Source organism: Tenrec ecaudatus, chromosome 9, assembly GCF_050624435.1.
Source record: "Tenrec ecaudatus isolate mTenEca1 chromosome 9, mTenEca1.hap1, whole genome shotgun sequence".
Lineage (NCBI taxonomy): Eukaryota > Metazoa > Chordata > Mammalia > Afrosoricida > Tenrecidae > Tenrec > Tenrec ecaudatus.
The window spans coordinates 19,944,326-20,016,414 of record NC_134538.1 but is presented as its reverse complement, the minus strand read 5'-3'; the positions used below and the strand labels follow the sequence as shown (position 1 = coordinate 20,016,414).

Here is a 72,089-nt window from a genome sequence, read left to right as displayed (position 1 = left end):
GTCAGGAGAGTGAGCATCATAGAGTTCCAATTTAATAAACGAAAGTATTCATGCATTGAGGGGGTGCTTGAGTAGAGGCCGAAGGTCCTTCAGCCACCTTAATACTAAACCTATAAATGTAGACTCTTAGATCTATTTCCCATCCTCATATATATGTTTGCATGTACATGTCTTTGTCTAGACCTCCATAAATGCCCCTTGACTCCCAGCTCCTTCCTCCATCTCCCTTGACTTTCCTCCTGCCCCACTACCATGCTCCGTCCCCACCTGGGCTACAGCTATACCTCTTCTCTACACAACCTTACCCTTGATCGTTCCCCATCAGGCCTGCCACTCCCCCCTCACTCCCATTTTGGGTCCCATGTTGTTCCCTTGTCCCAGTGTTTATTAACACCACGTCTTTACCCTCCTCCCCCTCCCCCACCCAGAACTGTCTGTCCCCCGGAACTCTGTCATATTGTTTTTCCTCCATATAGTTCATCCAGCCTATCTTATTCAGACAGACCTGTGGAGGCACTAACATGCACGAAAACAAGACAGAGGAAAACAAAGCAACAGTATACAACCAGACAACAAAACAACAAAAACAAACCACTGACAAAGAACAAAACAAAACACTTCACAAAAGAAAGGCTTGTAGTTCGTTCAAGGATCGTTTGCTGGCCCTTAGGAGCGTTTTCCAGTCCAGTCTGTTGGGGCACCACGCCCTGCCCCTAAATCCACTTTCAGCATTCCCTGGGGACCTTGCCACACCATTCCCTTGCTGTTCCGTTGCACTTCCCCAGTGCTTTGCCTCGTTGTGGTGGGATTAGGTCAGGTGCAATTCCCACACTGTGTCTCCAGTGCTGTCCCCTGTATCGCCCTTAGTCACTGAGGGGCATCATGTCTCATAGTAGAGCCAGCCATGTTGTTCTCTCTGTGGACTGGCTGCTCTACTCAGGAACATCATCCTCACGGCCTGGTGGGCCAGGCTGTGTTCTACTGTCAAAATGAGTTATTTTTAAAAGGTTTTTATTTTATTTGGATCGATACTCCTTGGCAAAATCTGTCAAGAAATCAAAACACATATTTTATTGGAGAAATATTTTTTAAAAGACCAACTTAAAGTGTTGAAATTAACAATATCACTTTGGGTGTAAGGGGAGATTGGCTCAAGCCAAACAATGGTATAATCATTACATGTCCATTTTTAAAAAATGGACAATGAGTAAAATATATATTAATTCCTTTTAATTTTTTGTATTTGTGCAGAATATTCAATACACCACAGAAAGGAAGAATAAACAAAGCTATCTTGGACGAAGGAGCATGGATGACATATTTGGCTGCTAACTGCTTGGTCAGTAGTTTGAAACTTCCAGCCACTTCCCTGGAGAAAAATAAGACTTTCTCTTCCCACACATAGTTCAGTGTAAGAAACCCACGGGGACTGTTCTAACCTCTCCTTTTAGGCTGTTATGAGTTGCAATCCTCTATATCGCAGTGAGTTTGTATTTTTTGTTTTTGGTTTTTGTGTCTTAGAAGTACCAGGAAAATGTTATTAGAAAGCAAAGATGTTGAGGTAGCATTCTCTCATGCATGGGACATATTACAGGAATGGAATAGTCCAGAGAAAAGGACATGAATAGTTTTTGTTTTTTTAATTTGAACAAAAAAAAATAGAACCACCTTCAATGGCTGTATTTTAACAATAGGGTGTATTTTTACAATAAGAGGGCTGATTATGTCAGGCATTGTGGAGATAATGAAAGACTGGGCAGGATTTCCTTCTGTGTGCAAAGAGTCATTATGAGTGAGGAGTGCTTCTACAAGCCCAAGAATCACCATTAACAAAAAGTAATTCCCACATATTGACCAACTTGATACATTGTCATCAGACTCATTCTTTTAATGAAGCCATGAGAGGATTCAATTTCTAAATCATGGAAGAGCTCATTCTTCCATTTTCAGAAATCTAGAGAAAATGTTTCAATGCATGGAGGGAATAAAGAAATTGTAGGGTTGAAGAAATGGTGACACTATGCAACACCTGATAACCCATGTCCTTTCTATCCAGACTCTACTCAGGAAGTTCTGTTGCCCATCCCAATGAGCCAAGTCCCAAACTTGGATGTTGACACGTTACCTAAGCAGCCCAAGTCACACAAGGAAGACCATCACAGTAATCCAGTGCATTATCCCATGTATACATTTGATAGCAATAGCTATCATGAAGCTTTATACAGCCCCGTCTTCGTTCCCCTCCCCCATCAATGTCTTACATTATAGACAACTCTCAGTTATTGCACATAGTGTTCTCAACAAGTCCTGTCTAACCTTTATCTGGATAATGAACATACCCTAGGGCTCTTTAATACCATTTTGTAGCTCAAGCTTCTTGATGTCAAATTAATGCATTCTCTAAATAAAAGAATCAGAAATCAGGGAGTTTGGAGTCAGGTGAATTAATTTGGTTCACACACGCCAACCAAATGTTGAAATCTTCCCTAGTGGTGCATAAATGTGAAAGATAGTATTCCCAGGTTTTTAGCTCCCTCAACTTGAGGACAGTATTCTCTCTGGCAATTCTGTGACCTGAAACATAGTAGTAGATAATGTTGAGTAAGGCACATCAGTTTCTTGCCCCGCACTTCTTACCCTAAGTGATCCCTCATTCTCAACACCATGCTCCAATCTGAGTGTGTTTGCATTAAGCACAGGACCCACTCTAAATTTAGGGCACACTCTTCTTTTCTTCAGCCCCCCCTTAGTTGATATTCATGTAAGAGAGGATATATTTCTTCATCTCAGAGGATGAATAGATTCCAGGTCTTCCCAATATGAAAACTGTGAACCTGAGTTACTGTGTAGACTTGGGAGTTAGATGCTTAGGTTGACGGTTGATCTATATTGTCAAAGATTGACCTAGTGCATTAAACCACCTTAGGTGAGTTTTCAGGCACAACATGATTTCAGTCCAAGTCAATGAACTCATTGTGTCAATTGTTTTTGTGCCATTAAAACACTAGTACATAAAAATAATTTAGAAAATCATGATATGTGATCAATGGTTTTGTTGCTGTTGTTATTTCCTGTGCACTGTTTCCAGTAACAATTATTTCTCTTTTAAAAACCATTTTATTGGGAGCTCTTACCATGCTTATCACAATCCATACACCCATCCATTGTGTCAAGCACATTTGTACATTTGTTGCCATCATCATTCTGAAAATATTTGCTTTCTACTTGAGCCCTTGGCATCAGCACTTTATTTTCCCCCCTTCCTCTGTTTCCCCTCCGTCATGAACCCATGATAATTTATAAATTATTATTTTGTCATACCTTACACTGTGTGACATCTCGCTTCACCCACTTTTCTGTTGTCCATCCCTCAGGGAAAAGGTTCTATGTAGATCCTTGTAATTGGTTCCCCCTTTAGAATTATTTCTTTCCATTTATGTTTTACTTTATCTTTTTTACCTCATTATGTGAATATAACACAAACAACCCCTTGCTTTCTAGAACCTGGGATGATTTGTAAAGAAAATTCCCCCAATATTTTAATGATCATTTAACTAAAAAATCAGAAAATTTTTTATATATTTTAAGTAGTAGTCACACACTTGTTCATGTTTCTTTCTTTCCCACTACCTCATCCAGCTAATTACTATACATTTATTTCTTGATACCAATGTAAATGTTTCTCTCACTGTGACATTCCAACACTTTCGGAGTTTTTCAGCAAAGTTTATCCTGCTCCAACCCCCTTGCATCCCATGGATGCTGTATAATATCTACATTGTGTGAACAAATGCGTGTGATGGGGGAGCCCATTTAGAAACCCACAGTAGTAGAGTGTGGTACCACAATAGAGTGTGGTAACCAGTGCAAGTTGTTTTAGAGGTAGACAACATGAAATAAAGGAAATAAGCAGGAAATCCTAGAGAGGACTTGGTTAAGGCAGATACAACCTTAGCAAGAAAACAAGCCCTGAGGAAGGTGTATTTTCTATTCTCTATAGCTCTTGTGTTGTTGTTTTTTATTGTTATTGTTGTTTTTAATGGGTGTGAATAATTTTTAATAGGGTTGTTGGTGGTTTTCACAACCATATGGCAAAATCACGCAATGCTGCCGGCATTGGACGAGATCTGGGGCCACAAGGCCGCACACTCCTTTGCAACGGGTCCTGTGATGGCCGAACCTTTCATCTCACCTTTATTGTTTACTATGACCCCCGCATTATCTTCGAAATAAAGAAACACACCGTCTTTTCTCCGATAGGACTTTCGTTGCCGTATCACCACTGCAGGATGTACCTTCTTTCTGAGCTCCGGTTTGCCTTTCTTGACTGTGGCCATCACCATGTCACCCACTCCGGCAGCGGGCAGTCTGTTCAGCCGGCTCTTGATCCCCTTCACGGAGATGATATACAGATTTTTGGCTCCCGTGTTGTCAGCACAGTTGATCACCGCTCCGACCAGAAGACCCAGGGAAATCAGGAACTTTGCACCGGGGGAACCACCACGTCCTCGCTTCGACATCGCGAATGCCGGAAAGAGACAGAAAGCAGCTCTTGTGTTTAAGGATGTCCAATGTTAAAGCTTTTGTGAAAGACAGCACACTACAGACAAGTAATGACAAGATTGATGATGCCAAGAGTCAAGGTGAATGAGAGAGGAAGCTTAAAAGTACATGAAATGAGGGAAGGTAATGGCTGATGTAGTCACTCTGTTCCTGGCTGAGGAGGGGAATTGGGAAGCCCTAGAGTGTAGGCCCAAGGCGGATAGCAGCACGGGGGAACTCTGGTGTGAGATCTTGTGACTAGCTCTCAGAGGGTCTCTGCAAGCCTGGGATTATGGCCACTTTTAGAGAGCATGCAGTCGGAGCAACAGCAATCTAGTTGAGAGGAATTAATAAGAGGTGGAAGAAGGGCAAGCATGATGGTGGACTAAGGAGGAAGGTAAAAGGAAACAGAGGAAAGATATAGGAAGCAGAGCTATGGATAGTGGTATAAGCATAGGTCTGTACATATGTAAATACATTAATTGTTAAAAATAGAGGTATTGACCTACATGCATATATTTATAAGGCAATACACTGAGATAGTAGATGGACTTTGGGACTCTGCTCAAGCCCTCCCTCAATGCAAGAACACTTTGTTCTAGCAACCTGACAATCTGTGATGGTCACCATACCAGCATGATCATTGAAGACAAAATGGGTGCATAAGCAAATGTAGTGAAGGAAGAGGATAGTGCCTGGCTATCCAAAGATATACCACCTGGGGTCTTAAAGGCTTAAAGTTTAAAAATGGCCATCCATTAGAGAAGCAATGGGTTCACATGGAAGAAGCATACCATCCTGTGTCATCATGAGGTGTTGACAAGATAGGGTAACAGGCTTCAGAAGATCCCAAACAAACAAGCAAAATTTAAAAAAAAAACATTGTTGAGAATGATGGGTTGTAGTAGAGCCCCCAAATCTATCTGTAAACAACCGGACATCTCCTTACAGAAGGGTCACACTGAAGGTATGAGTCAACCAGGGTGAAGGATAGCACTGATGAAACACAAATATAATTCTGGTTCCTTCAGGCTTCCTCACACCCCACTATCATGACTCCAATTCTGCCTTTACCTGTGGGCTAGACTGGAGCATGTGCACAGGTACAGAAAAGAGATAAGAGTTCACGACATACGGAATCCAGGAACAGAAATGGGAGTGTTGAGACCAACAAGGGAGGGGAAAAGCAGGGAGGCAGGGGAGCCAATCACAATGACCAACACATAAACACACACACACACACACACACACACACACACACTGGGGTCAAGAATAGAAACCATGGGGGAATAAAGATAGCAGTTGGTGCAAGGTATGAAAATAAAAATAATTTAATATTTATCAAGGAGTCATGGGGATAGGGTGAGAGGAAGGGAGAGAAAAAAAAAGGAGCTGAAACCAAGATCTCAATGGAAAATAAATGTTTAGAAATGAATGATGGCAACATATGTACAAACATCCTTGATACAATTGAAGTATGGATTGTTATAAGAACCCCCAATAAGATTATCTTTTTTAAAAAATACATGAGATGGATTAAGGAAAGATATGACTTATCATCCCTTCTGTCATATTGGACTACAGCGTGGGTTTCAAGCTCTCTAAGTAATGTTGACAGATGGTCATCAACACAAACTGGAATAGGGCTGATTGCCTTGGGTTCTAGGATATCCCATCCATAGTCTTGGTCTTTTAGGGAGAAGGGAGAAGTTAGTGTCTGGACTGGCACTTGTGAATCATGCTTAACCAGGAACTTGGAGGGAGGAAAACAAAATGAGTGTGGTGGGGAGAGGCTGTGCTTCAATCAAGGAGGGCAGCATTAGTCTGATTGGCTAGTTGGAGGTCATTGGCACCGCCATTTTGCAACCCTCCGGGTGTTTCTGAAAGCAGAGGGGTGTGAGGTTGCAGTTATAGGATAAGGGATGAGGCTTAGAGCCCCTCTAAAACTGATTTGCAAGTCATGCTAATAGACAAATGCATTATTTGTTTTAGACAATCTTATGCCCAGTCATCATGCATTTCTGGAATCTAAGTGTCATCTTTCCTCTAGGTCGTAAGGACAGCCTTCCAGCTCAGGGCTCTGAGAAAAGTTGGTTTCAGAGCAAGGTTGGCTTCCAGGTCCCTTCTTGATCAATATTCTTAATCTAAGCTTCACTAAGTATTAACTTCTTCTAGAAAGACTGTTAGCTTATGGAAAATCACAAAACAACTAAAAAGTGTTAATAAATTCAATAGATGCATTATACTGCCTAACAAGGCCTCATTAGAGTGTTGAAAAGTAATGATGTTACTTTGAGGTCTAGGTTTTCCTGACCCGAACCATGGCATTGCCAGTGACCTCATATGCATATAGAAGGTGGACATGAATAAGGAAGAATTGAGAAGAATCTGTGTTTGAATTGTAGCGCATGGGCCTTCAAATGGACAAACAAATCTGCCATGGTAGAAGTAAGGTCAGGGTGCTAGTTAGAGATAAGGAGATGAGAGTTCACCTTAAATACTTTGGACATGTTCTCAGAAGTGACCAGTACTTGGAGAAGGATATTTTGTTTGGTAAAGTACAGGGGCAGTGACAAATAGGAATCCCTCAACTACATGGATTGACACAGTGACTGAAGCAATGGGTTCATGCTAAACTGTGAGGATACTGCAGGGGTGGGCAGTGTTTCATTCCCTTCTGCACAGCGTCCCTGTGAGATGGAATGGACTCCATCGGAACTATCAACAAGAGCCTCAGAAATTACTAATCAGCACCCAAGGCAAGCACAAAATGCTAAATCGTTAGTTATGTTTACAAAAGTTATTTCCATGGTATCAAATGCCTGAAAGCTCAAGAGGCAGTCACTGGAATATAAGCTCTCGTGTTAAAAAGAAGGAATGGGTTCCTTTTGTTAAAAAACATAGCAAAACCAAGTTGATGCAAAAATCACTGAGGAATTGCTGCCCCTCGTTGTTTTATGCCATTCTTCTGGAGGTGAGCTGAAGGACATTTTCTAAGATCCATACAGCATGTCATATGGCAGAGTATTTTCCCAAACTGGGGCCCTATTGTGAGGGCATCACAAATGAATTAGGTGTTAGTGACTATCTGTCTGGCAAGGGGAGTGTAAATCATGTAGTTCTCCAAACTGACGTGTCAGCTGGAAGGTCAGAGGGTCCACCCAGTGCATGGGATCAATGGTAGTTGAATAAGTTTTAGGTTTTTGCAAGGGCTATAATCAATTGAATCAAAATAAAATTCCAGGAGAAATTTCTAGCATAATCAGACCATTGAGTAAAGCTGAACACAGAGTACTGAGATGGTATGAATAAACTCCACTTTACTGTTTGGTAGTTTAAGTTCAAGTTATTGAGTGTAAGTATAACAATGGATGTGAGAGAACGCTTATATTTTCTTTTTAAAAAATCATTTTATTGGGGGCTCATACAACTCTTATCACAATCCATACAAGCATCCATTGTGTCAAGCACATTAGTACATTTGTTGCCATCATCATTCTCAAAACATTTTCTTTCTACTGGAGACCTTGGTTACCAATACTTTCTATCAGACCAGTAAATACTGTCACACCAAGGTCAGATAATGATACGTCAAGAAAACGGTAGCCCAATACTGATAATGGACATACATTAACAATTCCTTAAAATATTTGGAACAGATTCAGACAACATATTACAATGATTATATATCATGAATAATTTAAATTTGTCCCAGAGCATATTTCATATGAGAAAATAAGCACTGTAATAAACCCATTGTCAGAAAAGAGGGTCAATTGTCAAATTAGGCACAGAAAAAAACTAGGCATATTAAAAAAGTCAAAGGCATTGGGCCTCTACTCAAGTACTCGCTCAATGCAAGAATCCTTTGTTCTAATAACCTGGCATTGTGTGATTCTTACCTTCTCCCAACAGGATCATTTTGTCAAAATGGGTGTATAATGAAATGTGGTGAAGAAAGCTAATGGTGCCTGCCTATTAGAAGCTGTAGCGTCTGGAGTCTTAAAGGCTTGAAGTTAAACAAGGGGCCATCTATCTGAGAAGCAACAAAGTCCACATACAAGAAGTACACCAGCCTGTGTGATCACGTGGTGCCCATGGGATGAGGTATCAGGCATCAGAAGATCCCAAACAAACAATCATATTGATGGGGAAAAGGGTATCAATTGGAGACCCAAAGTCCATCTGTAGACATTTCGGCATCCCTCACAGAAGGGTGACAGGAAAGGATGAGCCACTCGGGATACAGTAAAGCACTGACAGAACACAAAACATTTCTTTAGTTCTTTAATGCTTGCTCCACCCCACTATCATGATCCCAGTTCTACTTTACAAATTTAGCTAGACCAGAGCATGTACACTGGTACAGAAAAGAGTTCTCAACATAACACAAGCATTCCAAGAAAGATAAGCCCTTCAGAACAATAATGGGAGTAATGATACCATGAAGGTAGGGGAAGGGTGGGGCCAGAAGTGGGAGAAGGGAACCAATTGCAAAGATCACCGTATAACCCCCCCACAGGGGGATGAACAGCAGAAAGTGGGTGAAGGAAAATAGTAGATTGTGTAAAATATGAAAACAATAATAATTTTAAATTGATCAAGGAGTCATGAGGATGGGAAGGTGGTGGAGGAAAGGAAAAAAAGAGCTGATAGCAAAGACTCAAGTAGAAAGAAAATATTTTGAAAAAGATGATGGCAACGTATGCACAAATATGCTAGATGCAATTGATGTGTGCATTGTAATAAGAGCCCCCAATAAAATAATTTATTTTTTTTAAGTCAAAGGCTTTTCATGTTAAAACACTACAATTGTAACATGAAACAGGTACAGTTCAATATGTTAATATATTCATTAAAAAATAACTTTTTGCATTGAACTCTCTAACCATTAACTGCCAATCTCCAACTCCAAAACCATTAACTCTTACACCTTAACATTTTAAGCGTCCTTACAACACACTATCCTGCTAATGCACTGACCCCCTAAGTACATGAAAAAGCCCCTTATCACAGTGAACTAACAACACCCTGAGCATCCCCTGATACCCACAACAAACTTAACGTGCTTAACAAATCCTACCACCATACACTCTTAACCTAGGCTAATGCATTTATCCCCATATTTAAAATCAGGTCAAAGGTTTTAATATATTTTCTAACCTTAAACCTAACTTCATGACCCTAAATCTCAAATTCCGAAATCCAACCCCGAAAACAAGAATCTTTAAACCATAACTCTACATTCTTATACCTTACCACATAAGCCCAAAATCAACTCCAAAGACAATCTCTTAGGCATTAAACCTTTAAAACATAAGGCCCTTTAATATGTCCACTAACATCTGACTCGTGACACTGAATTCCTATTTCTATTCCTTGGCAATTGTTCTTGGACCTGGAACACTGATTAATCCCAGGATTTAGATGCTAATCTTAAATTCAGACTCTGATTCTAACATACTAAAAGCCTAAACAGAACCCCAAACCTAATCCATCAAAAAGCTCATGTTTCTAATTAAGTGTTTGGAGCTGTCTTCTCTCTCAGATTTTACACAAATGAGAGGAACTTGGGTAGGTTGGCAGGCAAAACTAAGAATCACAAAAACGTTTTCAGTTAATTTTAACTCATTTGCATCTGGTGCAAGGAACTTAGAAAAATAAATGTTATATAAAGTTTAAATATGACAAACAACAGCATGGTCAAGCGCGATCACAGGTCCCTTTTTGATCTCTGATCTGTGTCCTGGCCTCAAGGAGTCTTTTCTACTGTTAGACTTATCAGGGATTTTACCCAATAAGCAAGATGCCTGAGGATTTAATATACTTATTCAACGATTTGTTGATCACTGTTTAACCTGGTTCATCCCTGGAGGATAGGGTGAAACCCATGTTAAATAAAACAAATTAATTACTGGTTATTCTGTCACCGACCCCCTTGTTCCCCTGACTCCCAGGGGATACTCATGTCACCAGAGATGGAGTGGGTAGCAAATTAAAGGTACTTATATTGGAATCTGTGTCTCCACTTTTCAAAGTTGACCTTGGCCTTTCAGACATAGGAAAAAAGACTCAGAGGAAGAATTTGCACACCCCCTTTAATAGCGAGAGCTGGCAACCCTAAAATATTTGGCTCCCTGTCTCTTGGAGATTCCTGTGAGCTAACATCTTAAGCTCACAAGACATAATGCAAGTAGGAACCCTCAAGCTGGAAAGGTGTCAATTCCAGGAACACCCTGTGTGTCCAGTGCCAGGAACTCCCACTCAGCTAAGACGAAAATCTTACCCTGAGAGAAGGAACGAAAAATGAGAGGTAGGAAAAACTTTCTTAAATGTCAGTGTAACCTAGCAGATGTCCAGTAAGGTGACCAGGTTACTTCAATACAAAATCACCCTAGAGAACCACCTTCTTTCTCAGAGACAAATGTGTGTGCTTTGTTCTTTTTGTGCTTGGCTTGGGCTAGCCCTTAGAACTCTGTCTTGTGTACAAACCAGGGGGTAGAATTCAGAAGTAATGTTTCTGCTTTGTCTCATTCTGCTCATGGTGTTGGAATGGAATTATGTTATTAGATTTGGTTGTGTTTTTATTTGTTTATATATGAAAATGTGTTCATATTTTCTAGTGAAATACACAGATATCTTGCCCTATCCGGAGTCTCCCTTCCCCCCCTTCTCTGCTGTCCATCTCCCTGGGAGGAGGTCACATGTGGATCCTTGCCGGATAGGACAAGATATGACAAACTAACAATCTATACATTAATAAGGGCTCATGAGGGAGTGGGGAGCGGAGAGGGAGGGAGATAAAAAAGAGGACCTGATGCAAAGGGCTTAAGTGGAGAGCAAATGCTTTGAAAATGATTAGGGCAAAGAATGTACAGATGTGCTTTATACAATTGATGTATGTATATGTGTGGATTGTGATAAGAGTTGTATGAGACCCTAATAAAATATAAAAAAAAGAAAATGATGATGGAAATGTATGTACAAATATGCTTGAAACAATTGATGTATGAAATGTTATGAGCTGTAAGAGCCCCCAATAAGATGATTTTTTAAAAAGAAATACATAGATATATAGGATGTCTTTTCTTTAGGATGAGATTGAAAGAAATGTTTCCTCATTAGTGACATTCTCATTTGATAATTTCAAATTTTGTTTCCAAACAATATCCTGTTCTTGTTTGCTTAGCACTTTCATTACATTTCCTGAAGACCATCTCACTCTCCTCTCTTTAGTTCTTTTTAAAGATAAGTTTTCAGCTTGTTTTTGGAGTTAGTTATCTCAGCACATTAGATCCCCATTTGACCTTTTCCTCAAAGATTTTTCAGGGATATTAATTTTATATATACTTACCATGTTATTGTTAATATTTCTTGCTACTCTCCACAGACATGAAAGATGTTGACTTCCTGTGTACATTCTTCTCTCTCATACTGATTCATCTCCTGTGCCCTCTAAAAAATATCCGGATATTTTTTAGAGATTGTCACTACAATCTAATTTTTCTCATCTCATCTAATAGCAGAATGAGTGGGTTAATCACATCAGCTACTATGAGGAAAGCAGATGAAGCTGATTACTTGCTAGTCTAGAGACCATAAGGATTTCTACTCTGTCTTTCAGGGACACCATGAGCCAGAATTAACAGAACAATAGTGGGCAATTGAGTTTGTTGATTTTATTCTTATTTTATTTGCTGATCTCTTTAGTTTTCCACCCCCCTCCCCCTATGTAAACACAACTCTGATGGAAATCTAGGAGAGACTTGAGTATTTCTTGGTGGTCTCTAGAATTATCCCCTTCAGGCTCTGTATTCACTTTCAGTAACAACTGGTTTGTCCTATGTGTGTCAGTATCCAGGGCAGAGCTTCCCGTGGGTTGCACAATTTAACCTGATGGTGGCATAGAACTATGTTCCACGAAGAGCTGGTTGGCCATCTCTAGAGACAGGATGAGCTGAAAGTGAGGGGGAGTCAATGTGAGTCCAGGCACAAACCTCCCTGCAGGGAGAGGGCAGTGCTGTTGAAGGAGGCAGTCAGGATCATGTGAGCACAGGAACCAGTGTCTGATGTCAGTACTGTTTGACTGTCAGGGTGGGTTTCTTGTTGTGGTTTTGAGATTATTTTCCATTTCTTACTTTTCCCGGGGGATCTCTCTCTGTATGAATTATTCTGTGTCCACCCTTGCTATCTATGAATTCAGAAGTTGTATTTAACAACAAGTAAATAGCTTCACTTGCAGGGAAGCCAGTCCATTAACAGAATGAAAACTCGGTTTTTCTGGCATCACAGAGTGAGAGTTCTGATGAACCTCTGAGAAAACGCCATAGGATTTTCTATCAGACTCGAGTCAGAGGGCGTGAAAGGGGGCCATACATTTAAGTGTTTGAATACTCACTGTCAAACCAACAAAGAGATGCCTTCAGGAAAGACCTGTGATTTGATTGGATTCTGAAATAACAGACTCATGGAAAAGATTACAATGCAATTCTAATTTCAAAACTCTTGAGGTTTGAGCTAAAGACTAGTGAGTGCGTAATGTATGGTGTATTGGACAGGGTTCTCTAGAGAGACCAACCAGATTGCTAGTAATTATATATAAATATATTTATAAAGATAGATATATAATTCAAGAAATAAACCGTTAAATAATATACAGATAGATAATACAAGAAATTAACAGTTAAATTATGAAGCAGTGAGACACTAGCAGTCCTTTAAAGCTTGAGAGCTGCCAGTTGCCAGTCCCCTTCTGTAGAGAAAGCTGGGCTATATATACCCAGGCAGCAAACAGCAAGGCAGGTCCCTAACTGTCATCAACTGTCAGTCCCCAGCTCCAGAGATGAACATTCCAATCGTGTGGGCTTAAAGGGACCACAACTTACAGCGACTCAGTCCACAGGCTAGGCATCCCACAGGTAGTGTACCCCTTTAAACTGAGGCACAGAACAACCAAGGTGAGGCTCACCGAGCCATTTATCCCTCTGCCCTTCACTTAATCCTACTTGTGTTTACCGGCCAGGCTGGCACAATAAACTATAGCATATGGTCAGTAACATAGAAAAGCATAATTTGGTTCACATCTGCCCCTTCCCTTCATGCAGAAGTGTGTCAAAACCAACAATGGTCTCAAGGCTTATTTGTCCTTTTCTATTTTCTTCATTTCTTTCTTTTTTTTCTACGTGGGTAAATTTTTTTTTTCATCTTGGAGCATGGCCACATTGCCAATCACTCTGTTAAAGAGTGTGTGTTAGTTTCTATCCTGCAAGATGCAGAAACCAAGTCAGGGAAAAATCTGTGCAGATTTTCCTGCGGAAACACCTGTGTGAGAAAAAATCCAGAAGAGGTCAGGGGAGAGAGAAGGACTTTCAGTCTATGAAAGGAGGAAAAATGGTTTTCAAAAAGTTCACAGAGAAATGTAATTAAACGATAATGGATTTTTTTTCCCACTAACTTTTGCAAGACTACTTGTATGGTCTTGAGGGAAGGAGAGAGAGGGGGTATGTTGGGCAGAAATTCTATGAACAACTGTGCACTTCAAGGAAAGTTCAGTATGGCCATTAGATGTTCTAATATTAAAAATCCTCCTTTGAAAATGATATACAATCTCTTGTTCTGCTGGACTTTATGGGGGCTTTCCTCTGGGCTTGAAACATCTGTACAACATTGGCAATGGCTTCCATGATCCGTTGTGACCACTGTAGTTTTACAAAGTGAAAGAGGAATTGAAAGGCCTGGGAGACTCTTGATAGATTTTTATAAAGATAACCTGGTCTTATTTTTTTTCTCTTAGCATTCACATAAAATGGTTGGATTATATTTCTTCTTTTGGTTATATCGACGTGGGAATTTCTCAACCCAGAGAGATTCACACGTGTGATAACTTCCAATCCCGTTTAAGACCAATGCCTCTCCTCTTCTCCTGGGAATTTTATTACATGCACTGGAGACATTAAAGCTCTGTGTCATTTAACATTGTATATTTATTGCACATTTTATCATGAATGTTGGATTTTTACTAAGAACATACCACTAGTAATTTTATTTTTTTTTTGCAATCTTCAATCAAGGATGGACAATTCTGTGTTTTCTACAGAATGCGAACATATTTCTCTTAATCACTTTCATAATTAGTAGTGTGATAGACACACCACTCTTTATCTGTTGAAATCTATTACATGGCTCATTTTGCTTAAGCATAAATATAAATGTAAGACAAGTGTATCAGTACACAAAGATGAAAATAATGAAGTAATTTTTAGGAAATTCACCAAAAGCACGTGCATCCTTTATTCCCGCCTATAGCTCAGAAAAGAGGTTAAAGCTTCTCAGCCCTGGGTAGGACAGTAATGGTATTGAGGTGGGAAAGCACTTGCTTACAGTCAATCAAAATAATTTTACACATTAAATATTTTAATTGAGTTTCTCCCTTTATTTGTAGGTTATGACATAGCAATCCCTGTGACTCAATGTTCAAGCTCATGGATGCTTTAGAAAAGTGAGCTGTTTACACCCACCATCGGGTCTCTGTGCACACAAAAACTGACAAGCTGCATCCACAAATATTACAGTCTAGGGAACCATATGGATTCAGTTCTATTCTGTAGTAAAGAGTGACCTTTAGTCAAAATGGTCAATGCATTCACAAAAACTGTGTGTCACAGTATAAATTAAAGTTACTGTTTCCTCTAATTTTGAAAGTAAACTATGACATTGGCAACTAATTAATAAGAAGAGTTCTGGATTAATGTTGGCAGTGACTTAATTCACACTTTATGCAGAAGGACTACAAGCCAAACATAAGCAATTCACAACTTAGGTCTAGAGAGCCTGACCTAGAGATGCCTGCAGGAAAATCATTATCAAGTGTGATGCAGTCTGGATTATTTCTAAATAATATTAATCTCATTATTTTTCTGGTGCTCAGTATTCTGAATTCTAGTCTTAGTCAACTGTTTATTGACTAAGTCAACAATTTAATGACAAATTTACTCGTTATACTACTTATATATCATAAATAATTTTCACTTTGTTTTTAAAATTGACAGGTTTTACTGAGGCATCTGGCTTCAGACATTACTTTGGTTTTGAAATTAATTAATTTCGAATTCTGTTTGCTTTACTCACTGCTGCACCTGCTTTACTCGATTAGAATGTGATCTTTAGTCTGCTCACTCTTTGTTTTCAGATTTCAATGTGATCTGCAGAGCATTTTGTCCCATGGTCTCCTCTAATATGAAAAGGGACCCTGTTTCATTCAGCACTCCCATTTCCAGAACCATGTGTCCTGCTCACTTCATTTGGACAATTTACAGCAATTTGTTAAAAAATGTCGATTGGTAGTGTGACTGAAAAAGTACTCTGTTCAGTTTTTCAATATAAAACGAATCATGAAAACTTTTAAAAGGCTCATGAATTAAATTTGAGATCTCACAGTGCTATACAGATTAAAAACTAACTGCACAGAAAGGTCCTGATCAAATGAGATTGATGTATTCAGATAAATGAGAATTTCATCTTATTATTTACTATTTCTGCGCAGTGGAAACATTTATTACCCTTGTTCTCTGAGCTGAGTCTTGTGAGGATTTATCCTAATCTTGCAAGAGTTAGAAAATGTTAATATTCGCTATATGTGCTTGTTTTTTCTCCTCAGAGGAGCAGATTCTTCCCGTTCTAAGTTGTAATCCACAATTGTTATGCTGGGAATGTGGATGGTGATGAAGTGCAAGAATGAAATGTTCTGTGTGATCGTCTGATTGAACCTGGATCTGTTGTAGGACCTTCGTAGTGGGGCTCTGACCTTCATGCCTGTGCCGTAGTTTATATATGAGTAAGATGTGGGGTGTGTGGTTGATAGGGGTAATATCTCACCCTCAGCTATGAAAATTTAATAAAAATGGCCTTCCTCTGGTGAGACATCTTTCAAGTTGAGAATGGTCTTCCTCTCCAGTGCCAGAAACACGAGGACTTGTTTTGAAAGTTCGCTGGAGAGCCTGGAGGGGTTTTACAGTTACAGCCCATAGAACATGAGGCTCCACTAATCACCGGCCCCAATAGTTTCTCACAGTCACAGTAATCAATAATCAGCCTCTAGAAATTGATCACATTTTAATTTACATATATATATTTTAAATACATGATTTCAGTGGTTTCTGATCCAGGTAAACAGATTACTGCTGTGGCTCTCTGAATGTTACCTCTCTCGATTTGCGGTGGCATTTTGATATGTCAATTCATGTCACTTCTCTGATGCGCGCATGCAGGGACTCCCAGTCTCAGTGCATCCAGGTCTCACATTGCAGAATAAGGGCTCATGCCCGACTCAGAGGAGGATGAGACAGGCCAAGAGAGCACGCACAGGGGTCCAAAGTGGAAATGGAGTTGCAGGGGTCCACAGAGGACCCAACAAGGGTACATAGGCACAGAGCTGTGGTAATCTCCAAGTGAATAGATGTTATAGGGGATGAGTGCTAGGGGTGCCTCATGCTCCAACATCAAGCAAATCTGATCGATATTTTATCACCCCTTCTGCTCTGAACCCAGGTTCTTCCAGCGGAAACCTGAAAACCTAGTGCCCTGGACTTTAAATGATGAACCTCCAAAGGTTAGTGGGGTCTCATGAGCTCTTAGGTTTTGGATTGCTTTAGGACCAGACAAGGAAGTACTTTTATAAAAATGTGTGCGATACTCTTCAAATTTTGCCAATTTTGTAGTGATAAATCCTGAAATGGGATTTCTCTTCTTTCCCAGTGCTGATATTATTTTTTAATTAAAATTTACAACTTTGGTTAATCTTGTTAATGTATCTTAAATATATATTGCAAACTAACTGAATTTATTTATGGAATAATATCAGACTTATGGTGATAAAGATAATATTCCTTTATATCTTAAAAATTGTTTTATATGGTTTTTGAAGTTTACACACTTTTATATTATTCAATTGGTTGTCTTCAATCTTTCTCACATTGTGCTTTGTGGACTGCTTTTTATGAGAGGAGTGGAAATGAGCAAAATTTATGCCTGTTAAAATGATACTTTTGTTTAAATTCTTTTAAACAAGTAAGAGAATCTAAGTTCATGGAAAATATAGGTGGCTTTTTATGAAAACACACTCATTATGAGAGAAGAGGATACAGTAAAATGAGTAAGACTCCCCCAACCCCAGAAGTCAGTGAGAAATCATTACACCTTGTCACAGACCAGAGGAATGGCCCCTGTGGCAATTACATAATTTCATGTTAACTTGATAAATAAGTGTAGGAGTGGAGTCTAGCCTGTCAATCAGGTTACAGCCTGAAGATGCCTCCTTGTGGGTGTTGTCTTCTCATGAGGATTCTGGGAATTTCCTCTTTCTTTTGGGAGGCGGGCCACACTCTCTGTGCTCCACCTCCCTGTGAGGAGGCACTTGCAGAAAGCTGGGGGAACCACGGAGAGGCACAGACCAGCATGGAGATGTGTGCACAAGATGGATCCACAAGACTTTCCACCCACTGGCCTATGGTCTTCCTGCACTCATCATCACTGAATGTGCTGTGAATCTAAAGAGAAGTGTATGGACTAGTATTGGACATATGGACTAATATCAGACTTATGGACTTGATCTTGACTGGGCTTGGATATTTTCTCTACATACAATTGCTCTTTGATATAAAGCTCTCTCTTAAACTCTCTGGATTTGTTTTTCTAGTCAACTTCACCTAACAACCCCCTTGACTGTTCAATGTTAGTGTTTTAGTTGATTTTGTCACCCCTCACCTATGAAGTGCGTGAAATTTTAAGTGGATATATCTGTACCAGTCATGGCCAGCTGTGAGCTCACTTGGTGAGATACTCTGACAATTCGCCATCAGGATTCCAGAATGCACTTGAGATGAGCAGCTTAGTTATCATTATGTGTGAATTCTCTAGAGCAGCGGTTCTCGACCTGTGGGTCATGACACCTTTGGGGGTCGCACAACCTGTTCACAGGGGACGCCCGATTCATAAAAGTAGCAAAATTACAATTATGAAATAGCAATGAAAATAATGTTATGGTTGGGAGGTCACCACAACATGGGAACTGTATTAAAGGGTCGTGGCATTAGGAAGGTTGAGAACTACTGCTCTAGAGTTATTGAGGCTCCCTATTATTTATACCTGATGTAGACCAGAAATATATTCATGAATGTGAATTATATGTACATACAAGGGTCCTATAGAGTTGAAAGCTGAAGCCATCTCCCCTGATACAGCAGTAAGCAAGGATGTTGCCATATAGGTTGCACCTGAACCACTGACAACAAAGTGCGCTCATGAAGGGGTGATTGTGGAGCTTCATTTTCCTATCGGCAGTCGCCCTGGGTAAGACAGCACATGGGAATAGAGATAACACTGTGCAGCTCCAGCGCCTTCCCCTTCTGATTTACATCCTCACAGATGTGTAGGCCCAGATGAAATTAGTGCAGTCTGCCACCAAGGTGAAATAGCTGGGAGATTGGTGAAGGTGTCCTGTAGGACTTCTGGAAATGCCTTTACCAGCTTCAGTATGAATAGGCTGTGACAAGCACCCAGGAAATCCTTTCCATGGTTGGGCTGGATCAACCCCTACACTGGGAAGTAAGCCTACGCCCAGGGCTTCACACAGGGCTCTCTCTTCTCCTTTGATGCCTCCAGTCAGCATAGCGTATCTACAGATTAGCAGCCTGAAGTCTGAGGACACTGCCACCTCTTCCTGTGTGAGACACGCGCTGTAAAACCCACATACTGAGAGCGTCAGAAAACCTGGGGGGATGGCAGCTGTGCTCACTGAGGCCATGACTCCGGATATTTCGCTGAATCCTTTCCTTACCAGTAATGCACTTAGAAATGATGACCAGAGAAAATTACTTCCTGGGATTGGCCTTACTTGCCTGGGACTTTAAATCACCCCTCAAGAGAGGATAAAATACCTTGGTATGTAGCCTTTGTTCATCTCTCTGTGTAAACACTTCCATTATGGCACTAAGAACAATGCAGACTATGATGGGTTGATTCATTATCTCCTGCGACAATGACACGAACACAGTTTCTCTGCAAATGGACAGTTAGAAAATGGAAGACAAGACCTTCTGTTACTCTGTGAGAAAGAAAGTGAGAGGAAGTCAGTGTGATCCCAGACACAAACTCCCTGCTGGGAGAGAGCTGGGCAGGGAGCACTCAGGACCCACATATCACAGGACACACTCAGGAGCAGGTGCAGAGTGACAGTTTCAGGTTTGGTTTCCTGTTGTGGTCTGGGGATGCTTCTCCATCTTACGGTTTTTCCCAAGAGATTTCTCTATTTTTATGACATAGGAATACAATATTAATGTATAAGAAATATGTGAAATCAAACCTGTTGTATTTGGGATTTATAATAATGGAATTGAAATCTCAACAGCATAAAGTGGGGAGGAAGAAGGAAATACAAAATATCATTTTTATTTATTAGTGTTATACGTTACTTATTGATATGCTAAACTTGGCAACAATTGCATTGTTCAAGTAATGTTTGATAATAGTTGTGTTGATTGGATTTCCTTGAAGGCAGATATAATCCTATCACAGACAGTACTGTATTTCATGATGGGTGTAGCAAGATCCTTTCTGACAACAAATGCCATGCCATTCTCTTAAATGTGCTATTCCCGGAATAGTAAATCCTACGATTTTCCCATTCAAATTGGCCAATACCAGTCAGTCCATTATGCTCAATAATGCCTAGGATACCAACCAATATTCATGCATCTCATTTAATTTTTGACCACTTCCAATTTCCCTAAATTCATAGTATGCTAATTACAAGTTCTGATCCTTAGGAGACTGTTGCAGCTGTTTCTCTTTACCTTGAGTCATGCCCCATCAGCAAAGGAAGATCCTGACGGCTCCACTCCCAGAGGCTTTACCCAAATCACATCCTCATGGCCGACTCCCCTCCAAGAAATCAGCCTCTCTTCAGTGACATTTTGAGTACCCTCGAACCTGAGGGGCCCATCATCTGGCAGTAGCTTCAACAATTTCCTACTTTCTTTGCTTAGGCTTTCAGTATTCAACAATGCTTCAAAGTTATGCATAAGATTTTAGCAGCTTCTTCCGCTGAAGAGAGGAAAGGAGTCCTTCTGCATTGTCTGTTCTTAGTCTGGGGGCTTTCCTGAAATCTGCTCACTTTGGGTGATCCTGCTGGCATTTGATATAAGAATAATATATCTTCCAGCATGTCAGCAAAACACAAGCAATGCAATGTATAAGTAACAGCATAATGCAACCAAATAATGGAGTATTTCAATTCAACATTTTCAATTATGGACTGAACATTGAAAGAGAAGATTCATAAGGATATCAAGAATCAAATAAGTAAACAAATAAATGGGTCTAGTAAACCAGAATCAATGACCAATATATAGCATACTACACCAAGAACAAAACATATCTGCTCCCATTAAGCTGGGGTTTATTTCAGAAATAGTTAGGCATGAAATAGATGGAAATAGAAACAGAAATATAGATAGATACTGATAGATGAGAGATAAAAGATATGGACAGAATACATAGAGAAAATAGATGATAGCTAAATTGAAAGTTCAATAGTTTGGTAGATCAATTAATAGATTTATGATAGATAGATATAGAGCAGAGATAAGAAAGTATATAGATGGATGAGAGAGAGAAAGAGAACCTTGTTCAACAGACTCCAGTGTCATTGTGCATTCAGGTTCAGGGGTTTAGGCTGAGTCCAGGCAAATGGTGTTCAGAGAACACTCTTGTCTATCCTGAGATAAACTGGAGACTAAATGCAAGAACCACATGAGGTGTTTCATCAGGAGTTTAAGGCGTGGTACATGGATGTTATAAAACAATGACTCACTCTTCAAGAGATTATCTCAAGTACCTGAGTCTCCACAACAGGAATAGAACACTTATTTGATGCCTGTGGTGATGCCTGTGGTAAGGGAAGCTATGTGAGACCAGATTGTAAGCACCACGAAGGGAAGGTTGGGATCGATGGCACAGGATCTCAGCACAAACAGGCACATGACCCTGATTCAAGACACAGTGCATGGGGAAGAAGACACAGGTGTCCTAGCAGCATTTGTGGCCTCCCCTATGCCATTTTCTCCTGTGTCATTCTTTTTAGTCCTCTTCCAGCCTCTGAGAACTGAGCTTTAGATGTTTTAGCAAAACTGTCAACTCCAGAGAACAGAGGGAGGAGAATGAAGCATGGAATTAGGACATATTCTCTGGGTCCTTGTTTTTGTCTTGGGAAACCCCGAGCACATAAATCACAACCTGAGGTGTTCTCTCCCCATCAGAGAGACCTGAGGGGAAACGTTTTATTTTGATTTTCTATTTTTTTATCTTTACTATTTCTTGTGGATTGGGTGGCTTACCAACATTAGTGTTCATTCAACAATTCATAGACTTTTGTTTCATTTCATTGACTGCAATACCCACAATTACCGTTTCTTTCTAAACATTCTGAATTTTCCCCTGGATAAATGTTGTCATTTTAATCACAGAAGTTTGATTATTCTAAGTAATTATATCTCCCCAGGACTATTCCTCTCTGGTACGCTTGTCAATTATTTGGCTGGAGGTTTTTCCAAGGGGTGTTTTCAGTCCAAGACCTGAAGGGAGGCTAACAGCCATAGTCTCAGGACTTCCACAGGTCTACCCAACCAGTAAGCCTAGTCTTTATATTTTTGTTTTATTTGTGTGTGTGTATTGTTTCACTTTTTATCCCACTCTACCCAAGACCTTCTAATGCTATCTTTTCCAAAGAAATGGGTACTGATAGCAAGGCACCATCTATTTCTTCTGGTCTTAGGGCTCTGGAGACTCATATCCATGATTCATTACTACATTGGTCTAATGGTTTCCACGTGTCTTCAATTATTATCACTCTGGAAAGGGAGAGACAATTAGCTGTACCTCATGTGGTTTAAACTCCCCAGTCACTACTCTCAAAACCCAGATGTAGAACATTGTCTTCATGGGCTATGTCAGCGGTTCTTGGTGTTACCTGAACCCCAAGGCCTCATCAGAGAGAAAGTTAACCCACTGGTTGCTTTCTTTAGGGTAGATCAGAGAAATGTTAGGGACAGATTATGAGACTGATGGTGAAATATTCCCCATGTTAGACTTTTAACTCCTCTTCTGAACAGAGCTACACTGTCAGAGAGACGGTGACAAGGGCCAGGTTGACCATGAGTATTCAGAGTGACACACTCATCTTTTGTCTTTAATCTGCACAGATTTGTCTGACACTCAAGTAAAGCTGACATCCCCTGAGTTTTGTTTCCTCTCCCAAGGCAGCAGGAAGCACAGGGCAGACCTGGGTGCTAGGAAGCATCTGAGAGGTCTATTGAGAAGGGCTCATCTTGGAGATGAGTCTTCAAAGTCTTCACTAAGGAGGTACTTTCTATCTTGGACATAATGCCCCACAGACAGGAAGGAGGGACTGTGTGTGAGGGCCCCAGGCTCCTTGGGCTGCAGCCTCACACTGAATCTCCCAGAATATGGACTGAGAGATGCACTCAGTGGAGAGCCACAGTTCAGACATCTCAATGGGTGCGGTGCCAGTTTCTGTGCGTGTGTCTGTTTTGCAGGATGTTACTAGGATCAGGTTCTGTTCCTCCCAGCCCCAAGACCAGCACCTTCCCCTTGCCTTGGGTTTCCAGGGTTATAAGGCATGGAGGGAAGGGCAGAAATACACAAAGTGGAAGACATCTATTTTAGACCCACATGCCACCTCCACAGGGTAAGCGTTCTCATCACCCATCTGGGGACTACAGTGTAATTCCATCCTCTTTGCAAGATGGGGTCTGCCACCTGAACTCTCCGCATCGCTCTTCTCCAAGTTCATGATTGCCACAAGGTTTGAGATGAATGGTGTGTGTGTGTGTGTGTGTGAGAGAGAGAGAGAGAGAGAGAGAGAGAGAGAGAGAGAGAGAGAGAGAGAGAGAGAAGAGGGAATTTCTGATCTCTGAATCCTATCTCCACAGGCATCTGTGCCCAGATGCAGCTGGTGCAGTCTGGGACAGAGGTGAAGAGACGCCGGAAGTCTTTGAAGATCTCTTGTAAGACATCTGGGTACAGCTTTACTGGAAGCTGGATTGGCTGGATTAGACAGCAACCTGGAAAGGGCTTGGAATGTGTACGAAGTCTTTATCCTGGTGACCATCTCCACAGACAACTCCATCAGCACCATGTCCCTGCAGTGGAGGAGCCTGAAGGACTCAGACACGGCCATGTACTGCTGTGTAAGAGACACGGTGAAAGAAACCCCTTCCCGAGAGGGGCAGAAACACTCCGCCTGATGCAGCTGCAGAGCAGGAGTCTCATAGGCATCTTTCAGTTCAGCACCAGAGGACACAGTGTCTGCTGTCTTCTAGAGAGTGAGAACAAGAACACAGGCCACTGACATGACAAGGAGACATCTCGCCTCGTGGAGGCACTGATGCCTTTTACTGGATTGGGGTTCTCTGAAATGGCTCACTCTGTGACTTCTGAATAACTGCAGGGCTACAGAGCAGATGAGGCAAGGTTTCTTTATGAAATTCTCAGAGTTAAGCCCTTGCTGCCCTTGAAGAATGAGCAGGTGTATTGTCGTAAAAAGGGAGGGGTGGGGGATCCTCAGCTCAAATTTCCTTTTTTCTCACAAAAAAATTCCCAATATTTTCAGAACTTTTCCCTAAAAAAGTAGCCATGACTATTGCTTCTTGGCCTTTTGGCTAAGACCTAGTGTAGTAAAAGTAGCCATAATCACTGAGTATGTTCATTTGCTCGCTTTCGTACTTGACTCGCCTGCCTGCATTCAACTTGACTAGGGAAGGTGCTTTGTAGAAATCTCCTGGTGCAGCCGTGGCGCTGTGGCCTCAGCAAACTGCTCATGGATCCCAGATTTTATACCAGCCAGTTACACTCATAGGAAAATGCTTGGTATAGTTTCCTGGTTAAAAGTCGCCCTACCAAGAGGAGACTCTGAGCCAGGGCGACCTCTGTTCAGAAAGGTCTATCTCCTTCCTCCCCCACTTTTCCTCCCCCACTTGCTCCTGAAGTTGCTGTCCATACCAGGGGGTCAGTGTCAGAGAGAAGGTGTTTGGGATTGGATAAGGCAGCACCCAGGGAGAAGCCACGGTATATGGATATCTCTTACTATTGGTCACTGTTGTAGTGACCTGGACCCATCCAAAGAGCATTCTCCCTACCTCTGACTTCTGAAAGCACGAAGTGAGGGTGGCCCTCACATAAGCTATCCTGCAGGACAGCCTGGGGGGCTGGGACCAGCAGGGGGCGCTCAGGACTAACAGCACAGGCCCAGGAGCAGGAGCAGGTGCAGGGCTGAACACAGATGCAGCTTTCTGCTTTGCCTTCAGCTGCTTTGGTTCCCACCATGCTCAAAGAGATTCAGGTAGTCGCTATTTACAATCATAGGAAGTGTATTAGCATCTCCTAAATTTGTAACACAGAAGCTCTCACCGTCATCGAGTTGATGACAACTGAAAATGACCTCAGACAGGCTTGAACTACTCCTCTAAAATGTATGTGCATGGAAGTGGTTGTTCTTACGAAATTCTGTCATGTGATCTGCAGGGTTTTTTCTTAGTTTCAATTTAATTACTTGAAAATATAGAAAATACGATGTTTGTTATATAAATAAACCTGCAATTTGCATGAGAGTAACATTATAACAACCTGTGAACTCGGCCCCAAGGAACAGACATATAAAGAGGCGTGGTGATGTTGAAAGCTAAATACTAGGCATTTAACATCAAGGTCAGTGGCTCGAACCCAACATCCTCTCCTCCGGGACTGTTCTGTTATCTCTTAAATTCAAACAAATGAAATGAATACAGTAAAACCCCTAAAAGTTGGTGCCTGTGCAAAGTGAAACCAGCCACAAAACTAAAATATGAATATATTCTACCAAGTAAGTGATAGCAAAGTGGTTTGCTGTCAAGAGTTGAAAATGTATGAGTCCAGGGGACTGAGGGTGTGGGGTAGTCAGGTAGTTGCACTGGTTTCCAGCTCTCAGCAGATGGATTGTATGTTTATTCACTGCACAGGGTGGTATCGATTAACAATATTGAAGCCTCTGCAGGCTAAAAATGAATGACCTTCTAAATTGCTAGTGTTATGATGAGGGTAATAATTTGTTTTTGTGTTGACATTTAATTAGAGAACCGTGACTCTTTCTCATAAAATGAACTTTGCCATAAATGCCATCTAAGTGTCTGAAAAATACTGCAACTCGATATTACAAGTAAAGACTATTTAAGACTAGGAATACGTTTGGTTGAGTATATGAAGACTAGAAGTTTAAATTCTAGGTCAGCTCTAAGGGAATTGTTTTTAACTGTTGAAAAAACTTGATGAAGGATAACCTTTTAAACAAATATTACAAAAAAGGGTAAGACAAAGAAACTTCACCCAGATGTTATTCCTATTAGGAAAAAATATATAAAAAAAGTAATTAGATGTGAAAACAAAATTCAAAGTCATAAATGCTCTAGAAGAAAATCATGAACATTATATAAACATTTGTTAGTATGTATGTATGAATGTGAGATTTCAGATACAACCATAAGAGTACGATTCATGAAAGAAAAAACAACATTGGTAGAGATAGCAGCTGGAAACCCAGGGAATCCAGGACAGATGACTCCTCCAGAACCAGTGATGAGAGTGGTGATGCCTAGAGGGAGGAGAGAATGTAGGGTAGAAAGGGGGAACTGATTACAGGAATCTACATATAGCCTCCTCCCTGGGGGAGGGACAGCAGAGAAGAGGGCAGTGGGAGATGTCAGACAGTGTAATATATGAAAAAATAATAATAATATATGAATGATGAATGGTTCATGAGGTAGGGGGTTGTGGGGAGGGAGGGGGGAAATGAGCAGCAGATATTAAGGGCTCAAGTAGAAGGCAAATGTTTTGAGAATGATGATGGCAACAAATGTACTTATGTTCTTGACACAATGGATGGATGTATGGATTGTGATAAGAATTGTATGAGCCCCCAATAAAATGATTAAAAAACTAAAATAAAATAAATGATACACCCAGAAAAAAAAACGAAAAAAAAAAAACATTCAATAGCAGATGGACCCTTTCTGCAATTTCAAAATGTTATGAAAATCTAGGTGTTCTTAATAAATTATGTATAACCTTGAAAATGATGGGCATTCCAGAACACTTCATTGTGCTCATGAGGAACTTGTACATGGATCAAAAAGTAGTCGTGTGAAGAGAGCAATAGCATACGGCATGGTTTGACATGAAGAAAGCTGTGTGTCAGGGTTGAATCCTCTCATTACACATGTCCAATCTGTATTCTGAGCAAATCACCAGAGAAGCTGGATTATACGAAGAAAAATTGTGCATCAGGAATGGATGAAGACTGATTAACAACCTGCAATATGCAGATGACACAACCTTGCTTGCTGAGAGTGAGGAAGGCTTGAAGCATTTGCTGATGATGATCAAAGATTGCAGAACTCAGTATGGATTATGATTAATGTGAAGAAGGCCAAAATCTTCACAAGTGGACTAATAGTTAACATCGTGATAAATGAAGAAATTGTTCAAGTCGTCAAAGATTTTGTCTTGCTTGAATCCACAATCAGTGATCATGTAAGTAGCACTCAAGAGATCAAAAGAAGAGTTCCACGAGGTGCGTCTGTTGCACGAGATATCTGTGAGTATTGGAAACAAGGACGTTACTGTGAGGACTAGGGTTACTCTGAGGCACAAGCCATGATCATTTCACTTGCCTCATATGCATATGAAAATTGTACATTGGATAGGAAAGCAGAGAAGAAACAAAACATTCGAATTGTGGCGTTTGAAAAGAAGATTTAATATACCATGGACAGCTAAAAGGACAAACCTATCTGTTTTGGAAGAAGTACACCCAGAGTGCTTCTTAGAGGCAAGGGTGGCAAGATGTTACCTCATATACTTTTGCCATGTCAGGAGAGACCAGTCCCTGCCAAAGGACATCATGCTTGGTAAAGTGGAGGGGCAGCAACAAAGAGGAAAGCCCTCAATGAGATGGAGTGACCCAGTGGCTACAAGAATGGGCTCAACCATAGAAACCATTGTAAGGATGCCACAGGATGGTGCGTGTTTCCTTCTGTTTTGTATAAGGTTGCTATGGGTCAAATCTGACTCAATAGCACCTTGTGACATCAATGAAGCTAAGCCATACATGCTTTTGTTTTGGTTGCTCGAATAAGTGCAACACAAATTCTATATGGGCCCCATATTTCCCACATGAGAAAATGCCATTCTGATAGAATATTTAAACCTCAGATAAAAGCATGAGGTGCCAAAGGGATCAGTTATCAGGGTCTCGGGGAGGAAACGAGGCAGTCAGGGTGTGATGCAGCAACGATGAAACATACAACTTTCCTCTAGTTCCTAAATGCTTCCTCCCCACTCCCCACCCGCTATCATGATCCCAATTCTATCTTACAAATATGGTTAGACCAGAGGATGTACACTGGTACATATCTTTTAGTAATTAGAGTGTATAGAAAGCAGGAAGTATAACTCTAAGAAATTTGGAAGTTGTCAAAAAAGAAATAGAATGTGTTGGTATTCTAGGCATTAGTGAGCTGAAATGGACTGGGATAGTCATTTGACTTGGACAAGTGTTATTGATGGGTGTCATCCAGTCAGCCATGATTTACAGAAACCCTTTATACAACCAAAAAAATAACCCCCACACCACCAGGCAGTGTGGCCCAGGTTCACAATTGTTATGTTTTAGCCCACTGTTGCAGTCATGGTACCAACCCATCTTTAGGGTCGCCTTTTTCATTGTCCCTCTACTTTACTAAGCATGATGTCTTGTTCTAGGGACTACTTTCTCCCAGTAATGTGTTCAAAGTAGGTGAATGATGTCTCACATCCTTGCTTTTAAGGAGCAGTCTGGCTATGCTTCTTCTAAGACAGATTTGAACATTATTTTGCCAGTCCATGATATTTTCAATATTCTTCACCAGTACTACAATTCAAATGCATCAAATCTTATTTGGGATTCCTTATTCATAGAAGAGTTGATTACCAATCATATGTACTTTACTGTTATGACTTACAATAGTGTAGTTTACTATTTCAGGAATGTCAAAAGGAATGATACTACCCACATGGTTAAAAAGATCAAGGTCATTCATTAAGTACAGTGCTGTGTGTCAGGCTCTCCTTCACACCTAGTAAAGGAGACCAGCTAATACCACTACTATTCAAATTCACTCACTAATGACTAATATAGTGACAAAATATTGTTAAATTCTACCACATTCTTCAGTCTGAATGCATTGATAATTACTGATGATTGGAAGGCAAAAGGTTTGAAAATTAGAAAACAGACTTGTTGATAGAAAGTAAGATGGACATTGCTTGACAGAACTTGTCAAATCAAAGACTACTTCAAAGAAAAAACCATTTTCAAATGACAACTTTAGATGTGAAATCTACACCAATCAAATTGCCAAGATCTCTGGGATTTCTCTGTGAAAAGACAATGGAGATCCACATACATTTAGTCAAAACAAGGTCAATGGCCAACTGTGAAATAGACCAAAATTGCTCAATGAAAATTAGGTTGAAGGTACAGATAACTAAAACAAGTCCCAAAACGCCAAACTATGACCTTTGAGTACACCCCCCCCCCCAATTTACAGATTATCTCAAAAATAGCTCTGATTCACGTAACTTAACCAAACAACAAAGGATGACATCAAAACATACCTGAATAAAAATAATTAAATTTGAAACACAAGGGGCGGGGGGAGTAGGTGCTAGAAAACCCTGAAACATACTCTTGAAAGTAGAATAGCTAAAGCAAATAGAAGAACTGATGAAGTACACAAGCTGAACAGAAAATTTTCAAAACGCCGTTTGAGAAGATGTGCAAAATGTGCAAAGACCTGCAGCTAGAAAACCAAAAGGGTAGAATAAAATTCAAGGCTTAAGTTGCAATACTGAAGGATTCTATAAGCAACTACTAAGTGATGCAAGAAGCATTAAACTAAGATGGAAAGAAATATTAAACTAAAGAGAATTCACCAGCATTCAATCATTTGAAGTGGTGGCATATGATACATACTCAATTAATATGGCTGTTCTAAGCATAATTCTAGAGGAGCCCTGGTGGCACAGTGGTGATGCATTGGGCTGCTAGCCTCAAGGTCAGCAGTTCTGAACCATCAATTGCTCCTTGGAAGAAAGATCTTTCTACTCTTGGAAACTCACAGGGGCAGTTTGACCCTGTCCTACAGGGTCTCTATGAATTGATATCAAGTGAATGGCAGTGAGGTTTTGAGCTAAAATTCCTTAAATGATGTCTTATCATTGTAGACTCTATGCCAGTGGCTGTGATCCTATTTTGGAGGGAGTTCTTTGTTACAGGATTAAAGTGGGGATAAGCTCTAACCTTAGTAGAGGGTATGAACCAAGCCACATCCTGTTTTCTTAGGTGTATCTTCAAGACTACTTTAGTGAAGTGTGTGACTGACTTAAAACACCATCATTCATTTTTACAGTGGTTTATGGTCTGCAAACAGGTACACCACACATCCATCAAAGCCATTCCTCTGTATATAGGAGTTTGTAAGTGGCAGAGGCTGCCAAGGCCAGATGTATAGGAGGCTGGCAGAGAGGAGCAGCACCAAAACTAGGGGGTACCTTCTTCTCATCTGGTCATGGAACTGTGCCACAGAGTGAGAGGTGGGCTGGTGTCGTAGCCCATGGAGACAAAGGCCAAGGGACCACATGGCTAAAAGATAGGACAAGAGAGCAATAATGTGGCTGTTGGTTGAGGGGACAAATGGTTTTATCCTTAATGTTTGGTGATCCTGACTTGTGGTAATCTATTAACTCTCCTGATAAAACCTCATCACCCTAAGAATTGTTGAGTTCTGTGTGACCCTTGGAACAAACTATTGAACTTAGAATAGAAGTAGACTGCTGAGGGAGGAAAGTTTGATATCACAGTAGATAAAGAAGTTCGGGGCATGGAGGCCATCTAACCACAGCCTAGTGGCAAAAGGGAAGCCAGGAAAGGTTGGAGATGTGTAACTCCACTGCTGTCTACAGCAGTATATAATCAAGGTCATAGTGCAATGGATACACTTCAAGTGCATTTCTGTAGGAAGACGCCTTATCCCATCCAAAGACATGACTGTGGCTGCTCAGGATTCGATGTTTCAGGGCTAAACCAAAAGCCTGGCAGTTCAAATCTACAAGGACCCTCCAGAAGGTATTAACTTTGAAATCCCTAAGATAACAAATTCTCCTGAAAACGTGTGGCTACAATGAGTCAGAATGGATCCAGAGGAAAATGAAAACAACTGATTTCTCGCCTTTGGACTGGCTCCTGGAAGGTCACCTCTAAAAGCTAGAGAGAGACCTGCCTTTGTGGCCCATGGTAGCCCCCTCATCCACAGGGACAGTTTATACTAGTTTACAAACAGTGGAAGCTGCTCATAACAGAAAAACAAACCATACAATCAGAGTTGGAACTTGTGTTACTATTAGACAACTATGCCAGGTAAATGAGAGCCCACTACAGGAGGCAACACAGCCTTTCAAAGGGAGTCAGATGATGAAACCATAAAATTAGGTGGGGGTTTCCATGGTTATAAAGATGCACTTACACATTTGACACAAAAATGAAGAAATGCATTTAATACTCACAGGTCCCAGAAGAGAGCATTCTCAAAGGCTAACCAGTTCACAGGAGTGGCAGGAAGGGGTGAGTCATAGAGGGAAAGCAGAGCTGGGGCTCAACATTTAACCTGGAGAGGGAAGCATACTTTATCCCATGTGCTTAGTGTCTACTGACCAATTTAACACTAGGTTTATGAAACATGTCATTTTGATGTGTTTCAATTTCCTCAACAAAAATTACAGAAACCCTGGGAGGCTGGCCCCAGCACCATAAATTAAGTGGATTCCTGCCCCTCCCCCAAAAAGAATTTGTTCCAAAGGACGACATTGACTCTGCAGCTCCGGGAGATGGACATATCTGATCAGAGCACACGGCAGCAGATGAAGGGGGAGGAGGAGAGAGTGGAGCACAGCCTGGCCCACCAGGCCGTGAGGATGATGTTCCTGATTAGAGCAGCCAACCCACAGAGGGAACAACATGGCTGGCCCCACTATGAGACATGATGCCCCATAGTGACCAAGGGCGATACACGGGACGGCACGGGATATAAAGTGTGGGAATTGCACCTGACCCCTTCCCACCACGCCGAGGCAAAGCACTGGGGGAGTGCAGCGGAACAGCAAGGGAATGGAGTGGCGAGGTCCCCAGGGAATGCTGAAAGTGGACTTTGGGGCCAGGGCGTGGTGCCCCAACAGACTGGACTGGAAAACACTCCTAAGGGCCAACAAACGATCCTTGAACTAAAAAAAAAAAATTACAGAAACCATTTACATTTGCCTCCTATCAGTTATGCCAATTTTGATCCATTTAATGAGACAAATATATACCCAAATTCATTTTTTCTAAGCTTTCTACTCTCAAAATTTTGTTTAGTATACCCATCTCTATGGATACATGTCAATTTGAAGCTACTGTAAATTGACAATCCCAGAACATTCATTTCATTCACAAAAGTATTACTTCAGTAATAAATATAAACAGTCACAATGTAAAGACAAACAACGCAGTGGAGACTATCAAACAGACTGACCAAGCGACCCTTATCAAACCCAGTATCACAAATGTTGTATTGTTAAATAGTATAAATTTTATATATAGTATCACATAGTTTCATTTATAAGGTAATAGCATATAGTTGCCATATATACGAGTATAAGCCGAAGCACCAAAATTTACCACAAAAAACTAGGGGGCTTTTTCAGCATTAAAAATGGGCTGAAAAAACCCGGTTTATATTCGAGTATATGTGGTATGTTGTTTTAGAATAATTTTTTTTAATGTACGGTTCTGTTCACGTGTCAGTTTGACTCCTGGTAGCCACATGCAGCAGTCTCCAGGAGTTGGAGTTGGAGTTGATCTGATGGCAGTGGGCAGGTTTGATATGGTTTATTCCAAGGGGACTAAAGAGTCCTGTACGTTGGCTGCTGACCTCAGGGTTGGCAGATCAAATGCACTGGCAGCTCAGTGAGGGAAAGATAAGGTTGGTTGCTCCCATGCAGATTTACAAGCTCAGAAACTCTACATAGGAATGCTGATTCAGAATCAACTTGATGGCATGGGAGTTTGTTTGGAGCAGGGGAAATGAAGGTTCCTAGGTGGAATGTACTTTTCCTACTTGGCCGATAAACTAAAGGTTGGCAGTTTCCACTCACCCAGGCTTACTGTGGAAGAAAAGGCCTGCCCCCTGCTTCCATTAAGAGTACAGTGCATTAAACCCTATGGAACAGTTCTACTCCGCTGGAATTAATTCCATGGCCCCCGACAAATGGAGTGATAGCATAATCATGCCTATGCATGCACATAAAATTACGATGAAAATTCAATGAGAAAAAGAATTCTCAGAGAAAATCACCACGTGCATCATGCAAGGAATCTCAACACACTGCAGCTTAGGAATATCTAGTTGAGTGAAAGAGGAGGCATGGTGCTGGTGCAGGGGCTCAACAATCGGCTGCTACAGCACCTGGAGCTCAAGACCTTGGAACTTCTTCACATACAGATGACAGCCTGGAAACCCAGCAAGGCGCCCCTAAGGTCCAACGGCATCGCTAACAGAATGGACTAGAGTGCAGCTGGCAACAAGAATTCCGTGAGCCTTTATCAACTGAGCCTTTATCAACAACCCTTGGTGGGTACATCTCTGAAACATTCAAATATCACCATGCAGTGATTCAAACAGAGAATCTCAGTTAAGTTCAACAAAGGTATCTTATCATTTCAAACAATTCTACTCCTGAATATTGTGTTGTCTTCCATTAAAAATAAAGCTGTCACAGAATCTAGGGGTGGTGGGGATAGGTCAGCGTACATGTACAGTAAAAGCAAACACATGTAGACAAAAATCATAGTTAAATTACATATACCAAAGGGAAAGAGATATTTTATACACGTATAGTTAAAATTCTGTTCCAGGAGAGCTTCTGTACTTCATGTGATAACTGATACATGAGAAAGTTAAAGTCCTTATCACTAGGAAGAATAAAATGACTGAAAACAAGAAAATGTGGTATTCTTTAAGACTTGTGCCAAAAGTATTAGTACAGGACAGGGCAAGAAAATTAACAAGCAAAATCAGCAGGATGGAAAAAAAAAAACCCCGAAAGAATCTACTAAAATATAAAACCAAAACCCAAACTCACTGCCTTCCAGTCCATGCCAACTCATAGCGCCCTCTTTCCACAAGCTGGTTTTGAATTGCACACCTGGAGGTTAGCAGCCCAATGCTGCCACCACGAGAGGAGCTCTGGGCCAACGCTGCCCTACAGCCTAGATGGACGGCCTGGTGGTGTTAGGAACCTGGGCCATTCATAACATTGATCTCTGAGGTGAGGTTTACAGGGTAGAAGCCCCAAAGTGGGGTGCTGCACACCGAGTGGACAGGCCACAGCCCAGGATCAGCAGCAGTCGGGAGACAAACCACGGGAGCACAAGCTCAGACATGCGGTCGGGGTCTCGGTGGTCAGTGGGGTGACTGATGATCGCGCTACTGGCCTCCCCTTTCAGGAAAGGCCAGTCTGGGGCCAGGGCCTCTCCTGGCTGGACCCCACACCCACGGAGTGGACTCCAGGGCAGCACCCGCCCCCAGCAAGGCCTTTCCGGGACATGCATCACGACCTGGTGAGCGGTGTGTTAGGTGGATGAACGCCCGCCACATCACAGCACGCACATCATCTTAGCCTCTTTATTTGGGATGCATTCTCCTTGACATTTAGGGAGCCCAGGTGCATAGTGTTTACATGATGGACTGCTGTCTGCAAGGTCAGCAATGCCAAACTACCACCTGCTGCGAAGGAGAAAGACTAGGCTTTCTACTCCCTTACAGAATTACAGCCTCCAAAACTCACAGGGGGTTGTTCTACCTTGCCCTAGGGTCGCTATGAGTCGGCATCGACTTGATGGCAGGGAATTTTAGGAGTTACTTGATTTTTCCCGAAGGAAAGCCCCCTCACGTTGGCAGGATAAACAGCACACACATTGTCCCGTCTTCTAGCATTGCTGAAACCTTGTCTACAGATTTCGGTGTGTTCGCATCCTTTCATACCAAAGGTGATCAAGGCCAGGGATTCAAGCCCACCATCACCCTGTGGCAGAAAGAACAGGTTGTCACTACCCAGAAAGACATGCTAGCTCAGGAAAGCTATATAGTTAGGGTCCTTAGAAGTCAATATTGCCTCGATGGCAGTGGGTTTAGGTGGGTTTGGTGATGATTCATTAGTAAGCTGCGGGTCCTGTATCAGATGAAACATGCTGCACCCTTGCACAGTAGTCAAAGGCAGTGACATTCTTCCTAAGGCAGCACCACCCACAACCCATTTTAGAAAGGGTTTCCAAACAAGCTGGTGATATTTGCTCACAAAATGAGACTTGGGATATTGCCAAAGGCTCATGGAACTGTGAGGGGAAAAGTGACCCAAGCCTAATTGTGCAAGTTCGTGTGTTGCAGTACCGGCACTAGAAGGTTAGGGTGAAGAGAGGGTTCAGTGCAGAACACCTGCTTTTGGACACGTTTCTGGCATTCACGTGACAAAACACTGGATATATTTTGTAGGAGCACCCATTATTCTTCCTCAGAACTCTTCCACAGCCAAAGGGACAAGGAAACCACAGTGGCTATGTGGAGCACAAGGATCAATCAATATACACTACCGTTGATGGCTAGAACTTCAAGTAGATGCAGTAGCATATATTGAATGAAAAATGCCATGTTCCAGTCGACATGTTCATGGGGTGTGGAAACTGCTGAAGATATGTCTCCTCCTCAATCTCCTCAAGTGTTGTGCTTTAAAGCCACTTAGGAAAGATCTATGATTGAACATGGGCCACGTGGAGTCAGTCACCTGCTTACAAATGAGAAGAAAACTGGGACTCACTGGAGGACCAACATTCAAACTGCGATCTCACTGCCCAGCCTAGAGAAGAGCAGTCCTGCCAACAGCAAGTGCAAATCAGGGCAAGAATGGCCTGCTTTGGAGCCTGGAAACATCCAGTTCACCGTCTAGAACAATGAATGCAGTATATAACCGTGACAGCAAGGCCTCCAGGGATTCTCCTCTGCTTCAGCCTCACCAGAGCTTATTTCCTACAAGTCGATCCAAGTTGGCCTCAGTGCAGCCCGCCTGATCTCTGGCCTCTGGACCACAGAGAGTATCTAGTATTTGTCAGGTGCAGGATCCCAGCCCAGCAATCCGACATGCCTCCACAACTTCCTCTTAGGCCCACCACATCAGCTTCACTGGCAGAGGGAACACCAGCCGAACCACTATATCTCAGGGTGTGTCCACAGAAACTCTATCCAGGCTGGGCACCTGGATAGATATCTATCTGACCAGCAGAGGTTTCTCTGTACCGTGATGCTAGCCTTCCTCTTGAAATACCCAGGAACAATAGGGGCCACTGGGAGGTTCTTCAACTGTGCAAAAATATCTGTCTCCAGGTGTGCCAGAAGGAACCTCAATGATCTTGAGTGTAAATACCTGTCGCGCGCCAGGTCTCGCCAGCAAGAAAAGACGCACCACAACAGGATTCTTCCACAAGCATTTAATTTTTCATTATGCGGTAAAAGACCTTGAAACCCCAAACTACTGCTGCTTATATATGCTCTATGGGGACGTGCTGTGCCTTGATTGGTGCATTTGCCAAAACCTCATGCATTGATTGGTGAGTTCGCCAGAACCTTCGTTTGCATACTCCAGGGTGGAGTTATGACTACGTCATCTCAGCATCGCGCATGCGTTAAGTGGTTGTTTACCACTTAGTTGGACCACTGCCCTGACTGCCCGGCGCCATCTAGTAAAAGCAGCGAGAGTTGTGGCTTCCCACATCTCGCGAGAGCTGTGGCTTCCCACATCTCGCGAGAGCTATGGCTTCCCACATCTCCTCCTTTCTTTTTTATTTTAAGCCTAATCCATCGATCAATTCCAGAGCCTCCAGCAGCTCCAAAAGATCAAGATGGATATAAAGTCCATCGATACATCCCGGAGCCTCCAGCAACCCCAGGAGATCAAGATGGATATAAAAACCCAAATCTGGTCACCCTGATGTGTGCAATGAGCAAAGCTCCACATGGTGCAAGGGCTGACCAAGATCCAATTTCTGTCACTCTTCCCAGTGCAATGGGACAATTCCCTTGGGGTGCAGGAGCTGACAACTTATGGGGGTTAATTTTCTCTTAACAAAGAAAGCCAAAGATCATGGGAACCACCGTGCTCAATCGCTAAGAGCGCCTGCGTGATGATGACTTTATCACGTTTCTGCTGGGCTTTAAGCTTGCAGAGCAACCATAGCAACAACACTCCTCCATAGCACATTATTGCAGAAATGTAAACACCCCCACCCACTCTTTAAAGTAGGAAAAGGCAGTAGAAAGCCAAGAAGTAAAATCTCCAACAGTTATGGGTTTCATTCTTGTGCCATTAAGAGTCGTAATCTGCATCCGGAGTTGTTCTTGAAGTTCTTCCAGCTCAGCTGTCCATTGTCCTGTAAGATACTGGGATATATTCTTGCTGCTAAAAGAAGACTCATTCAAGAATTTTAAAGGTATTATGCACAAATTAGGTGTTGAAGAAACACAACTTAATTGCACCATGCTCGTAAGAGTATCCACTTGTTGTTGTAATATATCAACTCTCTGGTTCACTAACAGTAAACCAGACATTAATCGAGCATCCAATTTATGGACTGTAGATAAAGCTTCTGATGTAGATTGCGTAATATTGTTAATGACATTTGCTGTCATTACTTGATTGAACATAGCCAATCCTGCTGTAACCGCTGCTGCAGCTGAGATAGTAATAGCTGTAATAATTGCTGCAGTAATGCCAAAATCTCTTTTATATCTATAAAGTGTAGCAATAGGAAAAGTATTGGGATCTGCTTCAACCAGTACAGGTATCATAGTGGGAATCTTTACTATCAAGGCAAATGGCTCAGAGCCATTCCAACATTCAGCAAGCCAACACTGACTGTAAAACTATTACATGAAGCTTCCCAAAATGTATCATTTGCATGACTAATGTTGAATGTTAACAGAAAGAAAAATGGGGGCTGGACACAAACAGGTGATGGCTGAAATTGCACTCTTGATATATTAACCATAGTATTTACTTTCAGCCTCTTTGTAGTGGTATTGTATACACCGGTGACATTGTATAAAGTATCATTAATTCCAAACATTTTTGCAAAAGGAGTCACTATTGTAGATGCTCCACGTTGATTATATAATATCCATTCATACCACGGCCAAGTATTATCAGGACCAGTGATATTAATGCTGCTATTCCATTTTGCTTTACCTAAAGCTGGAGTCATAACAAAACCTGGTATAATAGGTTTGTTCTGATAGTTTGGAGACTGACATTGAGTAAAAGAAGGCGGAAAACCTTTTTCAGGTAAACAACTAGGTAATATGACACGTCTGGTCACATTAGGTGGCACTACTGATTCATAGATGGGCCCAGAGGGCCTAGATCCCTCACGAATCATCATGAGTGTTGTTATATTTACACCTTTTCCTTTCTCAGAGGTGCCACTTCCACCTGTAGCACCTTGTGCAACTTTCATAAGGGTGGATATAATATTATTAAATGCAGAGTCTCCAGAAGGATCCACCCAATTGACTAAAGACCCATTTCTTACATGTATACAAGGTGCACTAGTATTAATGATAGTAAAGCACAAAATATATGCCAATGTAAAATTGCTTGCATTATATACTTTAGGAGGCTCCCCTCTAGGTGTAATACATGGTATTCCCAAATCACATTGCGTTGATAAGAATAAGGGTAATATTGACGCATTCGAGTGTATGGGAATAGGTACAGGCCAAGTTTTAGCTATAGCCCATAAAGAAACTCCTTTAACTATTGGGGTCCATATTACCATCAGTATCAGCAACATTATTAGGTTGATCATCGTCTTCTTCATTCTTCCTGCTCCCACGATCTTCATCCTCCTTAATTAGTCTCACCAGTCTCTCTGGCACCCAGATGGGGTTTTCTTCTTTCTGTGGAAAAACACAAATTGCTCCCCTGGGCCTGATTAATATGGGGTCCGGGCCATACCATTTATTATCCAATACATTTTTCCATCGGGCCTTTTCCTTTGGTGGCTTTGGCCATTGTCCATGTCTGTCTGCAGCTGATTGGCCTTTCTCATCCAAATTTTAAAAAATTAGAGTAAAAAGAGTTAAAGATAAGGCCATTCTAGGGGTAGTGACCATCACGGCCTCTATTCCCCCTTTTTGTTTTAATAAATATTGTTTTAAAGTACGATGACACCGTTCCAAAATTCCTTGCCCTTGGGGATTGTACGGCAAGCCCGTGAGGTGTTTTACTTGCATTTGCAAGCAAAACTGTCAGAACTTGGTGGAAGTATATGCAGGCCCATTATCCGTTTTTAATATGGTGGTCTTGCCCCATGCACTCCAAACCTCTAAGCAATGTTGAATTACTTGGCTGGATTTTTCCCCCGTTAGGGGTGTTGCATGTACAATGCCAGAACTGGTGTCCACTGACAGATGCACGTACTGCAACTTTCCAAAAGCAGATATGTGGGTAACGTCCATTTGCCAGATGTCGAGAGGATGGACGCCTCGAGGATTTACTCCAACTGAAGGTTTAGAAATAAATTCTGCACACTTGGCGCACTGCAACACAATAGTACAAGCCTCTGCGCAAGTAATTGAAAACTTAATGCGTAGAGTGGCAGCAGGCACATGATACAGCTCATTAAAGTCTTTAGCAAGTTCAAAATTGGATTTAGTTAACACAGGGAAAGCTCTTGTAGCTTGATCAGCCAAATCATTACTTTTCACCATAGGTCCCGGAAGCAAGCTATGAGCACATATATGCTGAATATAAAATGGGTGTTTTCGTTGTAAAATACATTTTCTAATTTGAAATAAAATATCTGCCACCTTGCTAGATTGCTTAATGTAGCCAGCAATTTCCAGCTTAGACACTGCGTTGACTACGTAGTGGGAGTCAGATATGATGTTAATTGGTTCCGTGAATTTCTTAAAAACTTCTAAGACCACCAAACATTCTACTAATTGAGGTGCATTAGCTAAAAATTGCAATGTAGTCACTTGATTATTTATCACATAGCATCCTTTACCTGTTTTAGAGCCATCTGTATAAATGTCTAAAGCTTCCTTAATGGGGTTGTTAACAGTGACACGGGGAAAAATTACTGGATGTGCAGTCACAAACTGCAACAAAGAATGTTTAGGATAATGGTTGTCTATTAGTCCATTAAAACTGCATTTAAAAATTGCCCACTCATCTGTAGTGGCGCACAGTGTAGCAACTTGCTCACTAGTATATGGGACAATGACACTGCTAGGCTCTTTTCCAAAATGCATAATAGCTGTCTTAACTCCCTTTAAGGCCATTGTGGCTACCATAGAAGGATAGTGTTCAATAGTTTTTGAAGGTGAGGAGTGAGCATGGATCCACAACAAAGGTCCAGTCTGCCACAATACCGCAGTAGGCGCGCAGGCAGTTTTTAAAATGCACAGTTGAAAAGGAGATTTTATGTCTATTCTATCCAACCGCGCTTCAGAAATGGCTTTTTCAACCTGTTCTAATACTTTTTGAGCTTGAGGAGTGATTTCTCGAGGAGAAGTAATGTGGCTTTCTCCTTCCAAGATATTGAACAATGGCTTAAGGTCAGCAGTGGATATCTTTAAATATGGGCGGAGCCAATTGATATCTCCTAGCAACTTTTGAAAATCACTTAATGTCTTTAACTGATCCTTCCGTATAGTCAATTTTTGAGGTGTTATATGACATGGACTTATTGTGGCTCCTAAAAACTGTCCAATTGAAGATTGTTGAACCTTATCTGGTGCTATTGCTAACTGATGGGATTCTAATTCCTTAACTACCTCACTGTATCCCTGCTGCACATCTAGCTCCTCTTCTCCAGTTATTAATATATCATCCATGTAATGGTAAATTTTTAACTGACCAAATTTTTCTCTGACAGGTGCTAAAGCGTGGTCCACAAATAACTGACACATAGTAGGACTATTAGTCATTCACTGTGGCAAAACTCGCCACTGATAACGTTTATCAGGTTCTTCATGATTAATGGAGGGTAGAGTAAAAGCAAATCTTTCCTTATCTTTCTCATACAAAGGAATGGAGAAAAAACAATCCTTAATGTCTATTATAATGACAGTCCATCCTTTAGGTATTGCAGATAACAATGGAAGGCCTATCTGTACAGGACCCATGAGTGACATTTGGGCATTGATGGCTCGTAGATCATGTAACAGCCTCCATTTTCCTGATTTCTTTTTAATGACAAAAATAGGTGTGTTCCAAGGTGACACAGATGGTTCTAAATGTCCTAGTTCTAGCTGTTCTTTAACTAACTTTTGTGCCGCAATTAATTTTTCTACTGGAAGCGGCCACTGTGGTACCCAAACTGGCTCTGCTGAGAGCCATGGAATGGGTAGTGGCTCCGCAGTGGCCCCTAGGAAAAACCCAGACCTGTGCGATCTTTCTTCACTGCTACTTCTATTGGTTCAGGACAACGCTGCAGGTGTTTCCCTACTCCCTTTCCCGGTACATATCCCATTTTTTGCATAAGTTCTTGACATATAGGTGAGTAATCATTAGTTAGTACTAATCCTAGATCTGTTAATATGTCTCTTCCCCACAAATTTACGGGTAAGGGGAGAACATATGGCTGGAACTGGCCTGATTGTCCTTCCTCAGCCTTCCAGTGCAACCGCCTGGTGCTTATCATAGGCATGGATGCATACCCGAGTCCTTGTAGAGACTGTGAAGATTGTGTTACTGGCCAGCAGGAAGGCCACCATTTAGTGGATATAATGCTTTTATCTGCCCCTGTGTCCAATAAACCTTCAAAGTTTTTCCCTTCAATATTCAGTGTCAAAGTTGGGCGTTGATCCAACTGCACCGAAAAGAAAGCTCCAGCTTCTCCTGATGATCCAAAACTCCTTTTTTCCCTACTAATTTTGGTACTTGGAAACAGTGCATGCTCACTAGGCAATACCAAGAGCTGCACTATACGGTCTCCAGGTGAGATGGCATATATTCCCCGTGGAGAGGAACACATCGCCTTTACTTGTCCTGTAAAATCCTGATCAATAACTCCTGGGTGCACAATTAAACCTTTTAAGGTGGTGGAGGACCTGCCAAGCAGCAAGCCCATGGTGCCTTCTGGAAGGGGACCATAAAAATCCATAGGAATGGGCTGACACCCTGCTGTGGTGTTAGTACTGCTCTGGTGGTGGCACTGAGGTCCACCCCTGCGGATCCCGCAGTGGCCCTTTTGGGATTGGCCTCCCCAGTGGGAAGAGGCCGTCCTCCTGGATTGCCCCATACATTTGCGGGCCCTGGGGACGAGGGCCCCACTTCCCGTTTTTTGGCTCCTGGTAATATTGCTCTAGGGGGTGTCCCTTGCTATCTTTCACAGATCTGCACTCGTTGGCCCAATGTCTACCTTTACCACACCGAGGACACACACCCGGGGTCCTTTTGGGCCCTGTCCCAGTTTGACAATGTTTTTTAATATGTCCTTCCCTACCACACTGAAAGCATCTTAATGGGCCTCTTTTTTGGGCCGCCATTACTGCAGCAGCCAGTCCTGCATTAGTTAAAGGACCACCAACTTCCCTGCAAGCCTTCATCCATGCCTGCAATCCTTTAGACTTCCATGGTGTAATAACTGCTCTACATTCTTTAGTACACTGCTCAAAGACTAACTGCTCAATGAGAGGCATAGCTGTATTTTGATCTCCAGAAATTTTCCCTGCTGCTTCCAACATTCGTGCCACAAAATCTGAAAAAGGTTCAGTAGGTCCCTGTACAATTTTTGTTAAGTTGCCTCTAACCTCTCCTTTATTAGGTAAAGTTCTCCATGCCTTGCTTGCAGCAGAATTTATTTGCTGATATACTTGCAATGGATATGCTGTCTGATTATTAACCCATCTTCCTTGGCCTGTAAGCATTTCAAAATCCCATGCTGGCTGCCCTGCCGCAGCATTTTCTCGAGCCTGAGCTGTTAATAAATCCTGCCATAAAGATTTCCATTCCAGGTACTGTCCTGTAGTCAATACTGCTTTTGTTACAAATGTCCAATCGGCAGGAGTCATAGCTTGACTCGTAAGCCTTTCAATTAAAGATTGAGTATAATTTGCACTTACTCCATAAGCTCTTACAGCCTCAGCTAAGTCTTTTACTTGCTTGTGTTCTACGGGTGTATGATAACGAGCGTTATTCTGATCCTCAAATACTGGATACATTTGTTGAATTTCTCTACGGATATTGGGTGGGCAAAAGGAATAGCCACACCCTTTTTGCTTTTCTTCCTTATAAGGAGGTGGTGCTGATGGGCTCACAGCTGACTTCCGCTGAGCACTATACCGCCCTCTTTCGGCCGCTTTTAGTGCATCATGCCGACCTTCCTCATAGCGAGCAGCTATCTCCTCTAACTGCTCCTCCTCCTCCTCTGATATTTCCAAGAGTTCTAGTTCTCGCCATGGATTTAAAGACTCCGAATGGCGGGTACGGTTCTTCTTCTGTTGATCAACTTCCTCCCCTAATTCTACCTGCACAGTTTCTTCTGTTTGGGCATGCCTTTCCCGAGTCTACTTGGACTCGCCCCGAGCCTCTCTGGACTCGCCCCGAGCCTCTTTGGACTCGCCCAGTTCTGTTTCTGACATGCTTTCCTGAACGTCCTCCAAAGCCTGCTGTCCCTGCTGTAATGACTGTCTACACTCTTTATCCTCAACACATGCTTTTATTAACTTCCAGATGGGTCTAGTTCCTGGTTTCAATTTCCCTTCTTTTGTAGCTCGGTCTACATCCCAGCCCAGTTTCTTCCAACTCGCCAAAGTTAGAGAACCTGTAGATACAAACCACGGTGCTATCTCATCCACATTTGTTACAAACTTACGCAGCGTCGGCTCTGAAATTTTTAATCCTCTCTTCCTTAATAAAGCATCAAGCGCTGTAACCATGGTGTTTATTGCTACGTTCCCCATATTCCCTACTTATGTAGACAAGAATTTAACACACAGGTTCACACGGTTTTTTTGCAAGATAAGAAGCAGCAGGCTGTCCCCCGTTGAAACCGAAAGTGAAAGTATTAGAATGCATACAACAGTTTGCAGCTCTAGCAATCGTTCAGGCTCATATCTCTCAGAACTTACCTCTATAATTCCGTGTGGTTCTGAATCCTCCCTGGTGGGGGTCTCCGCTCATGCCTTAGATGATCGTAAATTCCCGGGTTCTTGGCACCAATTGTCGCGCGCCAGGTCTCTCCAGCAAGAAAAGACGCACCACAACAGGATTCTTCCACAAGCATTTAATTTTTCATTATGCAGTAAAAGACCTTGAAACCCCAAACTACTGCTGCTTATATATGCTCTATGGGGACGTGCTGTGCCTTGTTTGGTGCATTTGCCAAAACCTCATGCATTGATTGGTGAGTTCGCCAGAACCTTCGTTTGCATACTCCAGGGTGGAGTTATGACTACGTCATCTCAGCATCGCGCATGCGCTAAGTGGTTGTTTACCACTTAGTTGGACCACCGCCCTGACTGCCCAGCGCCATCTAGTAATGGCAGCGAGAGTTGCGGCTACCCACATCACGAGAGCTGTGGCTTCCCACATCTCGCGAGAGCTACGGCTTCCCACAAATACCGAATGGAGATACCCACACCATCCCTGAGAGGCTAACCTATGAGATGTAGCCACTAACATTCACCCGAGGCTGAAGATCAGCACCCAATCCTAGCTGCTATGCATGCATGACAGAACTGAGCCTGGTAGTGCACTTAGTTAGGCCTCAGACTGCTAAACCCAAAGTCAGCATGTGAAACCACCAGCAGGACCACCCGAGAAAGACTAGGCTTTCTACTTGTGGCAGTTAGATAATCTGTCAACTTGCGAAGGGTGGAGTTTAACCTGTTAATCAGGTCACCATTTGATGACCTCATTTGGAGGCAGAACACAGAGAGACTCTCTGGGAGACATTCCTGTTGACAAGCCACATGGAGCTATACTGATAGAGCCAGAGCCCTGGAGCTGGAGGAGCCATGTGGAGACCCACACCAGCGCTGAGATGCTCCCACTACCACTAGATCCACAAGTCCTTCCACCCACTGACCTGTGGTCTTCCTGCATTCAGTGTCATTGCATGGCTGTGTTAGTCTAAAGAGGAATTTATGGACTAGTATTGACATATGGGGTAATATTGGACTTATGGACTTGATCTGGACTAGGCTGGCATGTTTCCTTTTTCTTTTTTTAAACATTTTATTAGGGGCTCATACAACTCTTATCACAATCCATACATATATATACATCAATTGTATAAAGCACATCTGTACATTCTTTCCCCTAATCATTTTCTTTCTTTTTTTTTACATCTTATTAGGGGCTCATACAACTGTTATCACAATCCATACATATACATACATCAATTGTATAAAGCATATCCATACATTCTTTTCCCTAATCATTTTCAAAACTTTTGCTCTCCACTTAAGCCCTTTGCATCAGGTCCTCTTTTTTTTTTTTTCTCCTCCCTCCCCGCTCCCGCCGGCTGGCATGTTTTCTTAATGTTGCATTGCTCTTTGATATAAAATTACACACATATGAGTGTCTATGACTTTGTCTCTCTAGTTTACCCAGACTCACAGACCACTCCCATGATTATATGCTCAGGAGCCCACAGGGATGGTTTTACTTTACTCTGTAGGGTTGCTATGAGTCAGCATTTACTTGATGACAGTGAGTTTGGTTTGGTTTGGAAGGTAAGCAAAACGCAATGGCAATTTCTTAATTCAGTTCAACCTGGTACACTCACAGACCTAAAAATCATTGCCTCTAAAATAGCCAAAGAACTGAACCTTTGAAAGGAACTTCAGAAGTCACCTGGGAGAACACTGCAGACCATCGCTGGCCCCAGCTATCTGTAGGGTTTCCCAGGATGCTGGCTCTACCTAGGATGGAGGATGTCTGTGTCAGGCCCTGTGCAAACTGACATCTACTTTCTTCTCTTTCCTTCCAAGAAAATCCCCAGAAGTGTCCTTACCCTGCCCCCAGGCCTCTGGACTTGGGAACTGAGAGCTGTGGACTGGGAAAAGTGCAGCTCTGGGCTGCTGGTGCTTGAGGTTGCTCTGGGACTGCTGATGGGAGGGGGAGGGACACTGAACTCCCTCCACACTCAAAACACTGCCTTCCTTTCAGATTCACAGCTGGGCATTGTGTCACAGAAGCTGTGAAAGGGGCATTTATTTGTCACTCTCCTCAAGAGTCTGTGCCACCCCTTCCCCCCTCACCCCCCCACCCCAGTCCTCCTGCGTAGAAGAGAATCTGATCCATTAGAGTGAATGGAAAGGAGACTCAAAGGACTAATGGCTCTTCCACCTCCTAGAGATCTGATTAGATTACTCCACGCCCCAGGTTTGTCTGAAAGACCCCATTCTCCTTGGTCTTCTCCTTCCCTTGGCATTCATCTGGGCCACAGCTACTTACACAGCAGTGACTAACTCACCTGTTTGATCTGTGACTTGGCTTTCCTTTCTAAGTATTCCTGATACCATCATGCCCTCTGCTGGTAGGGGACTAAAAGCCAACCCAAACTCATTGTCAATGAAGGGGTAGAACTGACCCCTGTGAGTTTCAGAGACTGTAATTGCTTATGAGAGTAGAAAACCCATCTTTCTCCATAGGAAAGATTGGTGATTTTGAACTGCTGACCTCCCAGTTAGCAGCCCGGCTTGTAAACGTTATGCCACAGGGCTCCCTGGAAGGTGAGAGGTCTGGTAAAATAATTTCTGCTTGCTTGGGCAATTGGCTTGTAATGACCTTTGTGTTCCTTATGCTATTTATACTCTGGAGAAATTAGGGTCATGTATAGAAGTTTTCTGAAATTTGACCTGGCTGGAGCATTTTCTTTTGAATTGGTTTATTTTTAATTTTTTTTAAAAAAGGTCAGAAGTAGTCATTTCTTTTCTATACAAAACTGGAGGCACTCCTGCTCTATATCCCTGACTCCAGGTCTCCAGTTCAGATCAAGGGCTCCCTCTTCATCCTCTTGTCTCACAGAACTGGGCACATTCTCCTAGCATTCCAGGACAACATGGCTTGGCTCTCAGGGGTCTGAGCCACTTCATCCAACCAAAATGCTCCATCCATCATTGTTTTTATGTTACACTCTATTACTATAAACTGCCCTTTGCATACTGCTTTACTGTTTCCAAAAGGTTTTTATATGTTGTGTTTTCATTCTCATTTGTTCTCTGGAATTTAAATTTTCCATTCTTCATTTCTTTAATTACCCATTCATTTTTATGCTTGTGTTCAATTTTGATTTATTTGAATTCCCCCCTGATATTTCTATTTATTTATAATTCCATAGGTTTTTTGATCTCAGAGGATACTTTGTAGTCTCAGTATGTGTCACAATTTATTAAGGCTTATTTTGTGGTGTACTGTATGGTCTTTTCTGGAGAATGCACCGTGTGAGGTGGAGAAGAATGTATACTGTGCTGTTGTTGGGTGGAGTATTCAGTATATGTCTAGGAAGTCAATTTGGTGAATTGTGTTGTTTATTTATTTGGTTTCTTTGTTGAGTCTTTCTAGTTGGTCTGTTCTTCACACAGATTGGTTTCTTAAAGTTTCCTATGATTTTGATATGTATTTCTCTCTTCAACTCTATAAGAGTTTGAGTAATATCCAGACTTTTTTTGATTGATATGCTCAACCTTTCAAGTACAATACATAGTGTGTTTCCAGAAATTTGACCATTTTTTCTAGGTGTTTAAAATTTGTTACTCTTTTGTATATACTGCTTTTATTGTTTTAAATTTTGTTGTGACCTTACACATTTTATTCCTTATTCATTTTATTTTAATCTTCAGCCTTATTAAACTTGCTAGTGGTTTGTCCATTTCATTAATCATTTAAAAGAGTCAAATTCTTGTCTTGTGGAGCCCTTATTGTTTTTCCGTGTCATTCTTTCTCCTTATTAAAATGGGTGTGCATATATTAATATTAAACTACCCCTATGAGCATGACTTTTGCTTATAGAGTTTGCTAGTTTTCATTTTACTTTATATTTTCTTTATTCTAAACAGTTTTATTAGGACTTCAACCATATGCCATACAATTAAATTATTTGAAAATTTGTACAATCACTATCACAGTTAATTTTAGTGTACATTATTCTACCTTGTACATGTTGTTATTCATGTATTTTTTTTAATTGTGGTAAAAAGTACACACAACAAAATATTCTCCAGTTCCACAAATTCTACATGTAGTATCACTGCCATTGATTGTACTTTTAGTGTTGAATAACCATTATTGACATGCTTTTCTAAAATTATCCCACCAACATTAACATAAACTCAATATCTTCTAAGCAAGACTCTTCCTCCTTCACTCATGGTCACCAATGGTTTACCAAATATGGTTTCCTTTCCTGTTTTTTTTTTTAGTAGTTGTTTTCTTGATGTAATATTCACATATTATACACCTCCACGGTTAGATTTTTTTAAAAGTTATGTCTACATCATTACAATAAGGTGTAATGCTCCCTCCCTACTCCCACATTCATTGTTTGTCACCGAAATCCACCCCCAACCCCCATGTCTTTGAGAAGCCATTGCATCAGTTGTCTCTATGCATCAACTCCTTCTGTCCTTCACAAACTGGAAACCAAACAGAAACAATAAAAATTGAAATAGAAAGAAGAAAATAATAATATGAAGATAAAAATAAAGAGTAAGAAAGAAAAGGCAGCCAACAATATTAAAAAGCTGAAGAAGAAATTTCTGTTTTGTAACAATCGAGAAATAGTTAAGCCTAGAGCAAATTCAGGTTGGGTTAAGAGGGAGGTCAATTGACCAATATCATACTTGATCCACCATAATCAAGTTTACAATCATCTCTGGAAAACTATTTGAGTCCCTTGCCTGTGGCCAGAGGGGATCTCTCAGAGGCTTAATCAGACTAGATAGTCTGCAGATAGAGTTTGGCCTCCCACTGTCCTCCTTAGCTGTCTATAAATGAATGTTCACAATTTAAGCTCTGATACTTTCTCCTTCATCATATTGGATTTTGTTATCATCATCTTTAAATCATATGGATTGGTGTGCTTCTTGGATGTGGACTTAGTTGATGGCTCACTTAGATGACTGCTTGTTTTTAATACAAGCCTTTAAGACCCCAGCTGCTTTTTTGACCATACTTTGCTGTAGTACCCTTATCTTCAGAGATTTCTTCATGAAGGTGAGAGTCAAGCAGGATCATGTTATGTAAATGAATTGTTCTTGGATTGGAGCTTGAATTAAGTGGGAGTCCAGAAACCAACTCTTTGTCCATGGTTTATAAATAACTATAGTTTACTTTGGGGTCATATTATGACAAAAAACCAACAAGAACAACCAACGGGAAAAATAACAACAACAAAACCAATAATATACAAAACCAAAAACAACCCCCCACACTCCCCAACAAAAAGCAGAACAAACCAAAAAGAAAAAAACATTGTCAATCATCCGCCCTGGGCTACAAGGTGATTACCTTGAGAACATCAATAAGTCATCAAATGGCATAGAATTTATAGTTGACATGAGGAGTTTATGTGAGTAGAGTCCAACTGTGAGTTGCAATCCAGTAATTGCTATTTTGTACAGAATGGTTTGGTTTGCTAACGGGGGGGGGTAGTGTTAGGGGAAATTTTCCTGTAATATTACTTTTTTTTAAAAATCTTTTTATTGGGGCTCGTAAGGCTCTTATCACAGTCTGTACATACATCAATGGAGCAAAGCACCCTTATACATTCGTTACACTCATCATTCTCATAATTCACCTTCCACTTGGGTTCCTGGAATCAGCTCGGTTTCCCTTTTCGCCCCCCGTCCCCCTCACTCCCCGATCCCACCCCTGGTCCCTTGATAGTTTATAAATAATTATTATATCTTATCTTACACTCCGCGGCAATTCACCTCCCCCACCTCCCCCATTGCCCATCTCCCAGAGAGGAGGTTACACATAGATCTACGAGATCGGTTCTCCCTTTCTACATGCCCTTCCCTCCTGGTGTCGCCACTCCCACCGCTGGTGTTGAGGGGTTTGTCTGTCCTAGATTCCCTGTGCCTCCAGATCCCCACTGCACCGCTGTACATCCTCTGGTATAACCAGGTCCGCAAGGCAAGGTAGAATTGGGGTCATGATGATTGGGAGGGGAGGAAGCTTTCAGGAACTAGAGGAAGGTTTTGAGTTTCATTGTTGCTACACTGAACCCTGAGTGGCCCATCTCCTCCTCACTACCCCTCTGGAAGGGGTATCCAGCTGTCTACAGATGGGCACTGGGTCTCCATCACGCACTCCCCCTCTTTCACGGTGATGTGATCCTCACCACCACCCCACCTTTGTTGTAGGAGACCTGGTCTCCTCTGTCCTTCATGGTCACCTATGTTGGTGTGCTGCTTCCGTGTGGGCTCGGTTGCTTCTGGGCTAGATGGCCGCTTGTTTGCTTTCAAGCCTTTAAGTCCCCAGACGCTATATCTCTCAGTAGCCGGGCACCATCCGCCTTCTTCACCACACTTGCTTATGCACACTTTCGTCTTCAGCGATTATGTGAGGAAGGTGATCACACAATGATTGTTTTTGTTCCTTGGTGTCTGCTACATGGTCCATTCAACACCTTGTATTCACTTAGGCCATGTGAGTCTTCTCTGTGGGCTTTGTTGCTTCTGAGCTAGATGGCCGCTTATTTGCCTTCAAGCCTTTAAGACCCCAGACGCTATATTTTTTGATAGCCGGGCACCATCAGCTTTCTTCACCACGTTTGCTTACACACACGTCTGTCTTCAGTGATCATGTCGGGAAGATGGGTATCCTGCAATGACTATTTAGCAGGGCGAGGTGCTATTGTATTGGGGGATTATGCATGAGGAGGCCCAATGTCCATCTGCTACCCTACTACTGAACCTATAAATATATGCATATAAATCTACTGCCCCATAATCATAAATATATTTACATATGTACATGTCTGTATTTAGGCTTCTCTGTATGCACTTTGCCTCCTACTCCTTTCCTCTGTTTCCTTTCGCTTTCCTCCCGACCCATTCCCATGTTTAGCCTTCATTCTGGTTTCAGTAATTCCTCTCAGTTACCTTGCTCTTGTTCACTCCCTAGCAGTCCTCCCCCTCCCCCCCTCCCTACTCTGGTTTTGAACCACTCTCTGTTCCCTTGTCCCTGTGTTGGGCGACACCTCCTCCCTTCCCCTACCTCCCACGCTCTCATGTCCCTCCAGGACCTTGGTCCTGTTGTTTTCTTCTCTCATTATTTGTCCAGCCTATCTTGTCTAGGTGGACCTGCTGACATAATAATATGTGCATACAAATGGATATGACTTTGACTGCGCCCAAGTGGCCCATAAGAACATGGCTTTGACAGAAGCAACATCGACACGCTGATAAGCAGAAAAGCCACTAACATACAAAATTTACAAGGTACAAAACAAATTTTAAAAAGACTAAACAAAAAGATAGAAAATATTAAAAGAAAAATTGCTAGTAGTTCAAGGTCATTTCGTTGGCCTTTAGGAGTGTTTTCTAGGTGTAGCTTGTGAGGCGCCACGTCCTGCCCCGGAAGACCATTCTTTATACTCCCTCGGGATCCCTTTGCTCTGCTTCCTCCACTGCTCCATTGCACGCCCCCAGTGTTTGCCTCAGTGTGGCGGGGTCAGCTCATTCGCACATCCCCCATTGTGTCTCAGGTGCATCCCCGTGTAGGGCCATGTGTTGGTGCAGGATGTCGCGTCTCGTAGTGTGGCCAGCTGAATGGTCCTCTCTGTATGATGGGCCCTTCTAGCTGGTCTATCGACCTTGGGCTTGGTGGACCCAGGTGTACTCCACTACGTCCTTTCTCCTTCTTTTGTTTCAGCTTCCTTCTGGATGTGGTATGGTGGGTCAGTTCCTTTCCCACTCCAGACGATCTATTTTTGTTTTCTGTGGTATTCCCTTCGAGTGTGGGGTCGGCCTAATTCTGGTTTGGGCCGGCTTGTCGTCCAGCCTCTTTGTGTAGAACTCTGTACTTTGCGTTGCCCTCCTTGTTTGGTGTGTCGTGGTGGGGTCCGGATGCATGTTCCAGATCTGTGGGGACACAACCGATACTCGCCCCCGTGTGGGTTAGTACCTCCACCCCATAACATCCATTTGGATTCTCCCTCTCCCAGTTCTCCCTCTCCCTGCCCCACTACTCCTTCTTTATGCTGGGCTCTCATATACCTCCCTAAGTGTGGCCTGCCCTCCCTACAACTATCTATGCTTCCTCCCGTTTATTGTGGGATGGATGTTTATTCTTCTATTTCTGTTTTGCTGATTGTACTTACCTCAGGGGACTCATGTTGTACCTGTCCCTTTGGGTCTGGCTTACCTTGCTTAACATAATTCCTTCCAGCTCTTCCCATGAAATAACGTGTTTGATGTGCTCATCGGTGCTTTTCAGTGCTGCATAATACTCCATTGTGTGTATGTGCCAAAGTTTGCTAATCCACTCGTCTATCGATGGAAACATAGGCTGTTTCCAAGTCTTTGCTATTGGAAATTGTGCCGCAATAAACATTGGAGCGCATATGACTGGTCGTGTTTTATTTGCTGCTTCAACCGGGTATTGCCCAGGTGAGGGATGACTGGGTCATAAGGTAGATCAATTTCCATTTTCTTTAGGTATCGCCGGATTGCTTTCCACAGTGGCTGTACAAATCTGCACGACCACCAGCAGTGGAGGAGGGTTCCTACTTCACCACAGCCCCTCCAACACTTGTTGCTCTCTGATTTACTGATCTGGGCTAGCCTCAGGGGTGTTAGGTGGTATCTCATGGTTGTTTTGATTTGCATTTCTCTTACGGCAAGGGACTTCGAGCACTTTCTCATATGTTTATTGGCCATATTGATCTCCTCTCTAGTGAAAGTTCTTCTCAATTCTTTTGCCCACTTCTTTAGGGGGTTAATTGTTTTCCTCTTTTTGCAGGTCACGATGGTGTTGTAGAGTTTAGTAATGAGCCCTTTGTCTGATGTGTCATTACTAAAAATCTTCTCCAAGTCTGTGGGTTGCCTTGTCACCCTCTTGGCGAAGTCTTTCGAGGTGCACAGGTGTTTTATTCTTATTAGATCCCATTTGTCGATTTCCAGTTCACGTGTGTGTGTGTCCCCTTCCCTGTTGCAGTGAGTCATGTGCTCCCTGGGCCAGTGCTCTGAGATTAGTCCCGATTCCCTCCTTAATGGTCCTCATGGTTTGGGGTTTGACTTGTAGATCTGTGATCCACCTTGAGTGTATTCTTGTGCATGGGGTGAGGTAAACGTCTTGTTTCATCTTTCTACATGTGGATATCCATTGTTTCCAGCACCACTTATTAAAGAGGGCATCTGCTTCCCACTTGACGTTTTTGGGACCCTTGTCGAAGATCAGTTGTCTATATGCTGATGATTTTACTCCTGGGCTTTCTATTTTTTCCCACTGGTCTGAGTGTCTATCATTGTGCCAGTACCATGCTGTTTTGACCACTGTAGCTGTGTAGTAGGCATTAAAATCAGGTAGGGCCAGTCCTCCAATTGTGTCCTTCTTCTTGAGGAGTTCTCTGCTAATTCTGGGTTTCTTCCCTCTCCATATGAAGTTAGTGGTCAGTTTTTCCAATTCTTTGAAGAAGGTTGATGGTAATTGGATTGGTACAGCATTGAACTTGTAGAGTGCCTTAGGAAGAACTGTCATCTTTACTATGTTCAGCCTACCTAACCATGAGCAGGGGAGGGTCATCCATTTGTGAAGGTCACTTTTGGGTTCCTGTAATAGGGTTTTATAATTATGCTTATAAAGGTCTTTAGTATTTTTTGTTAAATATATTCCTAGGTATTTCAGTTTGTTCTTGGCTACTGTGAAGGGTACTTCCCTCTTAATCGCCTCTTCCATGGCCCTGTCCGATGTGTATAGAAAACCTACCGACTTCTGTTTATTGATCTTGTATCCTGCTCCTCTTCCATATTCCTCTATTGCTGTAAGTATTCCAACTGTGGAGTTTTGGGGGTCTTCAATGTATAGAATCATGTCATCTGTAAATAGCGATAGTTTCACCTCCTCCTCTCCCAACTGGATCTCTTTGATGTCCTTCCGCTATCTTATGTTGTTAGCCAGAACCTCCAAAACGATATTGAATAGAAGAGGGGCCAGGGGGCATCCTTGTCTTGTACCCTTTTTCAGTGGTATTGTTCTTATCTTTTCTCCATTGACTATGATGTTGGCTGTTGGTCTTTCATAGATAGCTTGTATGAGCTTGAGGAACTTACCTTCCAATCCTATCTTCATGAGTGTTTTGATTAGGAATGGGTGCTGGATGTTGTCAAATGCTTTTTCTGCATGTATGGATATTATCATATGGTTTTTATCCTTTTTCTTCTCGATGTGATGTATGATATTGATGGATTTTCGGATGTTAAACCATCCCTGCATCGCTGGGATGAATCCTACCTGGTCATGGTGTATGATATGTTTTATGTTCCTTTGTATTCTATTGGCCAATATTTTGTTAAGGATATTTGCATCTATGTTCATTAGAAATATTGGTCTATAATTCTCCACACCTGTGGGGTCTTTTCCCTGTTTGGGTATCAAAGTAATGCTGGCTTCGTAAAATGAGTTTCGGAGCTTGCCGTTCTTTTCTATGTTATGGAATACTTTGTGGAGGATCGGTGTCAGCTCTTCCCTGAATGTTTGGTAAAATTCTGCTGTGTAGTCATCTGGCCCTGGGGTCTTTTTCCTTGGTAGGTTTTTGAAGACACTCTCTATTTCTTCCTTCACTATGGGTTTGTTGAGGTTCTTGATTTCTGTCTCAGATAATCTAGGGAGAGATTGTTTTTCTAAATATTTATCCATGTCTTCCAAGTTTCTGAATTCATTAGAATACAAACCTTCATAGTACTTTGTGATTATCCTTTTTATCTCATTGGTGTCTTTTGTTATTGCCCCCGATTCATCCCTCATCCTGGCTCTTGATGTTTGCTCCTTTCTATCTTTGGTAAGTTTTGCCAGAGGAGTGTCAATTTTATTAATTCGTTCATAAAACCAGCTTCTAGTTGCGTTAATCCTTTGCATTGTTCTTTTGTCTTCCCACTGGTTTAACTCCGCCCTGATTTTTATTATTTCTTTTCTCTTGCTATTGGAGGGGTAGTTCTGTTGACTCTGTTCTAGTTGTTGGAGGTTTTGTGTTAACATATCTGTCATAAGCCTTTCTTCTTTTATCATATATGCATTCAGTGATATCAAGCTACCTCTGATAACTGCCTTTGCAGTGTCCCATACGTTTTGATATGTTGTATGCTCGTTCTCATTAGTTTCTAGAAATTTCCTAATATCCTCTCTGATCTGGACCTTAACCCATTCATGTCGCAGGAGATCGTTGTTTATTCTCCAATTGGTGGCCCTTGCTTTTCGGGGTGCCCTCCTATTACTCTCCAGCTTTATGGCATGGTGGTCTGAGAAAAACATCTGGATAATATCTATGTGTTTGAATTTACTCAGGCTGGCCTTGTGTCCCAGAATGTGATCTATTCTTGAGAAAGATCCGTGTGGATTGGAGAAGAATGTGAAACCTTTTGCTTTTGCATGAAAGGCTCTATAGATGTCTATCAGTCCCTGTTGCTTAATTACATTGTTTAGCTCTCTGGCCTCTTTGCTGAGCTTCTTTCCCTGTGACCTGTCTTTCTCTGATAGTGGATTGTTGAAGTCCCCCACTATTATTGTTGTTTCCGTGATTTCTTCTGTCATTTTTTAATAGTTTGTTTGACGAAATTTGCCGCGCCATTATTAGGTGCGTAAATATTCAGTATGCTAAGTGTTTCCTGGTTTACTGAGCCTTTGAGCATTATGTAGTGTCCCTCTTTTTCTCTTTTTTATGTTTTGGATCTTGAAATCCATTTTGTCGGATATTAAGATAGCCACTCCTGCCTTCTTGGAGTTACCATTTGCTTGGTACACTTTCTGCCAGCCCTTAATTCTTAGCATATGCTTGTCTTCTCGCTTAAGGTGTATCTCTTGCAGGCAGCAGATTGGTGGGTTATGTTTTCTAATCCAGTCCTCCAGCCTCTTTCTTTTAATGTATGAATAGAGCCCATTTGTATTCAGAGTGATTATTACTATCTCTGGCTTCATAGTTGCCATATTCTGTTTTGTGTTTTGAGTCTTTGCCTATCTTCCTTCATGTCAGTGTACTGCGTTTGAGTCGAGGGTTTCTATCATGTCCTCTTTTCCATCTGAGACCGTGTTGTCCTGGTACGTGTTGCTGGCATGTTGGCTTCTAGATGGAGATGGGCTATGTGGTGGTCTCCTGGTGGTTCTAGTTGGAGCTTGATCTTCTGGGCATAGTGAGTCAGCCAGTATGTTCTGCAGGGTCGGGTGACTTGCAGCATATTTTTTGAGTTCTTCCTTGTCCCGGAAGACCCTTATCTTATCCTCTATCTTAATGGATAACTTGGCAGGGTATAGGATTCTCGGGGAGGCATTTTTATCTTTCAGTTTTTGGAAGATGTTGCTCCATTCTCTCCTCCTCTTCATGGTTTCTGCTGATAAGTCTGAGCATATTCTTACCTGCGCTCCTTTGTATGTGACTGTCTTCCTTTCTCTTGCTGCTCATAACATTTTCTCTTTTTCCTCTAAGTTGGATAATTTTACAATTATATGTCTTGGCGTGTTCTTCTTGGTGTTTAACTTAGCCGGCGTCCTCTCTGCTTCCTGTATGAGAGTTGGATTCTCCTTTGTTAGGTTGGGAAAGTTTTCTTCCAGAAATTCCTTTGCTATCTTGGCAGTCGATTTGTGTGTTATGTTGTGTTCTGGTAGACCGATTATTCAAATATTATTCCTCTTCATAGCTTCTGTCATTGATCTCAGGCTGTCTTCTGTTTCTTTAATTTTCCTATCTGATTGTTATTCTCGCTAGCTTCGTTTGGTTTGAGTGTCCTCGAGTTCACTGATACGGTTCTCAGCCTCCTCAAGCCTAAATGTAGCTTCTGTAACCTTTTGTGTGGCCTCTGCTACCTCCTCTGTTAGTTTCTGCACTTCCTTTTGGTGGGTAGAATTCATCCCTCTATTGTGGACTTCATCCCCTCTATTGTGCATTTCATCCCCTCTATCGTTGCATTCTTATTCTGGTTTGCTTCTCTTAGCTCCTGTATTACTACAAGCAGAGTTCTGAATATTTCCTTTTGTGGCTGATCTATATCTGTTTCTTCTATGAGTGACGTTAGGTCTGTTAAAGTGCCTGGTTTCTCTGATTTTTTTTTGTTGGGAGTGATGTGGTCTGTTGATTTTTCCTTGATCCTTTCATAGGCCCCATGCTTCTGGGAGACAGGAGTAACCTTATCTATGTTATTGTTAAGGATTCTTTCTGGCGATTGCCTATGACTTACTGTAAGGGTGGGTCAGACTCCTGTGTTGACCGAGTTCCCTGTCGGGTTGGTGACCCACAGTGCCGAGATGTTTCAGCAGCTGGAGTGGGTGCTGGGGCCTCAGTGAGTGCCCTCAGGCTGCTTTGACCAGGTGTGACAAGGTACCCTTAACAGCCCCCTTCATGAGGAGGGGGGATTAGTAATAAAAAGGATTTGAAAGGTTAATGATATAAAAAGAGTTTTTAACAGGATATTGGGCAGAGGAAGAAAAAATTGGAGGGAGAGGGAAGATAATCTATAATAGAAGAGGGACAAGCTGTGATACTAATAGAGGTGGAAGGAGAAGAAAGAAAAGAGAGAGAAGGAGAATCTATAGAAAAGGGGCAGAAGAGAAGTACAAGCATTAATGATAAAGTAGGAAGGACGGAGAGAGAGAATACAGCACAGAAAGTAAAAGAAAGGAAAGAAGGAATAAAAAAACAAAACAAACAAAAAACCCAAAAACCAAAAAACAAAAAAAAGAAAGAAAAAAACACACACACACACAAAAAACATATGCTAGATGGAGGATGTGTAGATGTGTATGTCTGAAATTTTCCCCCTTTCCCTCTAAGCGCTGGTGATGCCTAATAGAGCGCAGAGGTGGCTGAGTTCGTATTGTCCCACGATGTGGTGCTGATCTATGTGTTGTTGGGAATGCTCTTCAGCTCACCAAGCCCTCCCAGGTCCGGCCGCTCCCCACTGGCAGTCCTCGTGTTCTAGCTGGGAGGTGCTAGGGCAGCTAAGGGTACTGTGTGGAGGCTCAGGCCATCATGCCCGTCTCCTGTGGTGGCTGCGGCAGGCTGTGGCAGGCTTAGGGCTGGCACTGGGGACCCCACAGGGCCCCCAGGTGGTGAGAGCCGGCTGGAGCTCACCGACGGCTCCTCAGGGACTGCAAAGCCGAGTCCCAGGCTCCCTGCAGGTGGAATGTTTGATCTGCCCGGGCTGTGAGCAGGCGCGGGGAGGCCCCTTGGACAGCTGCGCAGACAGCAGCGCGAAGCTGCAGGGGAGGGCACCTACTCTTGTGCCTGGCGCCGGGAGTTGCCCTCGGCGGGCAGACTCAGCAGCGCGGGCCGCGGCGCTCCGCGGAAGCGCAGGGTCCGGGACAGGCGTGGGTTGGGCTATGGCTCCCGCCGGCGGGAAGTGCTCAGCGCAGGGTCCCAGCCGGTAGTGGTGCTGGCACTAGGCCCCCGGGGTGGGCGGGGTTGGGCGGCCAGTGCACGGAGGGCAGGTGGAGAGGTCCGCGGCAACAGTGCGGGTGGATGGTCCCCCGTGGGGGTCGCCAGACAACCCGCGGGTCCGCTCCCTGGAGCTTGGATGAATGGAGGGAGGGACGCGGGCCCGAGGGCAGATCGCTGCCTTGACGGGAGAGGGGAACTGCTGGAGAGGAAAGCTTCTCTCCCAGTGGGGATCCGCGAGTGGGCCGCTGGTGTAGGGGAGCGTGACCTGCTGCGCCTCTGTAGGCAGGGCAGGCAAGCGACTCTGGGCTGGGGTCCATTTTGGGGATGGAGCTTAGGCTAGTCGCCAGTGAGCTCGCGGCAGCTTAGTGACCAGAGATGTCCCACGAGACTGGTCCTCTTTCACCTAGACCCCTGCTTAGGACAAATGCGTGGGGTGGGACTGGGGTGCTGTCCCAGGGGGATATTTCACTCACCAGACTCCTACTTTTCAGCTACCTGGTCATCAAACCCGCTTTGTATGGAGGAGCTCTCAGAGTATGTGGGTGTCCCCGTCGGCCATCTTCCCGGACTTCCCCTGTAATATTCCTTATAAGGGCAGATCCTTGCCTATTAGATTAATACCTGCCATATAAATGCAAGGAGAACATTGAGATACTAAATGTACAGTGCTTCTGGGGCCCCTTTCATTGGATACAGATTAAGCTAGGGGTGCCACCCAATGTCCGAGACCATTTCCACAGCCTTGGGGTGGCCATCCTTTGTTTCTTCTCCCATCAGGGAATTTCAGTCCTAAGTCCAAGGGCTACATGTAGTTTATTGGTAGGGCTCAGTTTTGTGGTAGGGCCCAGGGATTTCACGTTGAGCCTTTATGGTGTGGTCCTTCGGGGATGCCATGTTCCTTGTAAGGCCAACGTCTAAAATCATCATAGGGCTTAGCCCCTGACGACGTTCACCTAGGGTGGGGTAAAACTTATTCAGAGTGTTTGCTGAGGAACGTAGAACCAGATTATTCTCCCGGTAGGTTCCCAACAATTATTGTTCAGCATCCCTTTCTGATGTGAGGTTGTTCCTCTCCTTTTGTTCAGCATACCCACTAACAGAAATAAAACTACCTTCTCTGAAATATAGCTGCTTCCCTCCCCTGATCTTAACTTGATCTTCCAGTTCTGTTCTCCTCTCATTCCAGTGGAGGGAGAGTCGATTTGTCGCAGCCTTGTCTCAGTGTGGTATAGCATCAAGTGGTTGGTTATCTCCCTTTTTCCTCTTCTTTAAGAACTGACCCTAGCCCATATCCTCCGTCGAGGTGGTCCTTAGGAAGTACAAATAAGGTGGGTGATGTATAGTTCATGGTCTGTAAGCAGGCTTTCTACCCCTTTTGGGGGGAATTGGTATCTAAGGCATTTTAATTGGTGTTTCTCCTTATAGTAGTGGACTCATACAGTATTTGCTCTTTTGTGATTGACTAACTTCACTCACATAATGGTTTCCAGATCCTACCATGTCATGCGGTGTTTCATGCTTCATTGCTGTTTTTTAGGGATGCGTACTATTCCATTGTGTATATGTACCATAGTTTGTCGTTCCATTCTTCTACTGTTTGGGCAGTTGGGCTGCTTCCACTTTCTTGCTATTGTGAACTGTGCCGTTATAAACATATAAATATGAGAGCATACATCCACTCATGTTATATCTCTTACTTGGTGGTGGTGGTGGTGGTGGTGGGGTGGGGGTACATGCCAAATCATCGTATTGCTGGATTATTTGGGATTTCAATTCCCAATTGCTTTAAGTATCCTCATATTATTTTTCATAGTGACTGTATGTATTTACAAGTCCACCAACAGTATATATGAGTTCCATTATCTCCACTTCCTTTACAACATTTATAGTGTTTTATTTTTGAATTGGGCTAGTATTGTGGATGTAAGGTGGTATCTCATTGTAGTTTTAGTTTGCATATCCCAGATGGCTAGTGATCGTGAGCATTTTTTCATTTTTTTGACATTTGTATTTTCTTTTTTGGAACTGTGTGTTCATGTCTTTCCCCCACTTCTAATTGTGTTGTTCTTTTCTCATTGAGCTATTGTAGAGTAACACAGTGAAAGTTTATTGTGCCAATCTGGCTTATAAACACATGTGGGGTTAATTGAAGGGCAGAGAGATAAATGGCTCCATGAGCCTCACCTTTCGAGTTCTTGGGTCTCTTGCTTTCTGATGGTCGGACCAGGGTGCACCTGCCCTAGCCAGTTCCCTGCTTTAGCTAACAAGGCTCACCTCTTCAAGTGCCAGGTCTCCTACTTGGTTTTTCTTTTTAAATTTTTTGCTGATCCTGGGTCTTTTACCTACCCATATGAAAGTAGTAATTCGTTTTCCATTTCTTTAAGCAATGTACTTGAAATTTATATTGGGATTGAGTTTTATCTGGAGATAGTTTTAGGTCTTCTTGCCATTTTCACAATATTAAAACTGCCTATTCATGAATATGGCATATTCTTCTATCTATGTCGATTTTTTGTTTGTTTCTTGAAGCAATGTTCTGTAGTTTTCTCTATATGTTTTTCGTTTCCTTAGTTAGATTTACTCTAAGTATTTCTTCTTTTATGTGGTTATTGTATATGCTATTCTTTTCTTTTGTAACTCTTCTCACTGATGTACAGGAATCTGATTGATTTTTAGTTGTTAAATTTGTATCCTGCTACCTGGCTGATTCCTCCTGTTGTTTCCAGCAGGTTTTTGGTAAAGACATAGGGATTTCTATATATAGGATCATATTACCTGCAAATAGCCAGAGTATCACATATTCTTTGCCTATTTGAATTCCCTTGGTTTCTTTTTGTCATCTGACGGCTGTAGCTAAGACTTCCAGCATGATGTTGAATAAGAGTTGTGAGAGGGGATAACCTCGTCTGGTCCCTACTTTCAATGTAACTGTTTCTAGCTTTCCCTATTGAGGACGATGTTGACTGTTCTTTTTTTCATATGTGGCTCTTATTACGTTGAAGAATTTCCCTTCAATTCCTATATTGTTGAATGTTTTGATAAAAATTGTGTGTTGCATATTTTCAAATGTCTTTTTGGCATCTACTGATATGCTCATTTGGGTTTTACTCTTTGCTTTGTTTATGTTGTGGCTTACATTGATTGTTTTTTAATGTAATCCCTTCAATGAATTCTACTTGTTCGTGGTGAATTATTTTTTCGATGTGATGCTGAATTCTAATGGCCAGAATTTTGTGGAGGATTTTAGCGTCTATGTTCATGAGGGATATTGATCTTTACTTTCTATCTTTGTGGGGGTTTTGTCTGCTTAGGTATCAGTGTTATCCTGGCTTTATAAAATGAGTTTGGTAATTTGTTATCTTTTTCTGTGTTCTGGAATAGTTTGTGTAGTATTAATGTCAGATCTACTCTGAATACTTGGTATAATTCCCGATGAAACCATTTGGTCCCGGACTTTTCTTTGTTTGAAAATTTGTAATTACCTGCTGTTGTGGTAAGGGGGGTCCCCAGTATTCTAATGGATCCTCAGGAGTGACTTTGCAATTGTGGAAAATATTAAAGACAGACAGACAGTGGGATACAGGAGCTCCTCGTCCCATGTCAGAACTGCGAGAGAGAATGTGTTTTCCAATGGGTATAGATCATGGGGATTGCAGATCTTTCAAAAGGCATGCATGTCACACAGCTAACATATGACATAGTCAATGGGTAATATCATAAGCGGGTAACATAATAAACAAGCGATAAGGTGAGTCAGAATCTTGACCTTGTGCTAGTTGAGGTTGAACCCCCCCTGAGTTTTCCCCAGGGGTAATAATCTCTGATCAGTATCAGCAAGAGATTTCAAAACAGAGTTTCTACCTTTTATGGTGGGTTAGCTATACATCCTGATTTCTCTTATCTGCAGATAACCTTCAGAAATAGTGAGTAACCAGATGCATGAATGAGACATCTTTTATGGTAACTTCTTTATGACTGTTCCTTTGTGGGGGAGGTTATTGGAAGGACTGTGTTCAGTCATGTGTATGTATATTAAGATTTATTTGTATTTCACAATTGTGAGGGTCTTCCCTCAGTGGAGTTGGCTTTTGAGACCAGTAATTATGAGTATAGAGGATTTAGCTACATTACATTCTTATCCAGTATCTCAGTTTACCACAACATGCTCTATTTCTTCTTTTGTTATGGATTGGTTGAGTTTTTCAATATCTTTCTCCGTAAATTTGAGTACATGATAGTTTCCTAGTTGTATTTTAATTTCATCCTCATTGTCAAATTTGTTTGAATCCAATTTTTCATAATAGTGTGCTATTATTCTTTTTTATTTCATTTGGTTCTGTTGTAATGTCACCCTTTCCATCTCTTATTCTGGGTATTTGCATCTTTTTCCCCCCTCTTCTTCTTCCTTTGTTAAGCTTGCCAGTGCCCTGGGTCTGTCTTTTTTGTTAATCCTTTCAAAGAACCAGCTTCTTGTTTTGTTGATTTTTCCCCATTTTATTTGTTTTCATATAGTTTTTTTAAAAACATTTTATTAGGGACTCATACAACTCTTGTCACAGTCCATACATACATCTATTGTATAAAGCGCATCTGTACATTTTTTGCCCTCATCATTTTCAAGGCATTTGCTCTCCACTTAAGCCCTTTGCATCAAGTCCTCTTTTATTCCCCTCCCTCCCTACTCTCCCCTCCCTCATGAGCCCTTAGTTGTTTTCCATAGCTTTTATTTCTGCTTTGATATTTATAATTTCTTTCTTTTTTGGGGGGTAATTTATGTTGTTGTCCTTGTTACAGTTCTTGAAGGTCTTGTGTAAGGCTGTTGATTTTTTATTTATCCCCCATTTCATGTGTGTGTTAATTGCTATAAATTGGATTCTGTTTACTGCTTGTGCTGTGTACCAAAGGTTTTGATATACTGTGGTAGCCTTCTCTTTTGTTTCAAGGAAGGTTAAAATTTCCTCCCTTTTTAACTTTATTACTCAAATAATTTTCTAGTATCATGTTTTCCAATCCCCTGCCTTTTTGTTTCTGTTGTCTTTATGTTCTCTTGTCTTTATGTATCTGTTTGTTTTATTGCTGTGTTTCTAGTTTTATATTACAGTAGTGCAAGGAGATAGGTTGTAGGCCCTCAACTTTTAAAAAACATTTTATTTGTTGAGACATGCTTTATGACCTAGTATGTGGTCAATTCTTGAGAATGTTCCATGTTTGCTGGAGAAGAATATATACTGTGTTTTCTGTTGGATGCAATGTTTTGTATATATCTATGACATCAATTGCATTATGTTGTTGAGCTCTTTTGTATTTTTCTTGAGTTTCTTGATGTTCCATTTTTCCTTGGGAGTGGCATATTGATGTCTCCCAGTACTGTTGTTGAGGCATCTATATCCTTTTTCAATTCTGTGAGGATTTGCTGGATGTATTTCAAGGGTCTTTCATTGGATGCATACATGTTTATTATGATTATGTCTTCTTAGGCTCGTTGTTTACTTGATAATTATGTAATGTCCGTTCTTTTCTCTTATTAGGTTGTTTGCCTTGAACTCCATTTTCTTTGAGATTATTATCACTGCCCCCAATTTCTTTTGGTTGCTGTTTTCTTGGTATCCTTTTGTGGTAGTTACATAATCTGTTGTCAATTTGAGACTTAAGAGTGAAGGGGTGAAGTTTAGCCTGTCAATCAGATCACAGCTTGATGACCTCATTTGGAGTCCCTAAGGAGACTCACCGGAGGCAGGACAATTGCTCACTCCCTGTGAGACACTACTGTTGAGAAGACATATGGAGCTATGCTAGAGCCCTGGAATTGAAGAAGCCATGTGGAGACTCCTGCCAGCGCTGGGGTGCTTGCACCACCATTGAATCCACAAAACTTTCCCACTGGCCTGTGATCCTCCTGCATTTGGCATCATTGCATGTGTTTCATTAGTCTGAAGAGGAATTTGTAGATTGGTATAGGACCTGTGGGCTAATATTGGACTTAAGGACTTGATATGGATGGGGCTGAAATGTTTTCTCAATATTTAATTGCTCTTGTATATTAAACTATTTCCTATACACATATGAGTGTCTGTGAAATTGTTTCTCTAGTCTACTCAGCCTAACACATTATGGTACCTTGAGAGTGGGGTACTAGAGAAACAAATCATAAAAATGGAGAGTGGATATTTGTTTGCCTTCTGCCCTGTGGTAGTTTTCTTCATTGGCTAGCCAGAGGTCACATATTTCCATGCAGCTTACTGGATTTTTTTCTGGAAAGAATATGGAAAATTAAAGTTTTGATTATTTTGTTTGGTTGTAGTCTTTGACTATTCATGTGTGAAATGGTGAAAATGAATGTGATTAATGTATATTTGGAGCTCAGGGTACAAAATTGCTCCTCAAATTTCTCAAATTAGAGAAAATGGCTAACAGATCAAAACGGATGACAAAAGCCTAGCTCTGGCTTGATGCTCTCAGAGGCCTAATCCCATATATGTGTATCAATCGAATAGTTTAGATAAAGAATTAAGATAAGCTAAATATGGTCTAAAGGCAAGGCAGCCAATGGGCACCCTGCTGAGGCAAAGTGAAGCAGCCCACATTGAATTGACCAGAACCTGACCAGATGAAGGGAAAATGTTTTTAGACTGTGAACTGGTGTATATTGCTGTTGATTTTATGCATGGCCTGTCCTGATTTGACTTTGCTTATGGATGCAGACTGACAAGGTTCCTACTGGAATGAAGATTCTTCATGTCAAAGAATATGATTGTCTCCTGAGAGCACTGAGTTGATATAAGTGGGCAGTATAGAAACTGAATACCCAAAATTGGTCAGAAAAGACATGAAGTGGCTGGTTTACACACTTTCATAGGTGGGGGAATGTGTTCATAGAATTATGGTGTGTGTGTTCACATAAGAATAGGATATCTTTGTTTTGTTCACTTATAGAATGTTACATTTAAATGACCCTTTGGTACTTATTTAATTTTATGCATTTTAGTTGTATCCTGTTAGGTAGAGTTAAGATTTTATTGTTCGAAAATTATATATGGCTAAAGAGTTGTGTGAAACTATCTAATTGACAAGGGGTGGTCTGTGGTAGTCACATAATCTGTTGTCAATTTGAGATTTAAGATGGAGGAGTGGAGTTTAGCCTGTCAATCAGGTCGCAGCTTGATAACATCATTTGGAGGCACTAAGGAGATAAACAGCTCACTGGATGCGGGACACACACACCTTGTGAGACATTCCTGTTGAGAAGACACATGGAGCTATGCTAGAACTCTGAAGATGAAGGAGCCACATAGAGACCCCAGCCAGTTCTGAGATGCTTACATTCCCACTGGATCCACAAGTCTTCCAACCCACTGGCCTGTGTTCTTCCTGCATTCAGTGTCATTGCATGTGTTGTGTGGGTCTGAAGAGGAATTTATAGATTGGTATTGGACCTGTGGATTAATATTGGACTTATTGACTTTACTTGGACTGGCTGGGGTATTTTTTACAATATTTAATTGCTCTTATATATAGAACTCTTTCCTATACACATACAAGTGTCTATGAATTTGTTTCTCTAGTCTATTCAAACTAACACACCTTTTGTCTGGCCTCTAATTTTTAGTCTGTTCATGTCCGGTAGTATGTTGTTTTACTATTTTGTGATCTTATAGGATGGCAGAGCAGAGCTGCGATTAAGGCCAAGGTTCTGCTTTGGTAGCTGGTATTCCTGAGAGTCCTATATTCTTTTTTATTAAATGTTTTATTAGGGGCTCATACAACCCTTATCACAATCCATACATACATCAATTGTGTAAAGCATATCTGTACATTCTTTGCCCTCATCATTTTCAAAGCATTTGCTCTCCACTTAAGCCCTTTGCATCAGGTCCTCTTTTTCCCCCTCCCTTCCTGCTCCCCCTCCCTCATAAGCCCTTGATAATTTATAAATTATTATTTTGTCATATCTTGCCCTGTCTGGCGTCTCCCTTCACCCCCTTTTCTGTTGTCCATCCCGCAGGAAGGATGTCATATGTAGAGCCTTGTAATCATTTCCCTCTTTCCAAACCACTCTCCCTCTACCCTCCCAGTCTCACCACTCACACCCCTGACCCTGAAGGTATCATCCGCCCTGGATTCCCTGTGCCTTCAGCTCCTGTCTACACCAGTGTACATCCTCTGCTCTATCCAGACTTGCTAGGTAGAATTCGGGGGACGGGGAGAGAAAGCATTTAGGAACTAGAGGAACGCTGTATTCTTCATCAGTGCTACATCACACCCTGACTGATTCATCTACTCCTATAGTCCTCTCTGCAAGGGGATCTCCAGTGGCCGACAAATGGGCTTTGGGTCTCCACTCTGCACTCCCCACTTCATTCACTATGGTGAGATTTTTTTTGTTCTGATGATGCCTTATATCTGATCCCTTTGACACCTCATGATCGTACAGGCTGGTGTGCTTCTTCCATGTGGGCTATGTTGCTTCTGAGCTAGATAGCCGCTTGTTTGCCTTCAAGCCTTTAAGACTCCGGATACTATTTCTTTTGATAGCCGGGCACCATCAGCTTTCTTCGCTACATTTACTTATGCACCCATTTGTCCTCAGCAATCCTATCATGGAGGTGTGCACCCAATGATATGATTTTTTGTTCTTTGAAGCCTGATCACTGATCCCTTTAGAACCACGTGAACACACGGGCTGGTGTATTCTTCAATGTGGACATTGTTGCTTCTGAGCTAGATGGCCGTTTGTTTTATCTTCAAGTCTTTAAGACCCCAGACGCTATATCTTTTGATAGCCAGGCACCATCAGCTTTCTTCACCACATTTTCTTATTCACCCACTTTGTAGTCAGCATTTGTGTTGGGAGGGTGAACATCATAGAAAGCCAATTTAATAGAAGAAAGTATTCTTGCATTGAGGGAATACTTGAGTAGAGGCCCAATGTCCTTTGCCACCTTAATACTAAACCTATAAATAGAGGCACATAGATCTATTTCCCCATCCTCATATATATTTGCATATGTACATGTCTTTGTCTAGACCTCTAAAAATGCCCTTTGCCTCCCAGGTCTTTCCTCTATTTCCCTTGACTTTCCTCCTGTCACACTACCATGCTCCTTCCCCAACTGGGTTTCAGCAATACCTCTTCATTACATTACCCTTGATCATGTCCTACCAGGCCTGCCACACCCACCTCACCACCAACTTCAATCATTTGTTTTTCCCTTGTCCCTGGGTTTGTTAACACCACTTCCTTACCCCCTGCCTTCCCCTATCCCAAATTTCCCTGGAACTGTCGGTCCTGTTGTTTTCTCCTCCAGATTGTTCATCCAGCCTATCTTATTTAGACAGACCTGTGGAGATAATAACAATCACAAAATCAAAATCAAGACAGAGCAAAACCAAGCAACAATATACAACAAAACAACAACAACAAACCACTGACAAAGAACAAAACAAAACACAACAAGAAAGAAAAGCTTGTAGTTAGTTCAAGGATTGTTTGTTGGCCTTTAGGGTGTTTTCCAGTCCAGTCTGTTAGGGCACCATGCCCTGGTCCCAAAGTTCACTTTCAGCATTCCCTGTGGACCATGCCGCTCCATTCCCTTGTTGTTCCACTGCACTCCCCCAGCGCTTTGCCTCAGTGTGGTGGGATCAGGTCAGGTGCAATTCCCACACTGTGTCTCCAGTGCTGTCCCCCGCAGGGTCATGGGTCAGTGAAGGACGTCATGTCTCATAGTGGGACTGGACATGTGGTCCTCTCTGTGGATGGGCTGTGCTAATTGGGGTCATCATCCTCAGGGCCTGGTGGGCCAAGATGTGCTCCACTCTCTCCTACTCTCCCTTCATCTGCTCCCGTGTGCTCCGATCAGATATGTCCCTCTCCTGGAGCTGCAGATTCAATGGAGTCCTTTGAAAAAAATTGTTCTGGGGGGAAGGGCAGGCATCCACTTAGTATTTGGTACTGGGGCCAGTCCCCCGAAACCTCTCCACTGGTTCCCTACTCCACGCCAGAATGTTACATTCACACCTTGCGGCACTGGGTTGAAGTCTGGTCCCTCTTTCCCTGTGGAGATATAAGCAATACCCTCTCCTTTGGTGGGTTAACACCCCATGCCCCCGCTACCCATTTCTTCCTTATTTTAATTCTTTTTTATTTCCTTTCCCCACCTCCTACCCAGTTGTCTACCATGTGCATCCCTGCATTTGATCTGGTCCCTGCCATACTACAAGGTCCTCACCCCAAAATGTTTGTATACAGTAGCTTTTTCTCTATGCCCCTTTTGCATTTTTTTAATGCTTACCTCAGCGGGCTCATGTAGTACTTGTCCTTTTGTGCCTGACTTACTTTGCTTAGCATGATTTCCTACCGTTCTTCCCATGCCGCTATGTGCCTCATACATTCATTGCTGCCTTTTAGTGATGCGTAGTGCTCTGCTGTATGTATATACCACATTTTTTAATCCAGTCGTCAGTTGATGGAAATTTGGGTTGCTTCCAACTCCTTGCAATTGTGAACTGTGCCGCAATGAACATTGGAGCACAGATATCTAGCTGTGTTTTTTATTTGCCTCTTCTGGGTATATGCCCAGTAGGGGGATTGCTGGGTCATATGGTAACTCTATTTCCATCTGTTTTAGATATCACCAGATCTATTTCCATAGTGGTTGTACATACTTACAAGTCCACCAGCAGTGGATGAGAGTTCCTGTCTCCCCACAACCCCTCCAACACTTGTTGCTTTCTGATTTTTTTAATAGGGCTACCTTTGAGGGTGTTATGTGGTACCACACTGTTGTTTTAATATGTGTTTCTCTTATGGCTAGAGGTCGGGAACATTTTCTCATATGTTTGTTGTCCATTCAGATTTCTGCCCCTGTGAAACTTCTGTTCAAGTCCTTTGCCCACCTCTGAAGGGGGAAAATAGTTTTTTTTTTTCTTTTTGGAAGCTGAGTATTCTAGATTTTAGTAATAAGGCCTTTGTCTGATGTGTCATTGCTAAAGATGTTTTCCCAGTTCGTGGACTCTTTTATTACTCTCTTGGTGAATTCTTTCGATGTACACAGGTGTTTTATCTTCAGTATATCCCTTTTGTCAATTTGTGCCTCCTCTGTGTGTGTAACCTTCCCTATTTCTGATAGCCTGTGTATTCCCTGTGCCAAAGTTCTCAAGTTGGTCCCAATTCCCTCATTGATGGCTCTAATAGTTTGGGGTTTAACTTTAAGGTCTATGACCCACCTTGAGTTTCTTCCTGTGGATGGAGTGAGATAAGTGTTTTGCTTCATTTTTCTGCATGTAAATATCCATTTTTTCCAGCACCACTTGTTAAAGAGGGCATCTGCTTCCCATTGGATATTTTGGGGGCCCTTATCAAAGATCAGTTGTCTGTATGCTGATGATTTTATTTCTGGGTTTTCAGTTCTTTTCCATTGATCTGGTTATCTGCCATTGTAGCAATACCATGCGGTTTTGATAATTGTGGCTGTATAGTATGTGCAAAAGTCAAGTAAAGCAAGCCCTCTCACTGTGTACTTCTTCTTGAGGTGTTCTCTGCTATTTCTGTGCTTCCTCCCTCTCCATATGAAGTTGGTAATGAGTTTTTCCATTTCTTTTAAGAAAGATGATGGAAATTGTATCAGGATGGCATTAAAATTATATAGTGCTTTTGGAATAACTGACATCTTGACTATATTGAGTCTTTCAATACATGAGCATGGGATAGTCTTCCATTTGTTGAGGTCGCTCTTGGTTTCTTGTAATAGTGTTCTATAGTTTTCCCCGTATAGATCTTTTGTTTTTTTAGTCAGGTATATCCCTAGATATTTCCATTTGTATTTGGGTATTGTGAAGTGTACCACCTTTTTTATTTCTTCTTCTGTGGTCTTATCCGATGTGTATAACAGTCCAATGGATTTCTGTTTGTTTTCTGTTTGTTGACCTTGTATCCTGCCACTCTGCCAAACTCCTCTATTGTTTCCAGTGCTCCCTTCGTGGAACTTTTGGGATTTTCCATATATAAAATCATATCATCTGCAAATAATGATAGTTTCACCTCTTCCTTCCCCAGACGAATACTTTTGATGTCTCTTCTTTGCCTTATGCTGTTAGCTAAAGCCTCCAGTACGATATTAAATAAGAGTGGGGACAAGGGGTATCCTTGTCTGGTCCCCCTTTTCAGTGGGATTGTGTTAGTCTTTTCTCCCTTGACTACCACATTGGCTGTTGGTTTTTCTTTTTTAAAAAAACATTTTATTAGGGGCTCATACAACTCTTATCACAACCCATACATATACATACATCAGTTGTATACAGCACATCTGTACAGTCTTTTCTCTAATCATTTTTAAAGCATTTGCTCTCCACTTAAGCCCTTTGCGTCAGGTCCTCTTTTTTCCCCTCCCTCCCCGCTGCCCCTTCCCTTATGAGCCCTTGATAATCGATATATTATTATTTTGTCATATCTTTCCCTATCCGGTGTCTCCCTTCACCCTCTTCTCTGTTGTCCATCCCCCAGGGAGGAAGTTACATGTAGATACTTGTAATCGGTTCCCCCTTTCCAACCCACTCACCCTCTACTCTCCCAGTATTGACCCTCATACCCATGGTCCTTAAGGTATCATCCACCCTGGAATCCCTGTGCCTCCAGGTTTTTCATATATAGCTTGTATTGTCTTGAGGAACTTTCCTTCCATTCCTATCTTCGCTAGTGTCTTAAACAGGAATTGGTGTTGGATGTTGTCGAATGCTTTTTCTGCATCTATTGATACTATTATGCGATTCTTATACTTTTTCATGTCAATGTGATGAATAATACTAATGGTCTTTTGTATGTTGAACCAGCCCTGCACCTCTGGTATGTATCCCACTTGGTCATGGCTAATTGTTTGTTTTATATACTTTAGTATTCTGTTGGCTTGTATTTTTAAAGGGTTTTTACATCAATGTTCATTAGGGATATTGCTCTGTAGTTCTCGATTCTTGTGGGATCCTTGCCCGGTTTTGGTATCAGAGTTATACTAACTTCATAGAAGTAGTTTGCCATCTTTTTCTGTGTTCTGGAAAAGTTTCTGTATGATTGGTGTTAGTTATTCCCTAAATGCTTGGTGGAATTCTCCAGTGAAGCCATCTTGTCCATGGGATTTTTTGTTGGTAATCCCTTTTTAACCTTTGTATTTCTTCTATTGCTATAGGTCTGTTGAGATTCTTGACATCCACCAAGGGTAGTCTAGGGAAGGATTGTTTTTCCAAGAATTTGTCCATGTCTTCCAAATTTTTTAATTCATTGGAGTACAGTCCTTCATAGTACTGTGTAACTAGCCTTTTGATTTCATTAGGGTCTGTTGCAATGACCCCTCTTTCATCCCTTATTCTTGCTATTGAAATTTGTTCCGTCCTTTCTTTGGTTAGGTTTGCCAGTGGTCTATCGATTCTGTTTATCCTTTCAAAGTACCAACTTTTTAAAAATCGCTTTATTAGGGGTTCATACAACTTTTATCACAATCCATACATATATCAATTGTGTTAAGCACAAATATACATTCATTGCCCTCATCATTCTTTTTTTCTGATTTTTTAAACATTTTATTAGGGGCTCATACAACTAATCACAATCCATACATATACATACATCAATTGTATAAAGCACATCCGTACATTCTTTGCCCTAATCATTTTCAAAGCATTTGCTCTCCACTTAAGCCCTTTGCATCAGGTCCTGTTTTTTTCC

General features: G+C 41.9%; 1 protein-coding gene and 1 long non-coding RNA gene across 2 annotated transcripts; both read right to left on the bottom strand.

Annotated features, from left to right (window-relative positions):
- Nucleotides 1-4,097: 4,097 nt before the first annotated feature.
- Nucleotides 4,098-4,520, bottom strand: LOC142456306 (large ribosomal subunit protein uL14-like). Its single transcript, XM_075557468.1, has one exon. The coding sequence runs from the start codon at nt 4,518-4,520 to the stop codon at nt 4,098-4,100; it is 423 nt and encodes a 140-aa protein (XP_075413583.1).
- Nucleotides 4,521-37,054: 32,534 nt separating this feature from the next.
- Nucleotides 37,055-44,046, bottom strand: LOC142456305 (uncharacterized). Its single transcript, XR_012786058.1, has 3 exons — nt 43,908-44,046; nt 38,600-38,723; nt 37,055-37,198 (listed from the first exon to the last, which is right to left on the bottom strand). It is a non-coding gene; the product is annotated as an uncharacterized LOC142456305 (long non-coding RNA).
- Nucleotides 44,047-72,089: the final 28,043 nt, after the last annotated feature.

What these genes read in the sequence shown, in the direction of transcription:
- LOC142456306 (XM_075557468.1), bottom strand. Translation starts at nt 4,520, where the DNA reads ATGTCGAAGCGAGGACGTGGTGGTTCCCCCGGTGCAAAGTTCCTGATT.